Genomic DNA, 70,796 nt, shown 5'->3' on the forward strand with positions numbered 1-70,796 from the left:
TGACCCACGTGGCAGGAGGCTTAAAGCTTTCTTAGTTCTCTCATTAGCATTATCATAAGCAAGCATATCAAGAAACTTTGCTTTCATATCCTCATTCAGATCAGGATTAATCATGAGAGCGGCATGCAGTCTGTCTATAAATTTTGGATAAGATTCTATAGGTCCCTGTTCTATCCCCGTAAATGCTGGTGCTATTTTGTCATGATGGAGGGCAAAAATCGTTTTCAGAGCTAGTTCCTGCATTAATCGTAACACCTTGGGTTGGAATCCCACTTGCCACTAAGGGTTAGCGAAGGGGCGGGCACCTGTAAAGCATTTGGGCATTCACTCCAAACAGCGGATCCCCCTGCTGACGTGGCGTGGCCGCAGCAGCATGACTCGCTGCCTGCCAGCGTTGAAAAAACTGTATCTGCTGAGAAGCCGTTAACAAAGCTTGTGCAACCATACGCACATCATATGGAGTTAATAAATTTGCTGTGAAAATATGCTGAATTATTGAGTTAGTATATGGAGATTTAAACCCATATTGTGTTACTGCTAATTCCGCTTCTTTGATTACTTTCCAGTCTAAAGGTTCCCACTCGTTACCCTGTGGTGTTACTATCACAGCAAATGCCATCGGCCCAAATTGCCCCTCTATAATTGCATCCCAAATGACTCCCCACCATCGACGTGTTGGATTACAATTACCCCCCATGCCTCCCATTGGAACCAGCGGTGGTAACGGTCCCGCTGCTAATGTCTCCCCAGAGCCACTCTCCCCTCCTCCACCCTGTGAAAAAGGATTAATAGAGAAGGGAGATAGTGGCAGTGCTATAGGAGCAGGCTGTGCCAATTCTAGCATCCATGTCTCAAGTTGCTCCAATTTTTTCATGAGATCTTGCAGCTGTACATTCTCCAAACCACAGTGACGTTCTGCAGATGCCGATTGGGGTGATGGAGGCGTGGACAGAGGCAGAGGTGGATAGAAGCTGTCCTCTGTCGAGACGTTATGCGTGCGTTCCGGGTATTTCTCTCTCCAACATGGACGGGGAGATTCAAGCGGTGGCAGATTCATTTCCTTTGGCTCTTGGCGCTTTAGCCGCACTGCTGCTACACACCATGCATCCCTGTCCTTTCTTTTGGCTTTTGGGAACGAGGCTCCCGAGAATGTCATAGCAGTAGCAGAGTCTTTTGCTCTAGCGCCTTCAACTTCTGCCGACAGGGCAGCAAAAGCAGAAGTGGTAGTTTGTCATTCTGCTTTCATCTCTTTCAGAGTTGCAGGAGCGGGCTGGAAACTAGGACCATGCGTGGCAATCAGTTAGCTGAGGGGAATGTGCTCGAGCTTGTCTAGACAACAATTAACATGATGAGGCATGTTTACAGAGCACAGGGGAGCGGGAGACGGATGGCGCCAAGGATGGCGCCAAGGAAAGGTAACACCTTGCGGTTAATTGCTGGTAGTTAACCACCAATCAGGGATTGCCTAGTATGCAAGGCTTAGCTTCAAGAACCAATTAGTTTAAAACGCGCAGCTTCTGAAAGTGTATAAAAACGCGTGCTTCTGTACAATAAATTGACATTTGCTTGCATCAGGCTGCGTCCCGTCTCTTCATTCGCCGCAAATTGGTGACCCCGACGTGATGCGTTTAAGGATCTAACGTGAAGGGCTCTCGAATCGCCTATCTGAGCGACATGCAGTGAATCCCACAGAACTTGGAACGATCTGCTGAAAGGAAGCAGGAGCCGGCCAGAAATCCCTCCGGAGTTGAGAGGTGAGCTGTGGGAAATCCGTAACGGGGAATCAGGTTTCGTCCCCAGAGGAGACGTATACGGACTCATAAAGGGTCTTCTAGTCAGATCCGGGAGTCCGCGCCTCAGTCTCCTCAAATGGTGACCCCTATGGTGGTGTCCCGAAGCCTTGGAACAATAAGGACGGAAGAAAGCCAGCTCGTGGAAGAGGGCTGCATTCCGGAGGAGACGGCTTGGCTGAACGATCGTCTTACTGTCTGGACCAGGCGGACAACCTAAACCCCGAGGATAACACCTGTATTCATCGAGACAGGTGAGCAGCCAAGAAACTTTAGAGACTTGGAAAGAATGAAAGTGTGTACAGACAGCAGCCAATTGTATGATGCTGCCGTGGAGGGGAGCTCCGTGTCGGGAATGCATTTAACATCTTGGTGGCAAATCCTGACTACTCTTTGCCAAGGGTGGACTAATTCTACTAGCGGTGCTAAACCAGAGGAAGCTGTAAATTCCACCGACAGCGCGGCTCTTCTCAAGACACCGTCAGCGATGGTGATTCTGTCCACACCTCCTCTGCCCCCAAAGCTTCTGTCACTGACTGCAGCGACCCTCACAACACAGGACCAAGCACGGGAACAGGACAACTCGGACAATGATTTTATTGACACTGATAAACCTTTTGATCCAGGTCCTATAGATCTGGAAAAGGAGCTAGAACTTTCCCCCATCCCCTTGTCTCTCCCGATGCATTGATTGTATTTTGGGGGAGGGTGAAAGGGGGTCTGAGGGATTGGTGGCAGGAATGCAAGTGGGAAACACTTAAGTGATGGGTTTTGGGAGTCGCTAGGGCATGTTCAGTATTTTGTCAGACAAATCAACCTGCAGAGTGGCAGCCTGTGCAAGACGAGGCTGTTAAAGGGTTAAGCAAAGCAGTGGGGGAAGGGAGGATTCATAATACATTTGCTATGTCCCTTCTTGAAGTGATGGCAGAGCCTTATACACTCACACTGCATGATTGGAAGTTACTGCTTTGTATGGTACTAACTGATACAGTATATGATGTGGTTATCTGATTTTTGTGAGCTGTGTGTAGTGGCCTTGACTGAAAACCTTAATCGGGCAATTGCTGTTAACTATGAGCAGTTGGCTGGAGCAATTAACTGTGCCGATTCTGTGACCCAGGCAAGGTATGCCAGGGACAACTGTTTGCAAATGAAGGAATGGCTATTAAGGCAGTCAGGGTGCGGGAGTCTTGCCACAGTCTTGCAGGGTCCTAGAGAGTCACTAACTTTAATACTAACTTGATTGATTGGCTTCAGAATATTTTGCAGCAAGTCGAACATCAGGAAGCTCAAGGGTTGCTTTTAAAACAACTAGCTGTGATAATGTCAATGAAAACTGTAAACGGGCAACTTTCACAATCGCAACCCCAACATGTGTCAAATGATTGTAACGCAGAACTCACAGCAGACCGTAATTCTCAGGCTGAGTTCTGGAATGCAGCATAACACATTTTTGCTTCTCTAATCTCTTCTGTAATAGTAGTACACGCTTTTAACTTGCTTAGTAAATTAGGCTGCTAGCTTGCTAATCAAAGTAATACCACAAATACTATTTTTTTCCTGGCTTATTAACAGATGTTGATTCTGTCCATCATATGTTGCTACAGAACCGAGTTGCTATTGATTTTTATTATTAGCACAGGGACACAAGTGTGAAGACTTTGGTAGGTTGTGTTACGTGAATCTGAGTGACCACTGTGAATTAATTTACAAAAGTATACAAAACTTAAAAGCCTTAAAACAAAGATCTGCAACAGAGCCAGGGGCGGGATGCCATTGGTCTCTTCTCACGGCTGGGAAACTTTGGGCCATGACTCAAAAGTATTACAGGATTTATTATAAATATCTTTAACCACCTTATTGATGTTTGCCTTATGTCTCCCATACCTTTTTTTCCTGTATTCAGTGTTTAGTTGATTGTAACATAAATCAGGTCATGGTCACCCAGCTACACACAACCTTTGCCTTGTCGCAATTAACAAGCAAAAAAGAGGAGGATAGAGAATGTCTGAAGAGAGATGTAGGAGAGGAAGCTGGAGAATATTTGACCTAACAAGAGATGAGAGAACAGCTGGGTATTGTGAAGGAGACTAGGAAAGATAAACATGGTTATCTAGTGTTTAATAGGTGTCTGCACGCTTGTAGTGACATATAGCTATGTAACTGCATGAATGATTTCTGCCCTGAGCCTGGTGGCGCATACAGCTGCGGTTTGTGTCCGGGCTCAGATGTAAATAGGGGCTTCTCTGTTATGGTAAAAGTGTTTCTCTTTGCATAAAAAAGAGAGGGAATGAGGGGAATGACCCCAGAGGTATGTTCAGAGAAGGCATGGGATGTTTCAAACTTTTTGACTGAACCAGTTCTTGTTTGGTGTGCCCTTCCACCTATGTATAATGTTAATCCAAAAGAAGCTGATATTGTTTACACTTTGTCGATAATTGTCTTTCTGTAGATGCTAATGTAGTAGGAGGCTATGATGGGAACGTGTGGCAGCGGTTCTTCTCTTATCCAGAGTAACAGCAGGGAAAGCATTAAAGAGTTAAATCACCTTGTTTGGTAGGCAGTTCAGAATGTGAGTCAAAATTGCCACTGCTTTTTGGTGTTGGTTCAAGGACACGGCTGTGAGGATTTTGATGGTATGTGCTGCGTGCATTTTAGGCGCCCCATTGCAGCAACATGTTAACAAAATCTGAGAAAATGTCAGCCTTTTTGGCATCCATTCACTCAGTTGGCAGTATTGTTTGTTTGCTATTGCCTTGGTTGCTGTCATGTTTGCAAGGGCCCTGCAGAACATGGCAAACCTGGTACTAGCTGTTCAAAAGCAAAAAGGGGAAATTGTAAAACTGTACGGAACAAAGACAGTGGGTTATTTTGACATTGATAATGTGTCTTAGTTGGTTTTTTATTTGTTCTATTACTTGTGCCTTGTTTTTGCTCGGTTTCAGGGGTTCTTTTGTGCAACAGGAAGGGGGAGATGCAGGAGCGGGCTGGAAACTAGGACCACGCGTGGCAATCAGTTAGCTGAGGGGAATGTGCTCGAGCTTGTCTAGACAACAATTAACATGATAAGGCATGTTTACAGAGCACAGGGGAGCGGGAGACGGATGGCGCCAAGGATGGCGCCAAGGAAAGGTAACACCTTGCGGTTAATTGCTGGTAGTTAACCACCAATCAGGGATTGCCTAGTATGCAAGGCTTAGCTTCAAGAACCAATTAGTTTAAAACGCGCAGCTTCTGAAAGTGTATAAAAACGCGTGCTTCTGTACAATAAATTGACATTTGCTTGCATCAAGCTGCGTCCCGTCTCTTCATTCGCCGCACAGAGTCTGGGATCAGCCTCCACACTGTGGAGAGCTTCCCCCTGCCTTTAGAGCCTGAGCTAATGTCCTCCCACAGTGCTGCGCCAACCTTTTCCTAAGTGTCTAGTTCAAAGCCTGCACTCACGGATCGGATTCATCCACGCTGCCGAGCCCACGACAGCAACCTCTTCAGGCTTCCCTCATCACAAGATAACCCTCTCTGAGAGAGGATATGTTGGAGGAGCTTCACCACTGCTGCTTCCTCTTTGCTCAGTGTGGGCCCCATCTCCTCCCCGACCGCTCACCTGGTCGGGGCAAGATTCCAACGGCTGTGCGCACGCATCTTCCCATGCAATGGGGCAGCACCTGCTACGGCCAGCTTCTTCTGCCCCCTCAAAGCCACCTCTGTGCTCCAGCAAGCATGGACAAGAGGGTCCCTGTTCGGGCGCCACTTGTTGACGCAGTAGGCTCAGGCACAACTTATACGACCAATGTGATCAAGTTAGTGCCACGTTATTAATAGACTCACACCAATTTATACTCTACAGCTAAAAATGCACACACTACGCACGCTTTGTTATGTAAAAGGTGATCGGTTAAAACTACTCGTTCACACGCTCCCACCTCCCAAGTTGTTGGTCCCAGGGCGGTGCCAACACGCTGCTCCCTCCCTTGTGCAGGCATCCTGTTTTTATCATCTTTCTGTCCAGCTCCCTTATCTCTCTGCGAATACACAGTTTCTTTGTCTCCCTTGGCCTTGCACATGTCCTTCACAACACCTGCAGCTTGTTAGAGCTGCGGCCTGTTATTACAACCAAGTTATTCGGTCTGGGTTGCTCATAATATGCCCGTTTTCTTCCAGCCACTCCGCATTTTGGGTCTGACTCGACTTGCGTCGCCACAATTGGTTACCTCAACGTGCTGATGTGACCCCAATAAGGGGTATCATAAGGAGACCGTGAGACTGTGACCAGCGGGTTGCTGGGGAGATGGAGCCTGGTGAAGTGGAATAGCGCAACGGGACGGCTGCAGGGTCCTGGGAGACCCTGACACCAGAAAGGTGAGCCACCAGGGACATCACGGGGACAAATTTAAGGAAGATACCATGGTGCTGTCAGTGTGGAAGTTAAATGTTACAGAAGCATGGAACTACTTTAGATGGGCTGTGGTTAAGATGTATGTTATTGTGAGCCAAGAGACAAGGAGTAGAAGCATCCGCCATGACTGCTTTTAGTGTGTCGACCTGGGAGAATTTAGGATCGACACTGTTAGAAGCTGTGGCGAAAGGGGACAAAGAGGTGTCGGGGCTATGACTACATGGGCACTGCTTAGTGATGCTGGGGGGGGGGGGCTTGAAAAGTCAGCAAGACGTCAGTGGGGGTGTATCAGCCAGACCTCCCCTGGATCACCCTTCAGTCAACAGACAAGAGGGTGAGGTCGTGGGGGAGGGGTGAATCCAGGCCCCTTACCAGTCACCACTCCTCAATGTCCCAAAGCCCCCAGATCTGCCCAACAGTGTCGACCTATGTTCAGTAGTGATTCCGAGGATGAGGACGGCAAGCAGAAACCTCGGCGGACTGATCCCTGCCCCCCTGAGTCCCACCGACATTTATGGCAGCCCACACTCCCTCCTCCCACAGCCTCTTCTCCCCTCCCGCCTGCCCCCTCTGCTCCTCCCCTGCCTACGCAGGGTGGAAATGCCAAAAATTGGGAATCATGTCCAGCTACGACAAGGTTATCAGTCAGAGGCAGTGATGAATGTGGTGGTGGTAGAAATCCAGTATCCAGTGTAATGGTAATGCCACGCGGCCCTCGGCAATTTTGGCAGGCTGTAAAAGATGGGTTACAGAAAGAGGGAAACTGGAATTTAGTAGGACATACAGGTAGACCGCTCCTTGATGCTACTACTCCTTCCACTGTTGCACTGCATGCATGTCCTGTTATAACAGGAGACGTGGCTGCTGGTAATCCCAAGGTTCATACAGCACCTGCTTGGAAAATAGTGCAGGACTTGCAAAAACCTGTTTCTCAGTACAGGGTGAATTCGCCGGTTACAAAGCAATCGTTACATTTGCTTACCATGGACACTTGGACTCCTTTCGATATTTCTCAGATGGCGCAGATCATTTTCCAACCTGTGCCACTAGCGGTCTTCCACGGCACATGGCGGGCAGCGGTGGAACAGCAAGGGCTGCAGAATATGAACCTTCCACAGGATGATCCCCGGGTTGGTAATGGGCCTGACGTGTTGATGGGTACTGGGCAGTATGCCAGCCCTCAACATCAGGCTCAGTGGTCCACCCTAGTGTTAGATCAAGTCCAAAATAACCAAGTCCATGTTAGTGTTTTTGATGCAGACTGTACAGGTCAAATATGTGCCTGAGTTTCTGCAACTGTGCCTCCTGGGAACATTCCAAAAAATACACGCCTTGCTCAGCTTGTGCCTTTTGAGAGTTTTGTTCCCCAAACAGAGCCTAGACAGCAGGGTGATGAAGGATTCACCTCCCCTGGAATACCTCAAGTGTCTTGGACACAAGAACCATCTCCACAAGGACCCAACATGACCTGCACTCTGGCGTTGTCGGGAGGCACTCCTGCACAAGTGAAGTTGAGCGGTCTTCTGGATACCCGAGCAGACGTAACTGTCAGATCAAGCAAGGACTGGCCACCTCATTGGCCTTTGGTAAATAACGCAGCGGGAGATGTAGGTCGGGGGGGCGTGACTACAAGCTACTTGCCTGTAAAACCTATACAGATCAAAACACAAGAAGGACAGACTGCCTCCGTCCGGCCATACGTTACCACCACAGCACTCACTCTGTGGGGCCGAGATTGTCTAGGACAGTGGGGAGTTTGGATCACTACGGGTTTTTAACTGGGGCCACTGTACTGCAGGCAGTGAAACAGCCTCCCCTTGGTCTACTTGGCTGACCGACAGACCAGTATGGGTAGGTCAGTGGCCCCTGCCCCAGGAAAAGCTGTGTGCCCGGCATGAGTTACTTAAGGAAAAATTAAACACGGGCCACACTGAAGAGTCACATAGCCTGTGGAACACCCCTGTACTTGTGATGAAAATGATTTCAGGTAAATGGCGATTGCTGCTTGACCTGCGTAAAGTCAATGCAGTGATGGCCCCTGTGGGGGCCTTGCAGCCGGGATTGCCGTCTGCCACCGTGATACCAATGGAGTGGGACATTGTAGTTATTGATCTGAAAGACTGGGTTTTTTACCATTCCTTTAGATCCAGAAGACAAAGCCAAGTTTGCCTTTACAGTAGCAACTAGAAATAACTCTGAGCCCACAAAAAGCTACCACTGGGCCGTGCTGCCTCAAGGCACGAGAAACTCACCAAGCATTTGTCAGTGGTTTGTAGCCCAAGCCCTGAGCTCAGTGACAGACAAATACCAAGATGTTTACGGTTATCATGGCATGGATGACATTTTGCTAGCAGCACCATCAAAAGAGCTGCTGGAGACAGCTGAGAAGGATGCCAGGCACAGTTTAGCAGAGTTTGGGTTGATTGTAGCTCCTGAAAAAGTTCAGAGACAAGAGCCCTGGAAGTATCTGCGCATGAATGTGCTGAAGAGAACCATGTCTCCACAAGCTATCAAACTGAAACTGGACGTAAAGACCTTGAATGATGTCCAAAAGCTTTCAGGAATGCTGAATTGGCTACAGCCTTATTTAGGCCTTAGTAATGAACAAATGCCACCTCTGTTGGAACTTTGAAAAGGAGACACAGATCTTTTAGCCCCAAGGCCTTTAACGCCTGCAGCCTTGGCACTTGTGAAAGAAGTCAAACAGCTGATCTCTGCACGATGTGTTGCATATAGATCGCACGCTTCCTTTAAGTGCTTTTCTTTTAAAGGACCAATCTTCTCCTTATGCTATGTTGGCCCAGTGGAACCAGGCTTGGGAAGATCCACTGCATGCACTTGAATGGTTGGTTTTGCCTTTGCAAGTATAAGCAAAATAAAAGGGTTTTTTCTCAGTGCCCATGCCTGCAGGTTGGGCTCTCCTCCCAAAGCGAAGCTCAGGAACAAGCTGCAGGAATTCTTCCCTGAATAACATCTGTGAGCTTGGGTTCCCCATGGCTCAGGGGAGGAGGGCATGGGGCAACGCGTTAGGGCATGGGCCTGTGTTGAGCCTTGGCGTGTGGGGGCCCAGTGCCCATGGGAATGGTGGGTGACCAAGAGGGATGTGCCTGGGACCATCTCCCTGGGCTTTCAGGCACCGCTGCCCTGCACAGCAGCACCGCCTGCTCAGGGCCATGCCTGAGACCACATCCCTGGGCAAGAGCAGGTGTCTCTGTGGATGCCCCAGCTGGGGCAGGCTGCTGTGTCCCTGGTGCAGCAGGAGGTGCCTGGGGAGCCCCCAGGCCAGCAGCCTGGTGCTGGGGACAGGGACTGGCCCCGAGGGGCTGCCAGGAGTGGGCAAGCAGGGTCCCTGTGAGAGAGGAGCAGCAGACAGAGGGAGGCAAAGGCCTCTGTGTCCTCATGCCATGGCTGGTGCCAGCCCTGGGGCTGACTGGCAGGAGGAGACCCCTCTCTGCCCACCAGCATCTCCTGTGCCCTTGTGATGGTCTATGGCCATGGGGTGAGTGCCCAGAGCTCTGCAGCCCCCTTTGGGTGGGCACTTGCATGGGGCCAGCCCCGCGTGGGCTGCTGTGTCTGCCTGGGCTGGGGAGAGGGCAGGGGAGGTGGGCAGAGCTGGGGGGGGGGCTGGGCTGGGAAGGGCCAGGGAGAGGGAAACACCAGTGAGAGCTCAGCTGTGTGGGTGTGCAGGGTGGGGGCACACAGCAGGGTGGTCCTGGTGCAGACCCAGGGGTCATGGTGAAGCAAGCAAGGCACCAAAGGAGCGGGACTGAGGGGCCAGATCTGTGCCGTGTTCCCTGCACACCCTCAGAAAGCTTCAGAAGGGAAATTTTCCCCACAAATTCCCAAACACTGCTCATTTCCAAGCATGGTCATATACCCCAGCCCTCATTAGGGACCACTGCTGCATGGCCACCTCTGTCCTCCTCCGTTGCCCAGTGATACCCAACTCCATCACCATTTCTAAATATAAAGGGAGCCACTTTCCTACTGACACTTGTTACACACAAGTCCCATAGCTCTTGCCACAGTTGGTCTCTCAGTGAAGGCCATAGTCAGACACCTCCAACAAGATCATGTTCTCATGACATGGTGTTCTAACAAATATTGATTGAGATCCCACCAGCTGGCCTGGGTCCAGCGCTCCAGTCTTTCACTCAGAACCATTTCTCAAATAATACTCTTGCTCTCTCAGCCTCCCTTTGCCCATAATGTGTTCCAGGTCCTAACCATCCTTCTGGCCTCTGCAGGACTTGCTGTGATGTGTCAGGGTCTTTCATCTGCTGGGAGCCCCATTGTGGGCTCAGCAGTCCTGATGTGGTCCTGTGGTGGGTTAACCTTGACCAATGGTGAGACAAACATTCAGCTGCTCATTCGCTGCACTGACTCAACAGGACAAAGGAAGAAAATAAACCAGCAATGCTCATGGGTCAAGATAAAGACAAAGAAATCTCTTAATGATTCTTTTCATGTCCAGAGATGTGTTGCCTTGGCAAAGATTAATTTATTGCCAATTAAAAAAATGTTTGGATTGTGAGATACTACGGCAGGAGAAACAATGGGTGAGATAGTCTGGTTTATTCTGGGGGAATCAGTCTCCTTGGTGTTCACAGGACAGGTAAGCAAGGATGCCAAGAGTGCAGGGGCTTGTGGGCAAGTTCCTCAGACCAAACAGGTTGCCCACTCTGATGCTCACCTGGACCTGGGTCTCCACAAAGAGGACAAGATGCTCAGGGATGTGAATAGCAGTGCCAGTCTTGATTGTAGTGATTATGAAATTGTGGTGTCCTTGATGCCCAGGTAAGTGGGGAAGGAGAGCAGCAGAGCACAGCCCTGGGAGATGAGGGTAGTAAAACCTGGCCTGCTGAGGGCACTGGCAGGTGGGATCCCATGGGGGCAGGGCCCTGAGAGCATCCCTAGGCCTTCCTGGCCCTGACCAGTCTCACCTGGGGCCTCCACCCAAAGCTTTGTCCATGGCTTCGGGGGGCCATTGAAGCCAGGCAAGAGATTCAGCCCCAGCATGATCTATGCCGTAGGTGTGCAGGTCACCTTAGAGAGGCGTGTGGGTCTCCTTAGGGTCACAACAACAGGCACAGCTTTGCCTGCCCATGGACCTTGTTGGTTCGGAATGTCAGCATCACTTCCCAGCATATTCTGAATGGGGTTTGCCAAAGATATGAAACCGTGGCCCTCCAAGTCCTGGGGACTTTCTGTTGCCTCCCTTCCTTCCTCAACTCCCTCCGAATTATACACATCTTCCTTGCTGTCAAGGCTTGTCTCTGGCCAAAAGCCCAGCAGCCACCCAGCCGCTCCCTCCCCCCTTCCCTCCACAGTCAGGGCCCAAAAATGAACACAGTCACGGACAGGGGGTCTAACGAGGGATGAGCGTGGGGACACAATCACTTCCCGCACTCCCTTGGCAAGGCACCTCTTCGTACGCTCCAGGGCACGGCTGGCTGCCTCTGCTACCAGGTCACGGGCTGGGATTGTGTTTTGCCTTCTGTCCCCCAGCACCACCAGGGCCTTTTCTGCACAGACACTGCCCAGCCAGGCAGGTCCCAGGCCCTGCAGCTGCAGGGTGTTAGTCCATGCGAGGGAGGTGCAGGCTCTGCCCTTGGTCCGTCCTGCATCTGTGCAGCTCCTGCCAGGGCGGCCACCCCACCTGCCAGGGTTCCCCTCCATGGCATCCCTAGGGCACAGGGATGCTCCTCTCAGTTTGGTGCCACCGACAGACACTGTGAGAGTTGCCTCCACTGGGTCATGTGTACAGCTCTTAAACTGTAAGCAGGAGAGTCCCCTGTGCTGCCCACACTGCCCCAGTATGTCCCAGTGGCCTCCAGGTGGGGTGTGAGCCCTTCCCCACTGCTCTCTCAGCCTGACCATCCAGCTGGTGTTTTACTCATCTCTTTCTGTTCGCACCCAGAGTGGCATGGCCTCACTCGGGCAGAACAACACTGAGGGAGACCATGGCCAGAGTTTTGTAAAGCTGAGGGAAATGACATCCACTGTGGAGCTCCTCACGCACAACTGCAGGCTGTCAGGTTGGCGAGGTAGATGGCAAATCTCATAAGCAGTCATAAGCCATCACAGTGAGAAGAAAATACTCTGCTGAAATGAAAAAGAGAATCAGTAAGTGCTGGGCAGCAAATCCTCAGTAAGAGATGGCTCTGGTCGTACAGGAAACTGAGCGTGGCTTTGGGGAGAATGGTGGGGATGGAGCCCAGGTCGAGGAGGGAGAGGTTATGAGGATGAAGCACATGGGGGTGTGGAGGAGGTGATCGCACAGTACAGTGGTGATGATGAGGCTGTTGGCCATGAGGGCAGCCAGGGAGATGCCCAGGAGAGCCAGAAGTGCAAGACCTGCAGCTGCTGCGTGTCTGCCAGTGCCAGGAGGAGGAACTGGGTTAAGGGGTAGCCACCTGGCATCTGGTGCCTCCTGGCACAGAGATTGTCTGAGAGGGAAAAGAGTTAGGCAAGACTTTGCTGAGCAAAACCTAACATATTTCTCAGAGGAACCCCAAGGAAAAGGCCTCTCTGCTTTCCCGAAGACCTTTAGTAGATCTCTCATGAGTTGGTTTTTGCTGAGGGTGCTCCAGGGAGTAGGAGACTCTGCTGTGGGCTCTGCAGGAGTCAGTCCTTCCCTACAGCAGTAGCGAAATAGGAACGTGGCGTGATCTAGGATTAAATACACTCAGGGCATCAAAGGGCTTCACAGCATTGCCACCCCGTATTCACCCAACTATGGAGCGGAGTTGAGGGGATTTTTCTCTGTGTATTTTGTTCCGGTTGCCCCACCACAGCTGAGGAGTGGTTTTGGCACTGCCATTCCTGCTGCACTCCAGGTGCCATCAGGTGGGCCCTGAGAGGCAAAGAGACAGTCCCTTTGTGCGGACTGAGGACAGCCAGTCTGTCCACCCGCCCTGGTTTCAGCTGCCCTGTGCTGGCAGCTCCTTGACCTGCAGGACTGTCACCCCCAGTGCTTCCCAGAGAAGGAACTGGACGCTGCTGAGAGCAGAGGCAGCCAGTTTCCAAGTACCGATCTGCAAACTCCTCATGCTGCCTCATCATACCTGAGAAGGATCTCCGCTCTGCCCCTGCAGCCAGGGACACAGAGGGCACATTGCAGCTGCCTGTGCACAGCTACCCAGCAGCATTCCTGGGGTGTCTTCTCCATGGGGCTCCCTGATCACACAGCGATGCCACCGGAGAGTTGTGCCCTTCTGGAGCGCAGCCTGCAGCCACCCAGCTCCTGAAGGTGGGCTGTCCTGAAGTGAGAGGTGTCTCTTTTGGACTTCTGGGAGCTTAGGTATCAGGAGGCGATTGGGAGACCTTACTGCCATAGGCTAACCTGTATGGCAAGAGCCCTCAGGCTGGTCGCTCAAGTGCTTCTGAATCCCACGCCGCATCCAAGTTGAGTGATAAGAGCACGAGGAGCAGAGACAGAAGGGGGGAAGATGGACAAACGCTGCAGCGCTGCTACCAGTGGTGGCAGGATGGGGCAGCTGGGAGGGTATTTGATGATTTCTCCCCTTCTGGGGTGAGGCCACGGAGAAGGCGACCGAGCCCATGGCTCTAAGTGCAGAGGCTATGCTGATGGTAAAGAAGAGCAGGGGCTTTCTCCAGGGAAGGTGCCTGCCCTGCAGGGGATGGCAGGGAGATGCCTGAATCCCCCCTCCCACAGTGTTTCTGGGAGCAGCTCCCTCTTGCTGCCTGCCCACGTCTCTGCTGCCTGGAGCTGTCCCTGCCAGGAGCTGCTTCTCTGGCCCCATGCCTCCGAGCTACTCAGGGCTCACATAGCCATCCCACCCGCTCTGTGCTCAGCTCTGCCCTTCTGCACCCTCCTGGCAGCACGGTACTGCCCAGGGCCATCCTGGTGTGTGCAGGGCCAAAGGAGCAGCTCAGAAAAGTGCTAACGAGAGCTGGGTTCTCAGTGCCTGCTCCAAACCAGCAACATGAATTCTAGTCTCCCACCACCCACTCGGCCCAGCCGGCCTTGGGCACCCCTTGTTCCACACACAGCAACTTCACACCCCTGCAGCTGTGCCTGGGAGCAGAGAGCCGCCATGCCTTCTCCCCTGATGGTGTGGCAAGGAAGCCCTCCTCTGGAGCATCTCCTTCTCCTCTGCATTACAGAAACTCTGAGAGTCTTCCTGACAGATCCCGTCAACGGTCAGATGTACCCGATTGAAGAGGTCCATCCAGGAATTGCAGAGGATGTGGAAGGAGGGCCATGGATCCTGCAAAGGGTATAGGGATGCTGCCCAGTTACGTAGGGATGTGTCAGGAGGGACAAAGTGTGGCTGGATCTGAACACGGCACGGGACTCAAAGAAGAAGGAGAAGAAGGACTGGTCTAGGCATGTCACTTAGAGAATGAAGGACAAATTAAATGTGCACCCCCAACAAACACAGCTGGCAAACCAGTAACAACAGACATGGGGAACCTGAACATGAGTAAGTCCGTGGGACCTGACTAGATGAATGCCTGAGCCCTGAGGGAGCTGGCTGATGGAGTCGCCAAGCCACCCTCCATGCTATTTGAAATGTCAAGTCACTCAGGTGAAGTTCTTGGTGACTGGAAAAAGAGAGACATTGCACGCATCCTTCAAAAGGGTAGAAAGAGGAACCCTGGGAACTGGCCACCTGTCAGCATCAGCTCCGTGCCTGGGAAGATCATGGAAAAGATCCTCCTAGAAGCTGTGCTAAGGCCGACGGTGAGCAGGGAGGTGATTCAGCACAGCCAGCATGGCTTCAACAAGGGCAAGTCTTGCCTGAGCAACCTAGTTGTCGTCCATGACCTTCTCTGACACAAGGATTGGGTTTACAGGCTTGTAGTTCTCCAGGTCCTCCTTCCTGCCCATCTTGCAGGTGGGCACCACTTTGACTAACCCCCAGTCTTCTGGGGCCTCCCCAGTTAGCCAGCACCGTTGATTATCATCCCTGTGCTGAGGCAGTTGAGGAACAGACCAATGATTTTCACAGTGTTCCTGGATCACAGGTACCATTGCCAAGGACACATTCCAAAGCACTTTGTCCTTCCTAGACATGAGGTTCAGTTGCACCAAAGGTCCTCTGGGGCTTTGGGGAGAGTGGTGGAGATGGAACACGGGTCGAGGAGGGAGAGGTTGAGGAGGAAGAAATACATGGGGGTGTTGAGGTGATGACGGCAGTGATGACGAGGCCGTTGGTTATGAGGGCAGCCAGGTCGGTGCTGTCGTGGTTTAACCCTGGCCGGCAACCAAGCACCACGCAGCCACTTGCTCACCCCTCCCTCACCCAGAGGGATCGGGATGAAAATCGGGAAGGAATGTAAAACGCAAGGATTGAGATAAGAACAACTTAATAGGTAAAGCAAAAAGCCGCGGGCACAAGCAAACAAAGCAAGGAATTCATTCCCCACTTCCCATGGGCAGGCAGGTGTTCGGCCATCCCCAGGGCAGCAGGGCTCCGTCACGTGCCATGGTTACTCGGGAAGACAAACGCCATAATGCCAGATGTTCCCAACTTCCTTCTCTTCCCCCAGTTTATATACTCAGCATGACGTCATATGGTATGGAATACCTCTTTGGCTACCCTGGGTCACCTGTCCTGGCTGTGTCCCCTCCCAATATCCCGTGCCCCTCCAGCCCTCTCGCTGGCAGTGCCCAAGGAACCAAAAAGTCCTTGACTTAGTATAAACATCGCCCAGCAACAACTAAAAACATGAGTGTGCTCTCAGCATTGTTCTCACATCATAGCCCAAACAGATCATATACTGAAGAAGAAAATTAACTCTATCCCAGTTGAAACCAGGACAGGTGCTCAGGAAGAGCCAGAAGTGCAAGAGCTGCAGCTCCCATGGGTCTCCATATGCCAGGAGGAGGAACTGGGCGATGAAGGTGCCACTGGGCATTTGCTGCCTCTGGGAATGGGGACCTATCCAATAGGGAAAAGACTGTGACAAGTTAGGGGAGATTTCTCTGAACAAACCCTAAAGCTTTCCTCATCAAAACCGCACTGAAAAGGCCTTTCTGATTTTTGGAAGACCTTTGGATGTCGCTCTCATGAGCTGTGGTTGGTCTGGCTGAGGGTGTTCCAAGGAGCAAGGGACTATGCTGTGGGCTCTGGAGGTGTCTGTCCTGCCTTATGGCATTAGGGAAAGAGGAACTTGGGGTGATCAAAGATTAAACGTTCTCATGGCATCAAAGGGCTTTCCAGCATTGTCACTCCCAGTTCACCCCACTACAGAGTGGAGTTGAGGGGACTTTTTTCTGTGTCTGCTGTTTCAATTGCCTCTGGGAAAATTACTCATTACTTTGGAATTAGGGAAAACTGGGACCCAACAGAAGCCTAGCAGTATAGAAAGATTTCTAGGCTAAAATAACTGCATCGCTTTTAGGATGGTTGGCATGGACAGAATCTACTCTACCACAGCTCCCTAAGCAACACACCCTGCCGTCTCAGCACCTGCTGATGGGAGTAATGGAGGGTGGAGCAAGTGGAGACCCCACCGCCAAGCTCTGCTGTGCTCCCTGCAGGAAGGGAAACTTGATGGTACCACACAGCTGATGTCACATAAGAAGCTACGAGAGGCTGTCCACTGCTGAGCCAACCATTGAGGCGATAGGACTTTCCTCAGATGAAATAATCTCCTTGTAATACCAATGCCCACCTCCATGCCAAAGTTACCCACCTCCAAGGTCCTACTACAGCTCCCTGGGCACAGGATACCAAACAGTAACAACAATATGAATGACTGGAGTCACTCAAGCTCCACCAAAATGTCAATACAATGAACTGGGCCAGGACTGAAATAAGTCCGGGGGTGGCGGGTGTTCTAAACTCCTCAATTACCACAGTGATTCAGTGGTTCACTATCTGATAAACACCTCTGTGAACAAAGTGAGGTCAAGTGAGGACCCCCTCTCTGCGAATGAAGGGACTTCTGACCAAGGGAGTCACCTTGGGAAGGATGAGTGACATAGAACAAGGGGTGGAAAGAACACCATTGCCAAAGGAAGGAGCATTCAAGCAAGGAAGTTCTGGCCACAGCCGAAGACAAGCTGGTAAGGTCTTTCAACCCTCATACATATAAAAAAAACCAAAACCAAAACCAAAAAAACCTAAAAACACAAACCAAAAAAACCCCAGTCAATAGTAAAACAAAGGTAACGGTGGTAGTGACCGATTGCAACCTCCATGTCAAACAGCCCTCAAACGCGGGCAAAACCCCGCTTGGGGAGCATGTGCAGTCAGTGAAAGCCTTCAGTGGTGCTGCTTGAGGGTGAGCACTAACATACATGACAAGTGAGAAACTTGTAACCTATCCCATGTAGGGAAATGAATAAGCAACGTGCTATGAAGTGTCAAAGTGGACAATGAGGGGATAAGTGAGTGGAGACTCCATGGGAACTTCTGGGATCGGTGGATGGGCTGAACCTGTCGTTCCCCCTAGGGACGCCTATAGGGTAAGAACTTTATGCTAGCACTACCTCACAGTAGCTGTTGCTCAGTGTGTTGCTTTAAGCGTGTTTTGCAGTCAGCCTACCATTACTGGCATTCCTTGAACCTTACTCTGTCACAAACTTGCTTAATAAAAATCTTCAGCTGAAGTTCATTTTCTATAAGTCTCTGGAGATGTGAGTAGGTGTTTAAGGGCTCTTACTCAATGATGCTGTCAGCGGGGTTCCTGGATAGGTTGGTAGAGTCACCCTCGGATACAGTGGGCTGTCAAAGCGCAGGTCGTGGGCAGCCTGGTCAGACACAAGGGTCTCATCTGTCTTCGGAAACTGCCCGGCTCATTAAAAACCAAGAGTCTGAGGAAACCCCTTGTCGTAACGTGAAAGCACTGCTGCACATCTGGGCTGAAGCCCCCCAGCTGTGGCACCAGCCCAGCTCTGCCTGGCCATAAGGCAACCTGGTACCAAGTGTCCCCGAGCCCGGGGGTGCAAAGGCTTTGCTTCAGAGCAGAGACATGGCCTGGGCAAGGGAGAGCTGAGTCTTGAGCCCTCGGACTGTGCAATGAAGTGCTGAAATGGGCTCTGCAGGGCTTACTGAAGCACTGAAGACATCCTCCCTGCCCTGCCTGTAGAACCACCAGACACACACATGCACACACACTCTTTTAGGAGTACTTGGATCCTTTGCTGCAGGGGGTCTAACGAGGGATGAGCGTGGGGACACAATCACTTCCCTCACTCTCTTGGCAAGGCACCTCTTCATACGCTCCAGGGCACTGCTGGCTGCCTCTGCTACCAGGTCACGGGCTGGGATTGTGTTTTGCCTTCTGTCCCCCAGCACCACCAGGGCCTTTTCTGCACAGACACTGCCCAGCCAGGCAGGTCCCAGGCCCTGCAGCTGCAGGGTGTTAGTCCATGCGAGGGAGGTGCAGGCTCTGCCCTTGGTCCGTCCTGCATCTGTGCAGCTCCTGCCAGGGCGGCCACCCCACCTGCCAGGGTTCCCCTCCATGGCATCCCTAGGGCACAGGGATGCTCCTCTCAGTTTGGTGCCACCGACAGCCACTGTGAGAGTTGCCTCCACTGGGTCATGTGTACAGCTCTTAAACTGTAAGCAGGAGAGTCCCCTGTGCTGCCCACACTGCCCCAGTATGTCCCAGTGGCCTCCAGGTGGGGTGTGAGCCCTTCCCCACTGCTCTCTCAGCCTGACCATCCAGCTGGTGTTTTACTCATCTCTTTCTGTTCGCACCCAGAGTGTCATGGCCTCACTCGGGCAGAACACTGAGGGAGACCATGACAACAGTTTTGCTGAAGCTGAGGGAAATGACATCCACTGTGGAGCTCCTCACGCACAACTGCAGGCTGTCAGGTTGGCGAGGCAGGAGTTACCCTTGGAAAATCCACCTGGACAGTTACCCGCTCAGGTGCCAGAAATGTCACCCAAGGCGACTCTAACTGGTGGCACACCCCTCACCATGGGGGTTTGAGCAGCCTGTGGTTCCCCGAGCTGCACTTATGGACTCCTTCCAAGACAGATGCAACACTTACTTGTCCTTTCTCACAAGTGATCTCTGCCAATTCAAGGAGCTTTCAAAAGCGATACCTCAAGGAAATATTGATTTTATACCAGAACTTCACCATTATTATTAGTTATACTACGCCCTTATTTTCTCTCATCTTTAACATATTTGCACCTGAGCAGGAGACAGTGACGGCTTCTGGAGTCATCTTTTCAGCAGACTGTCTCAGCAAAGGCTCTTTCAGTTATTCACCTGTTTTCTCCTCCCTTTACTCTTTGGTCTTTTCGGTACCTCTCACCTGTGCTGCTGTTTTTACTTCAGGAAGGAAAAGCTTGCATGTCTTCCTGCAGCCGAACTGTCTCCTTACCCAACTCTCCCCTTGTGTTTAGATCTATATTTCCGTATCTAGCACCTAAAAGATTTCTCATGAGAGTGTCCCTTGCGGAAAGGCACCTCATCAGAGACAGCTTGGACTCGGCATATGCTTGTGGAGGGTGTTGGCTTATTTATGCCACTTGATCATTCTTCACATTGCTTGCAGATTTGAATAATTCTTCTGTACCGGTGTGCAGCCAGTCCTCTAAGGCAAATTGGTGGGGATGGTGCAGAGGAGCTGCAGCACCCACCTGCAGAATTGAGGGGAGAAGTCTGACGTAAGGAGAAGGGATGTGAGTCCCAGGGGACAATGAGAAAAAGGGTGGTCTTGGGGACAGTCAGAGCAAGGTTGTCCATCCGGTGTTAGACCTCAAGGGACTGCATTTCCTACCAGTCCAGAACTGCTGAGGAGATACTCTGCACCATTATCACTTGGAGAATGCTGCTAGAACCTCCCCTCTAGCCTAAAAAGTAGCAAAATATAACCTATGAAATAAATAAAGGAATTATCATCTGGTGCGCTTCAAAGTCTTCCCTTTTAACTACACCATGAAAAAGCTCATTTTAGCTACACAGGTCTTCAACATCTGAAGGAAATTATAAAACTGTAAATAACTTCTTTAAGGCACTTGGGGCTCCTTCCATGAACCTGAGCTACTGAGAGAAGACTGAACCAACCACTCAAGGAATGCAAGTCAGAAGAAACACTCAAAATGCCATGAAGCATGAATGGGTCCCGCTGAGGGCCATTGCTGACAAAGCGTCCCCATGGACTCGTTAGAGTAGCTAATTAGAAGCCAGAACTGCAGGTAGCCAAAGGTACTGTGTCGGTGGCTGCAATGCTGCAAAACACATTTAGATTTTTTTATGAAGCAGAAAGACCAAGCCCTGACCCCCAGGCTCTTGGAGGGCAGAACATAAGAGCCTCCAAATCAAGTTTCCTGTCACAGCCCTTGATGACATGGGCAACTGCCATTGCCAGGGGGACAGAGGCCTCAGCCCCCTGTGGGGCCATTCAGCCTTGCTGCAGCCCTGGGCCATCTCCACTGCAAGTTGCCCTACACTGTCCATGTGGCACCTCTTTCCACTCTGGGGGTTGGACTCTTCCTTGCTTTCCCACCCAGCCCTCACACCCGCATTTCTCTGCCTTTTCTGAAGTTTCTCCCCTCATCCCTGCTTGTTCCTTGAGACTTAAAGCCATGGGACAAGCCAGGCTGCCTCTGGGTGAACTCTGGCATCAGAGGGCAAACCTCAGAGAATACCTCAGTTGTTGTGTATAATTAGGTCAAAGTGGGAGAATTTCTAGAGATATAAAAGAAATTTGGAAGCATCCTAATATTTGTCATGAGTCCCAGGAAGTTCACACCTTCTATGAAATTGAAGAGATTTGGAATATGCTGACGTCCTGGTTTCCTGATTTACAGCTATGGGTTAAGAAGTTCATCTCCAGATGCCCTTCTCCTCTTCCTCTGTGATCACTCCAATCCATTCTACCTATGTAGCTTCTGCTTTAAGGTTCAGAGTGGAAAAATTGGACTGTCTTTCAGTAGTGTCTCTAATATTCCCTATGGGCAACTCTTCAGTAGTGGCAATAGACCTCATGGGGATTTGCCAAGTGAAGGACAGCAATGGCACAGCAACTTCCAGCTTCCCCATGGGGCTGCAAGGAGGCAACAATGCCCCCGTGCCGTGAGGACATCATGTCTTGTCATGACCCTCAGAGGCAGAGACAGCTGCCACAGCCAAGGGGACACAGACCTGGGTTCTACTGGTGCCTTCCAGCCTTGACAGCACCCTTTGCCCTCTCCACCACAGGCTGTCCTACATGGTTGGAGCCCTGCCCCTGTTTCCCTGCAGGCTGTAGGCACCATCTCGCTGCCCTGCCTTGCTCTCACCCCAACATTGCCATACCTTCGCTGAGGTACCTCCACTCTCACCGGCTGTTCCTTGAAACACAAACCATGGGCTGATCCAGGCTCCCTCTGGCTGAGCTCTGGCACCGCAGCAGGACCCTTGCAGTGACAGTTCTTCCTCCCGATAGCCACTCTCCATTTGCAACGTTACACTTTGTGAAATCTTTTCCCCTCTCCTCTTTCTTCCCACTACCCAGAAAGGCTTTACCACCTCAGGAACTGCCTTCCAAGCAGGGAACATAACTCAATAGCTATTTTTGGTGGTCTTTCCCCTCAAAAAAGTGAAGTCACCTCCACATGGTCTTCTAAACCACATGGCTGCTGCTGGCCTTTCAGCTTCTCCCAGAGACGTGACCAAGGCACATGCCTGCTGCTGTCCTCTCATGTCCACAGGCAAAATGGACATGACAGCCTGTACCCCAGCCCTTCTCCTGGATGGGGCCTATGGGGTCCCTTGGCAGAGGGACTGTCCCAGCCACGTTCCTGATGCTGGCCTGTCACCTCCAGAGACAGAACTGACCTCACAGGCCCCTTCACAGCCAGGCATGTCCTCCTGCATGAGGAGTTCCTGAGAATCAGCTGTCCTCCTCATAACACACCCCTCTGTCACCCTCATTCTAACCCATGACCTGGCCACAGAAAAGCAGCCTTGTTTCTTTCAGATTTTTCAAATGCATTTCCCACAAGCCATTTGAGTGGAGAAATATTCTTCACATGAACTTCTGTAGTTGAGTTGACATTCTTTATATATGCTCTTATAGCTCTATGGCTTTTTTTTTCCAGGGTAGACTGACCTCTGGATATCATTGTATCCAGCCCTCCAACTGAAGCAGGGTGACCTAGACCAGCTTGCTCAGCAACGTGTCTATGTAGGCCTGCAATAAATCACGGAAGCATAGGAACAGAATCATTGAGGTTGGAAAAGACCTTAAAGACCATCAAATTCAACCATTACCTCAGGACAGCCAATTCCATCACTAAATCACGTCCCGAAGCACTGTGTCTGTGTATTTCTGAAACACCTCCAGGGCTGGTGATTCCACCAGCTCCCTGGGCAGCCTGTTCCAATGCCTGACCATCCTTGCAGTGAGGATGTTTTTCCTCATATGCAATCTAAACCTCTCCTGGTATAACTAGAGGCTATTTCCTCTTGTTCTGTCACTTGTTATGTGGCAGAAGAGACCTACCCCCACTCATCTACAACCTCCTTTAGGTAACTCTAGAGAGCAGTAAGATCTCTCCTGAGTCTCCTCTTCTCCAGAGTAAAACCACTTTTCAAAAGAAAACTGTCTTTTCAGACACTCATCAACAGACCAGGGCTCCAAACCCTTCACCAGCTTTGTTGCCCTTCTTGGACATGATCCTCAGTGTTTCTCTTGCAGTGAGGGGCCCAAAATGGAAACACAGTGTTCAAGGTGTGGCTTCAGCAGTGCCGAGTACAGGGGGTCCATCACTGCCCTGGTCCTGCTGGCCACACTGTTTCTGATAGCAGACACGATGATATGGGGCTTCTTGGCCACCCGGGCACACTGCTGGCTCATGCTCAACCATCTGTCAACCCGCACCCTCAGGGTACTTCCCCACCAGGCTGCCTTCCAGCCACTCTGGCCCAAGCCTGTAGCGTTGTGGGGGGCTGTTGTGACCCACGTACAGAACTGGCACTTCTCCTGGTTGAACTTCATACAACTGGACTCATCCAAATGATCCAACCCGTGCAGATCCCTCTGCAGAGGTTTACTGCCCTCATGGAGATCAGCACTGCCACCCAATTTGGTGTTGTATGCAAACTCACTGAGGGTGCACTCAAGCCAGATCATTAATAAAGTTCTGAAGCAGGACTGGCCCCAACACTGAGCCCTGGGGAACACCACTCCTTATGGGCCGTCGTCACCCGAATTCACTCCATTTACTCCCCCTCTTGGGGCTTGGCTGTCCAGCCAGCTCGAACCCAGCGTGGAGAACACCCACCGAAGCCATGAGCAGCCAGTTTCTCCAGGAGAATGCAGTGGGAGATGGAGCCAAAAGGCTTTCCTAAGGTCCAGGTAGACAGCATCCACAGCCTTTCCCTCATCCACTAGGCAGGTCACCTTGTCCCAGCAGGAGATCAGATTCCTCACAAAGGACCTGCCTTTCATACATCCATACTGGCTGGTCCTGACCTCCTGGTTTTCCTGCACCTCCTGTGTGGTGGCGCTCAGGATGATCAGCTCCACAGCCTTCCCTGGCACTAAGATCAGGTTGACAGGCCTGTAGTTATCCCGATCCTCCCTCCTGCCCTTCTTGTAGGTGGGCAGCACGTGACTAACATTCAGCCTTCTTGGGCCTCCCCAGTTAGCCAGCACTGTTGAAAGTCACCCCTGTGGTGAGGCAATAGAGAAACAGACCAATGATTTTCAAAGTGTCCCTGCATCACGGGATGTCCATGGTCAAGGACACAATCAAAAGCACCTTGTCCTTTCTGGGTATAAGGTTCACCGGAACCACATGTCCACTGGGGCTACAGAGGCATCACTGGCAGCAATGCCTTCTCCTGCAGCACTGCACAGTCCAGCCCTGCATGTCTCTGGTCCCAAGGACAGCATGGATTGCTCTCCTTAGGGACATCTCATTTCACCTTCACAGTGACCTCTGCCCACCACCCCAGAATGCTCTGCAGCAAAATATTTTGCTTGCGTGTGACCTTGGACACTTGGTACCCATTATTATTTTTGTAGTTACATGTCTGAGCTTGGCCCTGGTGACACAGGTGTGCTTCAGGGTAACTGCTCTGAAATAACCTAAATCAGGGAGAGGAAAGGGAAAAGTCTTATTTAAGCAGCGTGAGGAAGCCTTAGGATCAATAACCTCACATCATATTGGGGAATTTAGAGATCCTGTGGGTTTACATGGCAAGGGTTTGGGAGTGGTTTGGAGGTGTTTGTAGGCTGGCAAAGGTAAGAAGAGATCCAGAGCTGACTCCATGGCCATAACAGCCACTTTCATTTGACTCCAAAATGGACCAGCCCCTGCCCAAACCTGAGCCAATAAGCAATTCTAGTGGCACCTCTGTGATACCCTATGGCAGAAAGGACAAAACAGAAAGGGAGAGGAGTGAGAATGATGTGAGAGAACAACCCTACAGACATCGAGGTGAGTGAAGAAGGAGGGGAGCAGCGAGACAGAGGCTTGGTGGGATCCTGCAAGCCCGTGGTCAAGTAACCGCCCGCTGACAGCCACAGGGCAGCACAGTGACAATGCACGTTTAGGTGTCTGCAGGTTCTTTGCATCAGCGTTCTAGCACAGCTGCCAGATGGGCCAACAGCTGTGATGCTCCCCTGGATCTGAAACCCTGCATCATTTGTGTCCACCTTGGTACTAGGAGCAAGCAATGGTGGAGTCTCATCTCCCAGGGGAGTGAGGCAGGAGAGCAGCAGAGTGCAGGCCCCAGGTCACACACTGGCAGGCTGTGGCCTGTGCAGAAGGAGGGAACGCTCCTTCGGGTGCCCTGGAATTGCCTCACCGGTCTAAACCGCGTGGTGGATGCCTGGGCTGTTGGAGGCTGCTGTCCTTGCCGAGCAGCTGTGCTGAGCTCTGCCACCTGCCTTGGCACTTGGTTCCCTCAGGGTCACAGCTCTGTCTGCAACAGGACGGGCTGCAGCTGCCTCTGCGTGGGCCCCTGGCTGAGGGCCCTGCTGCACATCTGGGCTGAAGCCCCCCAGCTGTGGCACCAGCCCAGCTCTGCCTGGCCATGAGGCAACCTGGTACCAAGTGTCCCCGAGCCCGGGGGTGCAAAGGCTTTGCTTCAGAGCAGAGACATGGCCTGGGCAAGGGAGAGCTGAGTCTTGAGCCCTCGGACTGTGCAATGAAGTGCTGAAATGGGCTCTGCAGGGCTTACTGAAGCACTGAAGACATCCTCCCTGCCCTGCCTGTAGAACCACCAGACACACACATGCACACACACTCTTTTAGGAGTACTTGGATCCTTTGCTGCAGTCTTCCTGGTGTCCTCTCTAGTAATGCGTTAACAAAAGTTGATACTCCTGCACAAAACTTTTTCTAGTAAGAGAATTGCCACTGCTGGAAATAAGTGTGTCCCCCCAGGAGAGGCAAGGCCCATGAGGGATTGCCTCATCCTGCTGCCCAGCAGGTTCCCCTGCAGCCCCAGGGACAGCTGGAGGGAGCCCAGAGGGGCAGAGGAGGGAGGCAGGGAGAGCTCAAAAGCAGCCCTTGGTGGGGGGCTGCTGAGAGCTCCCTGCTGGAGAAATCTGCAGAGCCCTGGAGCCGGTAAGTGTGTGGCTGCAGGGCACTGCCTCTGCAGTTCCTAGCCGGGTCTGCAGCAGCTGGGGCCCCCCCAGCCTGTGGGACCGTGTGGGAGCCTTGTGCTGTGGAGGAGGCCAGTGTGCTGCAGAGCAGGGCTTCCCTGCTGCAGCGTGGGAGGGCCAGGGCATGTGGGCTGCCTTGTGCCAGGGCCGGCTGCAGGGCTGTGAAGGTGGCTGTGCAGGCAGGGGTGCCCAGGGCTGTCCTTGCCAGCAGGGTCCCTGCAGCCCAGGGGGCTGTGTGCTGGGGCAGGGGCTCTGCCGCCTGCCAGGGGCAGCTCTCAGCCTGCCGGGGGGCTCCCGTGCGGCTGCAGGGAGAATCTGTAGGTGGAAGGAGCAAACCCTGTCAGGGCAATGTTCTCGTGCTGTTGCGTGGGTGCTGCACTGGTCAGGGCTGCTCGCAGCTTCTGCTCATGCCCACCTCATTTCCAAGGCGACTTCTCATGAGCACATTCACGGCAGGGGTTTTCTGCTGGAGTCTCTTCTTGCCTGAATCTCTGCTTCCATTTTTATCTTGCTCATCTTGGTAGGAATGGAATCTGAACTGTGTAGGTCAGAGCAGGGGCAGAGACTCTCAGAGCATCACAGTGATGTTTATGAGGAAGGTCAGCAAGTGCCTTCCCTCTGCAGCAGCATCCAGATCAAAGCAGCATCAGCTCTCCTTTTCCCTCAGGCTCTGGGGGAGCTGTTCTTTCAGGCCTGCAGGCAGAGAGCGGCTGCAGGGCAGAGCTGGGCACACAGGGGCTGAGCTGGGCTCTGTGAGCGCTGGCAGGGAAGAGCCGTGGGGCCAGAGAAAGAGCTGCTGGCAGGGACAGCTGCAGGCGTTGAGCGTGGCTGTCCTGCATTGCTCTGGTCTGGGAGGTGCTGTGCAGGGCTTGAGAAGGGAAAGGCATTCCAGTGTGCCCATCTGTCTCTCTCCTGGCTTTGCTCAGATGATTTTGGGATAACTGACCGGCTCGGTTGGAATGGGAGTTTCAGCTGCAGGCTCAGGCACAGACCCTGTGGGTCCTCCTGTGCCGATGTGAGCACAGCAAGGAGGTGTCCCATGTTTCCTCTAATCTGTGAAGCTGTGGGCAATGCAGTGTGTGATGCTGGGGAAGGAGCTGGCTCTCCTTTAACAATCACCGTAATCAGGACCCTTGGTCACCTGCTTGGGGTGTCCACCCAAGCTGCACGCTGCTTCCAGGGCACACTGCGACCATGGGTGTCCCTGGCTAGAAAGGGGGATGCTGAGACTTCGAGAAAGGGCGAGCCACTCTGTGCTCTGTAGTGGATCCCTCTGCTCTTCAGCAGTGTCTGCTTGCTTTTTAGGGTAACAAAGTGTCCTGGTTGTGGCTGGGATAGAGTTAATTTTCATCTAAGTGGGAAGGACTTTTGAGAACAATTCTGAAAATGCACTGATATTTTTGGTTGTTTATAGGTGATGCAACATGTTCATGCTCAGTATATAAACTTGGTGGGGGTTGCTGGGGTCTGCCAGTCGATGCTGGGGACTGGCTGGGCATCAGTCAGTGGGTGATGAGCAGCTGTATTGTGTATCACTGTCTTCCCTGCTTCCTTTCTTCCTTTCTTCCTTTCTTCATTTCTTTCCATCTTTCTCTCTTTGCTTCTTTCCTTCCTCCTTGTTTCTTTCCTTCTTTGTTTCTTTCTTCCATTCTTCCCTCCTTCCCTCCTTCCTTCCTTCCCTCCTTCCCTCCTTCCCTCCTTCCCTCCTTCCTTCCTTCCTTCCTTCCCTCCTTCCTTCCTTCCCTCCTTCCTTTCCTTCCTTTCCTTCCTTTCCTTCCTTTCCTTCCTTTCTTGTTGGATTTTATTACCCCCGACTACCTCCCTCTCATTATAACTGTCATTCTCATTATTGTTATTGTAATTTCATTTTTATTCTACTGCATTTATGATTTTTTTCTCGCCTCAAACTTCAAGATTTACATTCCTTTCTGATTCCTCTCCTCATACCTATGGGTGAGGGGGGAGTAAGTGAGCATCCCTGCGGTACATAATTTCCAGCCAGGGTTAAACCAGGACACATGTCAGTGTAATTGGACTCTATCACAGAAAGCTGCAAGTGCAGGGCAGCTGAGAAGGAGCTGGAGGGACTCACCAGATTCCCTGCCTCTGCCCTCAGGCACAGACAGTGCCCTTGCCTCTCAGCACTCACTCTGCTCTCCCTGAGCACAGCACAAAGCCCTCCTGACCTGACTCTGGCCATGGCCGTTGTTCAGCACGGGCAGAGCCGATGCTGACAGGCCCTTCTGCGCTGGGAGCAGTTTGGGCTGAGCCAGTGCAAGGCCAGGACTGGCCCCTGCCCCCACGGTTCCCATGAAGCCCCTGCTGCAGAGCAGGGCTCACTGCTGGGCAGCCAGCGGGCACAGCCCCTGCTCCTCACAGCACACTCGGCCAGCACTCAGCACAGCTCCAGCCACGGCTCGGAAGGGAGCTCTCCTAGGAGCGGCAGAGGGGGGGACATGGGGCAGCGGGGGCGCATCTAGGAGAAACGGCTTTCACTTGGCTCAAAGAAGTCTCTCCTAAATTGTCCCTGCCTTTTGTCCTTCAACAGGTCCCTGTGTTCAGAAACAGAAGATGTCTAACAGCAGCTCCATCACCCAGTTCCTCCTCCTGGCATTGGCAGACACGCGGGAGCTGCAGCTCTTGCACTTCTGGCTCTTCCTGGGCATCTACCTGGCTGCCGTCCTGGGCAACGGACTCATCATCACCACCGTAGTGTGTGACAAACATCTCCACACCCCCATGTACTTCTTCCTCCTCAACCTGTCCCTTCTTGACCTGGGCTCCATTTCTACCATTGTCCCCAAAGCCATGGCCAATTCCCTGTGGGAAACCAGGGCCATCTCCTATGCAGGATGTGCTGCCCAAGCTTTTCTCTTTTTATTTTTCATTTCAACTGAGTATTTTCTCCTCACCGTCATGGCCTATGACCGCTACGTGGCCATCTGCCAGCCCCTGCACTACGGGACCCTGCTGGGCAGCAGAGCTTGTGTCCACATGGCAGCTGTTGTCTGGGGTAGTGATGTTCTCTATGCTGCGCTGCACACGGCCAATACTTTTTCACTGCCACTCTGCCACGGCAATGCCCTGGGACAGTTCTTCTGTGAAATCCCACAGATCCTCAAGCTCTCCTGCTCACACACCTACCTCAGGGAAGGGGGGCTTATTGTGGTTAGTGCCTTCATAGCATTTGTTTGTTTTGTTTCCATCATGCTGTCCTACGTTCAGATCTTCAGGGCTGTGCTAAGGATCCCCTCTGAGCAGGGACGGCACAAAGCCTTTTCCACGTGCCTCCCTCACCTGGCCGTGGTCTCCCTCTTTCTCAGCACTGGCACATTTGCCTACCTGAAACCCCCCTCCGTCTCCTCCAAATCTCTGGACTTGGCGGTCTCAGTCCTGTACTCGTTGGTGCCTCCAGCAGTGAACCCCCTCATCTACAGCATGAGGAACCAGGAGCTGAAGGACGCACTGAAGAAGCTGATGCAGTCAGGTGTCTCTCAGCGGCAATGAACTGACTGTGGCTCTTTACAAGGTATTTTCAAGTCACGTATAGAACATCATGTGTGTTTAACATTCCATCTATGACAATCATGGTTTTACTTCAATGTATTTCCTCACTCCACTTCCCCAAAAGCACGAACCCAGCCTCCCTGACCCAGAGGCCTTTGTACATGCGCCAGGGAGGATGGTACATATATACTCCTGTGTCACATCTCAGTAATAAAAGGGTGGGTTTTTTCAATGCCTATATCTGGAGGTTGGTCTCTTCTTCCAAAGCTGAGCTCAGGAACAGGCTGCAGGAATTGCCCCCAGAAGACCATGCTGCTGGGCTTGGGTTCCCCATGGCTCAGGGGAGGAGGGCATGGGGCAAGGCGTTAGGGCATGGGCCTGTGTTGAGCCTTGGCGTGTGGGGGCCCAGTGCCCATGGGAATGGTGGGTGACCAAGAGGGATGTGCCTGGGACCATCTCCCTGGGCTTTCAGGCACCGCTGCCCTGCACAGCAGCACCGCCTGCTCAGGGCCATGCCTGAGACCACATCCCTGGGCAAGAGCAGGTGTCTCTGTGGATGCCCCAGCTGGGGCAGGCTGCTGTGTCCCTGGTGCAGCAGGAGGTGCCTGGGGAGCCCCCAGGCCAGCAGCCTGGTGCTGGGGACAGGGACTGGCGCCGAGGGGCTGCCAGGAGTGGGCAAGCAGGGTCCCTGTGAGAGAGGAGCAGCAGACAGAGGGAGGCAATGGCCTCTGTGTCCTCATGCCATGGCTGGTGCCAGCCCTGGGGCTGACTGGCAGGAGGAGACCCCTCTCTGCCCACCAGCATCTCCTGTGCCCTTGTGATGGTCTATGGCCATGGGGTGAGTGCCCAGAGCTCTGCAGCCCCCTTTGGGTGGGCAATTGCATGGGGCCAGCCCCGCGTGGGCTGCTGTGTCTGCCTGGGCTGGGGAGAGGGCAGGGGAGGTGGGCAGAGCTGGGGGGGGGCTGGGCTGGGAAGGGCCAGGGAGAGGGAAACACCAGTGAGAGCTCAGCTGTGTGGGTGTGCAGGGTGGGGGCACACAGCAGGGTGTCCTGGTGCAGACCCAGGGGTCATGGTGAAGCAAGCAAGGCACCAAAGGAGCGGGACTGAGGGGCCAGATCTGTGCCGTGTTCCCTGCACACCCTCAGAAAGCTGCAGAAGGGAAATTTTCCCCACAAATTCCCAAACACTGCTCATTTCCAAGCCTGGTCATATACCCCAGCCCTCATTAGGGACCACTGCTGCATGGTCACCTCTGTCCTCCTCCGTTGCCCAGTGATACCCAACTCCATCACCATTTCTAAATATAAAGGGAGCCACTTTCCTACTGACACTTGTTACACACAAGTCCCATAGCTCTTGCCACAGTTGGTCTCTCAGTGAAGGCCATAGTCAGACACCTCCAACAAGATCATGTTCTCATGGCATGGTGTTCTAACAAATATTGATTGAGATCCCACCAGCTGGCCTGGGTCCAGCGCTCCAGTCTTTCACTCAGAACCATTTCTCAAATAATACTCTTGCTCTCTCAGCCTCTCTTTGTCCATAATGTGTTCCATGTCCCAACCATCCTTCTGGCCTCTGTAGGACTTGCTGTGATGTGTCAGGGTCTTTCATCTGCTGGGAGCCCCATTGTGGGCTCAGCAGTCCTGATGTGGTCCTGTGGTGGGTTAACCTGAGCCAGTGGTGAGACAAACATCACTTGTTGTCAGCTGCACTGACTCAACAGGACAAAGGGAGAAGTTAAACCAGCAATGCTCATGGGTCAAGATAAAGACAAAGAGATCTCTTAATGATTCTTTTCATGGCCAAAGAAGTGTCGTCTTTTCCACATGCCACACAAAGATGTGTGGCAAAGATTAATTTATTGCCAATTACAAAAGTGTTTGGATTGTTAAATACTATGCAGGAGAAACAATGGCAGAGAAAACCTGGCTTTTCTGGGGGAATCAGTGTCCTTGGTGTCCACTGGATATGTAAGCAAGGATGCCAGAAGTCCAGGGGCTTGTGGGCAAGTTCCCCAGACTAAACAGTTTGCCCACTCTGATGTTCACCTGCACCTGGAGTCCCTAAAGAGGACAAGCTGCTCAGGGATGTGAAGAGCAGTGCCAGTCTTGGTTGTAGTGACTATGAAATTGTGGAGTCTCTGATGCCCAGGTAAGTGGGGAAGGAGAGCAGCAGAGCAAAGCCCTGAGGCAGAAGGGAAGGAGAACCTGGCCTGCTGAGGGCACTGGCAGGTGGGATCCCATGGGGGCAGGGCCCTGAGAGCATCCCTAGGCCTTCCTGGCCCTGACCAGCCTCACCTGGGGCCTCCACCCAAAGCTTTGTCCATGGCTCCAGGAGCCCATTGAAGCCAGGCAAGAGAGTCAGCCCCAGCATGATCCATGCCGTAGGTGTGCGGGTCACCTTAGAGAGGCGTGTGGGTCTCCTTAGGGTCACAACAACAGGCACAGCTTTGCCTGCCCATGGACCTTGTTGGTTCGGAATGTCAGCATCACTTCCCAGCATATTCTGAATGGGGTTTGCCAAAGATATGAAACCGTGGCCCTCCAAGTCCTGGGGACTTTCTGTTGCCTCCCTTCCTTCCTCAACTCCCTCCGAATTATACACATCTTCCTTGCTGTCAAGGCTTGTCTCTGGCCAAAAGCCCAGCAGCCACCCAGCCGCTCCCTCCCCCCTTCCCTCCCCAGTCAAGGCCAAAATATTAACACAGCGGTCTACATGTGGTGTTATGAGTGATGATAACGTGGAAAAAATAATTTCCCTCACTGCCTTGTCAAGGCACCTCTTCATACGCTCCAGGGCACGGCTGGCTGCCTCTGCTACCAGGTCACGGGCTGGGATTGTGTTTTGCCTTCTGTCCCCCAGCACCACCAGGGCCTTTTCTGCACAGACACTGCCCAGCCAGGCAGGTCCCAGGCCCTGCAGCTGCAGGGTGTTAGTCCATGCGAGGGAGGTGCAGGCTCTGCCCTTGGTCCGTCCTGCATCTGTGCAGCTCCTGCCAGGGCGGCCACCCCACCTGCCAGGGTTCCCCTCCATGGCATCCCTAGGGCACAGGGATGCTCCTCTCAGTTTGGTGCCACCGACAGACACTGTGAGAGTTGCCTCCACTGGGTCATGTGTACAGCTCTTAAACTGTAAGCAGGAGAGTCCCCTGTGCTGCCCACACTGCCCCAGTATGTCCCAGTGGCCTCCAGGTGGGGTGTGAGCCCTTCCCCACTGCTCTCTCAGCCTGACCATCCAGCTGGTGTTTTACTCATCTCTTTCTGTTCGCACCCAGAGTGGCATGGCCTCACTCGGGCAGAACACTGAGGGAGACCATGACAACAGTTTTGCTGAAGCTGAGGGAAATGACATCCACTGTGGAGCTCCTCACGCACAACTGCAGGCTGTCAGGTTGGCGAGGCAGGAGTTACCCTTGGGAAATCCACCTGGACAGTTACCCGCTCAGGTGCCAGAAATGTCACCCAAGGCGACTCTAACTGGTGGCACACCCCTCACCATGGGGGTTTGAGCAGCCTGTGGTTCCCCGAGCTGCACTTATGGACTCCTTCCAAGACAGATGCAACACTTACTTGTCCTTTCTCACAAGTGATCTCTGCCAATTCAAGGAGCTTTCAAAAGCGATACCTCAAGGAAATATTGATTTTATACCAGAACTTCACCATTATTATTAGTTATACTACGCCCTTATTTTCTCTCATCTTTAACATATTTGCACCTGAGCAGGAGACAGTGACGGCTTCTGAAGTCATCTTTTCAGCAGACTGTCTCAGCAAAGGCTCTTTCAGTTATTCACCTGTTTTCTCCTCCCTTTACTCTTTGGTCTTTTCGGTACCTCTCACCTGTGCTGCTGTTTTTACTTCAGGAAGGAAAAGCTTGCATGTCTTCCTGCAGCCGAACTGTCTCCTTACCCAACTCTCCCCTTGTGTTTAGATCTATATTTCTATATCTAGCACCTAAAAGATTTCTCATGAGAGTGTCCCTTGCGGAAAGGCACCTCATCAGAGACAGCTTGGACTCGGCATATGCTTGTGGAGGGTGTTGGCTTATTTATGCCACTTGATCATTCTTCACAGTGCTTGCAGATTTGAATAATTCTGTACCGGTGTGCAGCCAGTCCTCTAAGGCAAATTGGTGGGGATGGTGCAGAGGAGCTGCAGCACCCACCTGCAGAATTGAGGGGAGAAGTCTGACGTAAGGAGAAGGGATGTGAGTCCCAGGGGACAATGAGAAAAAGGGTGGTCTTGGGGACAGTCAGAGCAAGGTTGTCCATCCGGTGTCAGACCTCAAGGGACTGCGTTTCCTACCAGTCCAGATATCCTGAGGAGATCCTCTGCATCATTATCACTTGGAGATTGCTGCTAGAACCTCCTCTCTAACCTAAAAAGTAGCAAAATATAACCTATGAAATAAAAAATACTTATTTTGAAGTGCACTTTGAAATCCTCTCTCTTACCTACGTGAATGGAACAGATTCAATTAGCTGCACAGGTCTTCAAGACTTGAAGGAAATGAGAAAAGCAAATACCTCATTAGGGCCTTGGGGGCTCCTGCCATGAACCTGAGCTACTGAGAGCAGACTGAACCAACCACTCAAGGAATGTAAGTCAGAAGCAGCACTGAAAATACCTTCAACATTGATGGGTCCCGCTGAGGGCCATTGCTGACAAAGCGTCCCCATGGACTCGTTAGAGTAGCTAATTAGAGGCCAGAACTGCAGGTAGGCAAAGGTACTGTGTCGGTGGCTGTAATGCTGCAAAACACATTTGGATTTTTTTATGAAGCAGAAAGACCCAGCCCTGACCCCCAGGCTCTTGGAGGGCAGAACATAAGAGCCTCCAAATCGAGTTCTATGTCACAGGCCTTGGTGGGAGAGGCAGCTGCCATTGCCAGGGGGACAGAGGCCTCAGCCCCCTGTGGGGCCATTCAGCCTTGCTGCAGCCCTGGGCCATCTCCACTGCAAGTTGCCCTACACTGTCCATGTGGCACCTCTTTCCACTCTGGGGGTTGGACTCTTCCTTGCTTTCCCACCCAGCCCTCACACCCGCATTTCTCTGCCTTTTCTGAAGTTTCTCCCCTCATCCCTGCTTCTTCCTTGAGACTTAAAGCCATGGGACAAGCCAGGCTGCCTCTGGGTGAACTCTGGCATCAGAGGGCAACCCTCCGAGGGACATTTCTTTTTCCTCACATCCAATCTTACCCTTCCAAGCAGCACTTTGCGGAGGTTTTCTCTTCCTGTCGCTATCAGGAATCACTCCCTTATCTCTGACACCCCCCTTCAAGCAGGTGCATGCTGTTACTGTGGTGCCCTGAGGCTCCACTTTGCCAGTATCAAGAAGCCCAGGACCTTCAGTCTCTCTCCACAGGCACCAAACTCAATCCAGGCAGGTATCCTCCACAGCCTCTCCACTTTTCCCCCCATTCCTCCAGAATGAGAAACCTCAAAGCCCAGGCACAGATAACGTGGATGTGGCCACAACAGTGCTGTGTCAAGGGGGATGATGCTGAGTCAAGGGGGATGATGAATCCCTTGTCTGGGTGGCCACCTATGGTGAAAAGCTCCAAAGAATCACCAAAGGAGGACAGTCAATGGCCAGGGAGGAAAGGGAAAGGAGAGGTGAGCTGCTTGCATGGGAGGATACAGGGGTGGTCAAGGAGAAGCAATTGTGCGTGGGAAAGGAGGGAAAAGTTGGGAAAGGGTGAAGAATAGGAATCCATAGGAACCAGCCAAGCAGCCCTGCATCTGAGCAGCAAAGCTTGGAGTGGGAAAAGAACATCGCAGGTCATCTGACCAACTTTCTGATTGGCTTCAACAGCCGCTGGAAACCTGAGTGATTTCCCTGCCATCATGAAGGCAAGATCCATGGTGGATGGAGATCCAGAGTCATTCATGCTGGAAGGGACCTCCGGAGGTGTCCAGGCCTACATGCTGCTCAGAGAACGATCAGTTACGGGGTTGAAGCAAGTAGCTCAGGCTTTCCTTCAAGTGGGGCTTGAAAAGCTCCAAGGATGGACATGGCACAAGCTCTGTGGGACATCTGCTCCACTGCTTGACTGTTCTTCATGGGGAAGGACATTGTCTTCCCTTGCTTCAGCTGATGCCCATTGGCCCCCACACTCCCATCATGCACAACAGGCAAGAACCTGGCTGCCTTTTCTTGCTGATATGGCCCAAGAAGATCTGGGAAGGCTGCTATTAGGTGTCCCCAAAGCCTCCTCTTCTCCTGGCTTTGCACCTTTCAAATAAGGCCCATGGCATCCTGGGCTGCATTAGGAAGAGCACTGCCCAAGGGTTGGTGGAGGTGATCTTTCCTCTCTACTCAGCCCTGCTACAGTTTGTCTTGTTGACTTGCTCTTGAATTCTACTTTACCAGTGTCACCCATACTTGACAGAAAGGTGCTGTCCACATTTTTCACCATTCCTGCCTTGTCTTTTGTTCAAAACAAGTCCAGCAAAGCATTTGTGCCATGTTGGTCAGGGATCATTGCTGCGATGGAGAGACGGGACGCAGGGTGATACAAGCAAATGCCAATTTATTGTACAGAAGCACGAGTTTATATACACTTTCAGAAGCTGCGCGTTTTAAAAAGATTGGTTCTTGAAGCTGCACGTTTTAAACAGTTGGTTCCTGAAGCTGCGCGTTTTAAACAGATTGGTTCCTGAAGCTAAGCCTTGCATACTAGGCAATCCCCGACTGGTGGTTAACTACCAGCAATTAACAGCAAGGTGTTACCCTTCCTTCACGGCATCCTCCCCCACTCCCCTGTGCTCTCTCAGCATGGCTCATCATGTTAGTTTTTGTGTCTATTCACACTCCTTGTCTTCCCAGGGTTAGTGACCTACAAGCTCGAGCACATTCCCTTCAGCTAACTGATTGCCACGCATGGTCCTGATTTCCAGCCCGCTCCTGCAGATCATCTTCCAGTTTCCCTTCAACCAAGGCCTTCTAGTAAAGTTCCCTTTCTCTAGCGGTCTAAAGGAGATTTCGTTCTCCTTCTAACCTTCATCAGGAGGTTGAGAGAATCTGAGCAGAAGCCCTTTGCACATGGAGGAGTTAGTGATGAGTGTCACAGGAAACCTGAGCAGGCCTGTGCTGTGCTCCATGTACCTCTTGGCCTTCAGGCTGAGCTGTGCTGAGTGTGTCCCTGGGTTGCAGAACAAGCCATATTGGAAGAAGAAATCTGCAGGAAGCTGCTGGTGAATGGCCAACCGCACGCCCTTACCTTTGTCTGAGGCTGCAGTTACCAACTCCCAAGTGAACATCTCCTCTTAGAACACGAGAAGTGATGACTAGAATGGGTTTCCCTGGCAGAAAACACTTCAAGAGCTGACAGGAGCAGTGTGGGATAAGCCTTCTGCAGGCAGGATCTGCACCACTTGCTGCACCACTCTCCCAACGCTGGAAACTCCGTGTTCCCGGCCTCGGAAGGGACGGCATACAGCTGACACGATTGTCTCTGTGTGTAGAGAGTTGGCTCTAGCCAAGGCCAATTGAAATGACACTTTGTCTCAGAGTCCAAGTGCCTTTCTTACTGCAGCCATAACCAGCTGGGCTGCTGATGGCCAATCCCCCAAGGAAACTGGAGACTCCAGGGACCTCAAACTCGCCTTCATGGCCACGTGCCTCCTATGAGCTTCTCAGATGTAATGGGTGTCATAATGATAGCCCAGATCATCAGCCTGCTTGTGGCCTCGGTTACTCCTTGGTCAGCGGTTCCTGAATTGGAGAAGGCAGTGATAAAGAGATGCACAGCAATGGAAGAGATGGCCAAGGACCCTGCAGGTGCCATGAAGGCTTTGCAGGAAGAAGTGTGAGAAATAGCCCCTAGAGCTGTGCAAAATGGAATGGCGTTAGATATGAAGGTGGTGTCTGAAGGCACAGTCTGTGCTGTTCTTAATACCAGTTGTTGCATATACGTAGATCAAAGTGGGAGAAATTCTACAGATATATGTGTAAAAAAAATTTGGACACATCCTATTATTTGTCGTGAGTTCCAGAAAGTTTGCACCTTCTATGAAATTGAAGACATTTGGAATAGCCTGACGTCCTGGTTTCCTGATTTACAGCTATGGATTAAGAAGTTCATCTCCAGATACCTTTCTCCTCTTTCTCTTTGATCGCTCCAATCCATTTTACCTATGTAGCTTGTGCTTTAAGGTTCAGAGAGGAAAATTTGGACTGTCTTTCAGTAGTGTCTCTAATATTCCCTATGGGCAACTCTTCAGTAGTGGCAATAGACCTCATGGGGATTTGCTTGAACTAACAATTATACAGCTGAGAAATGTATTTTTTATTTATTAATTTCTATCCCACTCCCCCCCACACACACACATGATAATTAATCCCTCTTTTATTCCTGCTTACACCCTGTTCTCTAAGAAAAGCAGGCAATAATTACTGCCAAGAATTTGCTATATTCAGCTGCAGAGTTGGTTGAAGATCTGATGTAAAGTGATGTAAGTCTCATGGGGCTGAAGACAAAAATATTGAGGCTGGAGAGCTGGGGAGCAAGGCTGTCCACGCAGTGATTAGCTCCAGGGACTGCCTTTCCTACTTGTCCGCACCTCCTCAGGAGACACTGTGCATCAATAGTAATTGGAAAAGCCTTCTATCCTTTCCCCAAAGTGCTCATTACCTGCCTTTCTCTTTCACTGTACAGCTGAAACTTATCTCATTAAGTGTAGGAGCCAAACTTGAAGACCAGATGTCCCTGATGGAGGAGACAGGGCTCGTCAGGGCGTTCTCCTTCGTCATGAGCCCAGGGTGTCTGTGGTGCTCTGGACTTCAGGTGTTCAGAGGAGCCTGAAGAAACCTCTCAAGATCACCAAGTCCGGAGCAAAGCCCACAGTCCCTGGAAGCGTTAATGGGCCCCACTGAGGGCCATGGCTGAGAAAGCCGCCCCATGGCCTTGTTAGAGCCCGTCCTTGGGGGCTGTGAGTGCAGGAAGGCAAAGGCGCTGTGCAGGCAGCTCTGCTGCTGAGCAAAGCCTTGGCTTGCTTGATGAAGCAGAAAGGCCAAGCCGTGACCTGCAGCCTGTGGGGAGGTTGGTGCTGTCCCTCACAGAGGGCTCAGGGCTCTTCCTGGGGACCATGGAAGGTGGGCATCCAATGCCCAGTGAAGGACAGCAATGGCACAGCGACTTCCAGCTTCCCCATGGGGCTGCAAGGAGGCAACGATGCCCCCGTGCCGTGAGGACATCATGTCTTGACATGACCCTCAGAGGCAGAGACAGCTGCCACAGCCAAGGGGACACAGACCTGGGTTCTACTGGTGCCTTCCAGCCTTGACAGCACCCTTTGCCCTCTCCACCACAGGCTGTCCTACATGGTTGGAGCCCTGCCCCTGTTGCCCTGCAGGCTGTAGGCACCATCTCGCTGCCCTGCCTTGCTCTCACCCCAACATCGCCATACCTTCGCTGAGGTACCTCCACTCTCACCGGCTGTTCCTTGAAACACAAACCATGGGCTGATCCAGGCTCCCTCTGGCTGAGCTCTGGCACCGCAGCAGGACCCTTGCAGTGACAGTTCTTCCTCCCGATAGCCACTCTCCATTTGCAACATTACACTTTGTGAAATCTTTTCCCCTCTCCTCTTTCTTCCCACTACCCAGAAAGGCTTTACCACCTCAGGAACTGCCTTCCAAGCAGGGAACATAACTCAATAGCTATTTTTGGTGGTCTTTCCCCTCAAAAAAGTGAAGTCACCTCCACATGGTCTTCTAAACCACATGGCTGCTGCTGGCCTTTCAGCTTCTCCCAGAGACGTGACCAAGCCACATGCCTGCTGCTGTCCTCTCATGTCCACAGGCAAAATGGACATGACAGCCTGTACCCCAGCCCTTCTCCTGGATGGGGCCTATGGGGTCCCTTGGCAGAGGGACTGTCCCAGCCACGTTCCTGATGCTGGCCTCTCACCTCCAGAGACAGAACTGACCTCACAGGCCCCTTCACAGCCAGGCATGTCCTCCTGCATGAGGAGTTCCTGAGAATCAGCTGTCCTCCTCATAACACACCCCTCTGTCACCCTCATTCTAACCCATGACCTGGCCACAGAAAAGCAGCCTTGTTTCTTTCAGATTTTTCAAATGCATTTCCCACAAGCCATTTGAGTGGAGAAACATTCTTCACATGAACTTCCGTAGTTGTGTTGACATACACATGATATATGATCTTTCATATATATGGCTTTTTTTTCCAGGTTGGACTGACCGCTGGAGATCATCGAATCCAGCCCTCCAACTGAGGCAGGGTCAGCTAGAGCAACTTGCTCAGTAACTGGTCTAGGTAGGCTTGCAATATCATAGAAGCATAGGAACAGAGAATCATTTAGGTTGAAAAAGACCTTAATGATAATCAAATCCAACCGTTACCACAGGACGGCCAATCCCATCACTAAATCATGTCCCGAAGCACTGCATCTATGTACTTTTGAAACACCTCCAGGGCTGGTGATTCCCCCAGCTCCCTGGACAGCCTGTTCCAATGCCTGACCATCCTTGCAGTGAGGATGTTTTTCCTCATATGCAATCTAAACCTCTCCTGGTATAACTAGAGGCTATTTCCTCTTGTTCTGTCACTTGTTATGTGGCAGAAGAGACCTACCCCCACTCATCTACAACCTCCTTTAGGTAACTCTAGAGAGCAGTAAGATCTCTCCTGAGTCTCCTCTTCTCCAGAGTAAAACCACTTTTCAAAAGAAAACTGTCTTTTCAGACACTCATCAACAGACCAGGGCTCCAAACCCTTCACCACCTTTGTTGCCCTTCTTGGACATGATCCTCAGTGTTTCTCTTGCAGTGAGGGGCCCAAAATGGAAACACAGTGTTCAAGGTGTGGCTTCAGCAGTGCCGAGTACAGGGGGTCCATCACTGCCCTAGTCCTGCTGGCCACACTGTTTCTGATAGCAGACACGATGATATGGGCCTTCTTGGCCACCCGGGCACACTGCTGGCTCATGCTCAACCATCTGTCAACCTGCACCCTCAGGGTACTTCCCCACCAGGCTGCCTTCCAGCCACTCTGGCCCAAGCCTGTAGCATTGTGGGGGGCTGTTGTGACCCACGTACAGAACTGGCACTTCTCCTGGTTGAACTTCATACAACTGGACTCATCCAAATGATCCAACCCGTGCAGATCCCTCTGCAGAGCCTTCATGCCCTCAAGGACATCAGCACTGCTACCCCACTTGATGTTGTACACAAACTCACTGAGGGTGCACTCAATCCAGATCACTGATGAAGATCTGAAACAGGACTGGCCCCAACACTGAGCCCTGGGGAACACCACTCCTTATGGGCCGTCGTCACCTGAATTCACTCCATTTACTCCCCCTCTTGGGGCTTGGCTGTCCAGCCAGCTCGAACCCAGCGTGGAGAACACCCACCGAAGCCATGAGCAGCCAGTTTCTCCAGGAGAATGCAGTGGGAGATGGAGCCAAAAGGCTTTCCTAAGGTCCAGTTAGACAGCATCCACAGCCTTTCCCTCATCCACTAGGCAGGTCATCTTGTCCCAGCAGGAGATCAGATTCCTCACAAAGGACCTGCCTTTCATACATCCATACTGGCTGGTCCTGACCTCCTGGTTTTCCTGCACCTCCTGTGTGGTGGCGCTCAGGATGATCAGCTCCACAGCCTTCCCTGGCACTAAGATCAGGTTGACAGGCTTGTAGTTATCCCGATCCTCCCTCCTGCCCTTCTTGTAGGTGGGCAGCACGTGACTAACATTCAGCCTTGTTGGGCCTCCCCAGTTAGCCAGCACTGTTGAAAGTCACCCCTGTGGTGAGGCAATAGAGAAACAGACCAATGATTTTCAAAGTGTCCCTGCATCACGGGATGTCCATGGTCAAGGACACAATCAAAAGCACCTTGTCCTTTCTGGGTATAAGGTTCACCGGAACCACATGTCCACTGGGGCTACAGAGGTATCACTGGCAGCAATGCCTTCTCCTGCAGCACTGCACAGTCCAGCCCTGCATGTCTCTGGTCCCAAGGACAGCATGGATTGCTCTCCTTAGGGACATCTCATTTCACCTTCACAGTGACCTCTGCCCACCACCCCAGAATGCTCTGCAGCAAAATATTTTGCTTGCGTGTGACCTTGGACACTTGGTACCCATTATTATTTTTGTAGTTACATGTCTGAGCTTGGCCCTGGTGACACAGGTGTGCTTCAGGGTAACTGCTCTGAAATAACCTAAATCAGGGAGAGGAAAGGGAAAAGTCTTATTTAAGCAGCGTGAGGAAGCCTTAGGATCAATAACCTCACATCATATTGGGGAATTTAGAGATCCTGTGGGTTTACATGGCAAGGGTTTGGGAGTGGTTTGGAGGTGTTTGTAGGCTGGCAAAGGTAAGAAGAGATCCAGAGCTGACTCCATGGCCATAACAGCCACTTTCATTTGACTCCAAAATGGACCAGCCCCTGCCCAAACCTGAGCCAATAAGCAATTCTAGTGGCACCTCTGTGATACCCTATGGCAGAAAGGACAAAGCAGAAAGGGAGAGGAGTGAGAATGATGTGAGAGAACAACCCTACAGACATCGAGGTGAGTGAAGAAGGAGGGGAGCAGCGAGACAGAGGCTTGGTGGGATCCTGCAAGCCAGTGGTCAAGTAACCGCCCGCTGACAGCCACAGGGCAGCACAGTGACAATGCTCCTTTAGGTGTCTGCAGGTTCTTTGCATCAGCGTTCTAGCACAGCTGCCAGATGGGCCAGCAGCTGCGATGCTCCCCTGGATCTGAAACCCTGCATCATTCGTGTCCACCTTGGTACTAGGAGCAAAGCAATGGTGGAGTCTCATCTCCCAGGGGAGTGAGGCAGGAGAGCAGCAGAGTGCAGGCCCCAGGTCATACACTGGCAGGCTGTGGCCTGTGCAGAAGGAGGGAACGCTCCTTCGGGTGCCCTGGAATTGCCTCACCGGTCTAAACCGCGTGGTGGATGCCTGGGCTGTTGGAGGCTGCTGTCCTTGCCGAGCAGCTGTGCTGAGCTCTGCCACCTGCCTTGGCACTTGGTTCCCTCAGGGTCACAGCTCTGTCTGCAACAGGACGGGCTGCAGCTGCCTCTGCGTGGGCCCCTGGCTGAGGGCCCTGCTGCACATCTGGGCTGAAGCCCCCCAGCTGTGGCACCAGCCCAGCTCTGCCTGGCCATAAGGCAACCTGGTACCAAGTGTCCCCGAGCCCGGGGGTGCAAAGGCTTTGCTTCAGAGCAGAGACATGGCCTGGGCAAGGGAGAGCTGAGTCTTGAGCCCTCGGACTGTGCAATGAAGTGCTGAAATGGGCTCTGCAGGGCTTACTGAAGCACTGAAGACATCCTCCCTGCCCTGCCTGCAGAACCACCAGACACACACATGCACACACACTCTTTTAGGAGTACTTGGGTCCTTTGCTGCAGTCTTCCTGGTGTCCTCTCTAGTAATGCATTAACAAAAGTTGATACTCCTGCACAAAACTTTTTCTAGTAAGAGAATTGCCACTGCTGGAAATAAGTGTGTCCCCCCAGGTGAGGCAAGGCCCATGAGGGATTGCCTCATCCTGCTGCCCAGCAGGTTCCCCTGCAGCCCCAGGGACAGCTGGAGGGAGCCCAGAGGGGCAGAGGAGGGAGGCAGGGAGAGCTCAAAAGCAGCCCTTGGTGGGGGGCTGCTGAGAGCTCCCTGCTGGAGAAATCTGCAGAGCCCTGGAGCCGGTAAGTGTGTGGCTGCAGGGCAATGCCTCTGCAGTTCCCAGCCGGGTCTGCAGCAGCTGGGGCCCCCCCAGCCTGTGGGACCGTGTGGGAGCCTTGTGCTGTGGAGGAGGCCAGTGTGCTGCAGAGCAGGGCTTCCCTGCTGCAGCGTGGGAGGGCCAGGGCATGTGGGCTGCCTTGTGCCAGGGCCGGCTGCAGGGCTGTGAAGGTGGCTGTGCAGGCAGGGGTGCCCAGGGCTGTCCTTGCCAGCAGGGTCCCTGCAGCCCAGGGGGCTGTGTGCTGGGGCAGGGGCTCTGCCGCCTGCCAGGGGCAGCTCTCAGCCTGCCGGGGGGCTCCCGTGCGGCTGCGGGGAGAGTGTGTGGGTGCAAGGAGCGAACCCTGTCAGGGCAATGTTCTCGTGCTGTTGCGTGGGTGCTGCATTGGTCAGGGCTGCTCGCAGCTTCTGCTCATGCCCACCTCATTTCCAAGGCGACTTCTCATGAGCACATTCACGGCAGGGGTTTTCTGCTGGAGTCTCTTCTTGCCTGAATCTCTGCTTCCATTTTTATCTTGCTCATCTTGGTAGGAATGGAATCTGAACTGTGTAGGTCAGAGCAGGGGCAGAGACTCTCAGAGCATCACAGTGATGTTTATGAGGAAGGTCAGCAAGTGCCTTCCCTCTGCAGCAGCATCCAGATCAAAGCAGCATCAGCTCTCCTTTTCCCTCAGGCTCTGGGGGAGCTGTTCTTTCAGGCCTGCAGGCAGAGAGCGGCTGCAGGGCAGAGCTGGGCACACAGGGGCTGAGCTGGGCTCTGTGAGCGCTGGCAGGGAAGAGCCGTGGGGCCAGAGAAAGAGCTGCTGGCAGGGACAGCTGCAGGCGTTGAGCGTGGCTGTCCTGCATTGCTCTGGTCTGGGAGGTGCTGTGCAGGGCTTGAGAAGGGAAAGGCATTCCAGTGTGCCCATCTGTCTCTCTCCTGGCTTTGCTCAGATGATTTTGGGATAACTGACCGGCTCGGTTGGAATGGGAGTTTCAGCTGCAGGCTCAGGCACAGACCCTGTGAGTCCTCCTGTGCCGATGTGAGCACAGCAAGGAGGTGTCCCAGGTTTCCTCTAATCTGTGAAGCTGTGGGCAATGCAGTGTGTGATGCTGGGGAAGGAGCTGGCTCTCCTTTAACAATTACCATAATCAGGACCCTCGGTCACCTGCTTGGGGTGTCCACCCAAGCTGCACGCTGCTTCCAGGGCACACTGTGACCATGGGTGTCCCTGGCTAGAAAGGGGGGTGCTGAGACTTTGAGAAAGGGCGAGCCATTCTGTGCTCTGTAGTGGATCCCTCTGCTCTTCAGCAGTGTCTGCTTGCTTTTTAGGGTAACAAAGTGTCCTGGTTGTGGCTGGGATAGAGTTAATTTTCATCTAAGTGGGAAGGACTTTTGAGAACAATTTTGAAAATGCACTGATATTTTTGGTTGTTTATAGGTGATGCAACATGTTCATGCTCAGTATATAAACTTGGTGGGGGTTGCTGGGGTCTGCCAGTCGATGCTGGGGACTGGCTGGGCATCAGACAGTGGGTGATGAGCAGCTGTATTGTGTATCACTGTCTTCCCTGCTTCCTTTCTTCCTTTCTTCCTTTCTTTCTTTCTTCATTTCTTTCTCTCTTTCTCTCTTTGCTTCTTTCCTTCCTCCTTGTTTCTTTCCTTCTTTGTTTCTTTCTTCCATTCTTCCCTCCTTCCTTCCTTCCCTCCTTCCTTCCTTCCCTCCTTCCTTCCTTTCTTCCTTCCTTCCTTCCTTCCTTCCTTCCTTCCTTCCTTCCTTCTTTCTTTCTTGGATTTTATTACCCCCGACTACCTCCCTCTCATTATAACTGTCATTCTCATTATTGTTATTGTAATTTCATTTTTATTCTACTGCATTTATGATTTTTTTCTCGTCTCAAACTTCAAGATTTACATTCCTTTCTCATTCCTCTCCTCATACCTATGGGTGAGGGGGGAGTAAGTGAGCATCCCTGCGGTACATAATTTCCAGCCAGGGTTAAACCAGGACACGTCAGTGTAATTGGACTCTATCACAGAAAGCTGCAAGTGCGGGGCAGCTGAGAAGGAGCTGGAGGGACTCACCAGAGTCCCTGCCTCTGCCCTCAGGCACAGACAGTGCCCTTGCCTCTCAGCACTCACTCTGCTCTCCCTGAGCACAGCACAAAGCCCTCCTGACCTGACTCTGGCCATGGCCGTTGCTCAGCACGGGCAGAGCCGATGCTGACAGGCCCTTCTGCGCTGGGAGCAGTTTGGGCTGAGCCAGTGCAAGGCCAGGACTGGCCCCTGCCCCCACGGTTCCCATGAAGCCCCTGCTGCAGAGCAGGGCTCACTGCTGGGCAGCCAGCGGGCACAGCCCCTGCTCCTCACAGCACACTCGGCCAGCACTCAGCACAGCTCCAGCCACGGCTCGGAAGGGAGCTCTCCTAGGAACGGCAGAGGGGGGGACATGGGGCAGCGGGGGCGCATCTAGGAGAAACGGCTTTCACTTGGCTCAAAGAAGTCTCTCCTAAATTGTCCCTGCCTTTTGTCCTTCAACAGGTCCCTGTGTTCAGAAACAGAAGATGTCTAACAGCAGCTCCATCACCCAGTTCCTCCTCCTGGCATTGGCAGACACGCGGGAGCTGCAGCTCTTGCACTTCTGGCTCTTCCTGGGCATCTACCTGGCTGCCGTCCTGGGCAACGGACTCATCATCACCACCGTAGTGTGTGACAAACATCTCCACACCCCCATGTACTTCTTCCTCCTCAACCTGTCCCTTCTTGACCTGGGCTCCATTTCTACCATTGTCCCCAAAGCCATGGCCAATTCCCTGTGGGAAACCAGGGCCATCTCCTATGCAGGATGTGCTGCCCAAGCTTTTCTCTTTTTATTTTTCATTTCAACTGAGTATTTTCTCCTCACTGTCATGGCCTATGACCGCTACGTGGCCATCTGCCAGCCCCTGCACTACGGGACCGTGCTGGGCAGCAGAGCTTGTGTCCACATGGCAGCTGTTGTCTGGGGTAGTGATGTTCTCTATGCTGCGCTGCACACGGCCAATACTTTTTCACTGCCACTCTGCCAGGGCAATGCCCTGGGACAGGTCTTCTGTGAAATCCCACAGATCCTCAAGCTCTCCTGCTCACACACCTACCTCAGGGAAGTGGGGCTTATTGTGGTTAGTGCCTTCATAGCATTTGGCTGTTTTGTTTCCATCATGCTGTCCTACGTTCAGATCTTCAGGGCTGTGCTGAGGATCTCCTCTGAGCAGGGACGGCACAAAGCCTTTTCCACGTGCCTCCCTCACCTGGCCGTGGTCTCCCTCTTTCTCAGCACTGGCATGTTTGCCTACCTGAAACCCCCCTCCATCTCCTCCAAATCTCTGGACTTGGCGGTCTCAGTCCTGTACTCGTTGGTGCCTCCAGCACTGAACCCCCTCATCTACAGCATGAGGAACCAGGAGCTGAAGGACGCACTGAAGAAGCTGATGCAGTCAGGTGTCTCTCAGCGGCAATGAACTGACTGTGGCTCTTTACAAGGTATTTTCAAGTCACGTATAGGACATCATGTGTGTTTAACATTCCATCTATGACAATCATGGTTTTACTTCAATGTATTTCCTCACTCCACTTCCCCAAAAGCACGAACCCAGCCTCCCTGACCCAGAGGCCTTTGTACATGCGCCAGGGAGGATGGTACATATATACTCCTGTGTCACATCTCAGTAATAAAAGGGTGGGTTTTTTCAATGCCTATATCTGGAGGTTGGTCTCTTCTTCCAAAGCTGAGCTCAGGAACAGGCTGCAGGAATTGCCCCCAGAAGACCATGCTGCTGGGCTTGGGTTCCCCATGGCTCAGGGGAGGAGGGCATGGGGCAACGCGTTAGGGCATGGGCCTGTGTTGAGCCTTGGCGTGTGGGGGCCCAGTGCCCATGGGAATGGTGGGTGACCAAGAGGGATGTGCCTGGGACCATCTCCCTGGGCTTTCAGGCACCGCTGCCCTGCACAGCAGCACCGCCTGCTCAGGGCCATGCCTGAGACCACATCCCTGGGCAAGAGCAGGTGTCTCTGTGGATGCCCCAGCTGGGGCAGGCTGCTGTGTCCCTGGTGCAGCAGGAGGTGCCTGGGGAGCCCCCAGGCCAGCAGCCTGGTGCTGGGGACAGGGACTGGCCCCGAGGGGCTGCCAGGAGTGGGCAAGCAGGGTCCCTGTGAGAGAGGAGCAGCAGACAGAGGGAGGCAATGGCCTCTGTGTCCTCATGCCATGGCTGGTGCCAGCCCTGGGGCTGACTGGCAGGAGGAGACCCCTCTCTGCCCACCAGCATCTCCTGTGCCCTTGTGATGGTCTATGGCCATGGGGTGAGTGCCCAGAGCTCTGCAGCCCCCTTTGGGTGGGCAATTGCATGGGGCCAGCCCCGCGTGGGCTGCTGTGTTTGCCTGGGCTGGGGAGAGGGCAGGGGAGGTGGGCAGAGCTGGGGGGGGGGGGCTGGGCTGGGAAGGGCCAGGGAGAGGGAAACACCAGTGAGAGCTCAGCTGTGTGGGTGTGCAGGGTGGGGGCACACAGCAGGGTGGTCCTGGTGCAGATCTGGGGGTCAATGACAAAGGAAGCAAGGCACCAGGAGAGCGAGACTGAGGTTCCTGCTCTGTGCCATGTTCTTTGGAAACTAAGGAAGCTGCCCCAGGGCAATTTTCCCCCAAGAAGTCCCAAACACTTCTCATTTCCATGTCTGGTTATAGAACTCAGCCTCTATGAGGGTCGTTTGCTGCATGGTCACCTCTGTCCTCCTCTGTGCTTCAGTGATACCCAACTTCATCACCATTTCTAAATATAAAGGGAGCCACTTTCCTACTGACACTTGTTACACACAAGTCCCATAGCTCTTACCACAGTTGGTCTCTCAGTGAAGGCCATTGTCAGACACCTCCAACAAGATCATGTTCTCATGGCATGGTGTTCTAACAAATATTGATTGAGATCCCACCAGCTGGCCTGGGTCCAGCGCTCCAGTCTTTCTCTCAGAACCATTTCTCAAATAATACTCTTGCTCTCTCAGCCTCCCTTTGCCCATAATATGCTCCAGGTCCTAACCATCCTTCTGGCCTCTGCAGGACTTGCTGTGATGTGTCAGGGTCTCGCTTGTGCTGGGGAGCCCCATTGTGGGCTCAGCAGTCCTGATGTGGTCCTGTGGTGGGTTAACCTTGACCAATGGTGAGACAAACATTCAGCTGCTCATTCGCTGCACTGACTCAACAGGACAAAGGAAGAAAATAAACCAGCAATGCTCATGGGTCAAGATAAAGACAAAGAAATCTCTTAATGATTCTTTTCATGTCCAGAGATGTGTTGCCTTGGCAAAGATTAATTTATTGCCAATTAAAAAAATGTTTGGATTGTGAGATACTATGGCAGGAGAAACAATGGGTGAGATAGTCTGGTTTATTCTGGGGGAATCAGTCTCCTTGGTGTTCACAGGACAGGTAAGCACGGATGCCAAGAGTGCAGGGGCTTGTGGGCAAGTTCCTCAGACCAAACAGGTTGCCCACTCTGATGCTCACCTGCACCTGGGACTCCCCAAAGACAACAATCTGCTCAGGGATGTGAATAGCAGTGCCAGTCTTGATTGTAGTGACTATGAAATTGTGGTGTCCTTGATGCCCAGGTAAGTGGGGAAGGAGAGCAGCAGAGCACAGCCCTGGGAGATGAGGGTAGTAAAACCTGGCCTGCTGAGGGCACTGGCAGGTGGGATCCCATGGGGGCAGGGCCCTGAGAGCATCCCTAGGCCTTCCTGGCCCTGACCAGCCTCACCTGGGGCCTCCACCCAAAGCTTTGTCCATGGCTTCGGGGGGCCATTGAAGCCAGGCAAGAGATTCAGCCCCAGCATGATCTATGCCGTAGGTGTGCGGGTCACCTTAGAGAGGCGTGTGGGTCTCCTTAGGGTCACAACAACAGGCACAGCTTTGCCTGCCCATGGACCTTGTTGGTTCGGAATGTCAGCATCACTTCCCAGCATATTCTGAATGGGGTTTGCCAAAGATATGAAACCGTGGCCCTCCAAGTCCTGGGGACTTTCTGTTGCCTCCCTTCCTTCCTCAACTCCCTCCGAATTATACACATCTTCCTTGCAGTCAAGGCTTGTCTCTGGCCAAAAGCCCAGCAGCCACCCAGCCGCTCCCTCCCCCCTTCCCTCCACAGTCAGGGCCCAAAAATGAACACAGTCACGGACAGGGGGTCTAACGAGGGATGAGCGTGGGGACACAATCACTTCCCTCACTCTCTTGGCAAGGCACCTCTTCGTACGCTCCAGGGCCCTGCTGGCTGCCTCTGCTACCAGGTCACGGGCTGGGATTGTGTTTTGCCTTCTGTCCCCCAGCACCACCAGGGCCTTTTCTGCACAGACACTGCCCAGCCAGGCAGGTCCCAGGCCCTGCAGCTGCAGGGTGTTAGTCCATGCGAGGGAGGTGCAGGCTCTGCCCTTGGTCCGTCCTGCATCTGTGCAGCTCCTGCCAGGGCGGCCACCCCACCTGCCAGGGTTCCCCTCCACGGCATCCCTAGGGCACAGGGATGCTCCTCTCAGTTTGGTGCCACCGACAGACACTGTGAGAGTTGCCTCCACTGGGTCATGTGTACAGCTCTTAAACTGTAAGCAGGAGAGTCCCCTGTGCTGCCCACACTGCCCCAGTATGTCCCAGTGGCCTCCAGGTGGGGTGTGAGCCCTTCCCCACTGCTCTCTCAGCCTGACCATCCAGCTGGTGTTTTACTCATCTCTTTCTGTTCGCACCCAGAGTGTCATGGCCTCACTTGGGTAGAACAACGCTTAGGGAGACCATGGCCAGAGTTTTGTAAAGCTGAGGGAAATGACATCCACTGTGGAGCTCCTCACGCACAACTGCAGGCTGTCAGGTTGGCGAGGTAGATGGCAAATCTCATAAGCAGTCATAAGCCATCACAGTGAGAAGAAAATACTCTGCTGAAATGAAAAAGAGAATCAGTAAGTGCTGGGCAGCAAATCCTCAGTAAGAGATGGCTCTGGTCGTACAGGAAACTGAGCGTGGCTTTGGGGAGAATGGTGGGGATGGAGCCCAGGTCGAGGAGGGAGAGGTTATGAGGATGAAGCACATGGGGGTGCGGAGGAGGTGATCGCACAGTACAGTGGTGATGATGAGGCTGTTGGCCATGAGGGCAGCCAGGGAGATGCCCAGGAGAGCCAGAAGTGCAAGAGCTGCAGCTCCCGCGTGTCTGCCAATGCCAGGAGGAGGAACTGGGTTAAGGGGTAGCCACTTGGCATCTGGTGCCTCCTGGCACAGAGATTGTCTGAGAGGGAAAAGAGTTAGGCAAGACTTTGCTGAGCAAAACCTAACATATTTCTCAGAGGAACCCCAATGAAAAGGCCTCTCTGCTTTCCCGAAGACCTTTAGTAGATCTCTCATGAGTTGGTTTTTGCTGAGGGTGCTCCAGGGAGTAGGAGACTCTGCTGTGGGCTCTGCAGGAGTCAGTCCTTCCCTACAGCAGTAGCGAAATAGGAACGTGGCGTGATCTAGGATTAAATACACTCAGGGCATCAAAGGGCTTCACAGCATTGCCACCCCGTGTTCACCCAACTATGGAGCGGAGTTGAGGGGATTTTTCTCTGTGTATTTTGTTCCGGTTGCCCCACCACAGCTGAGGAGTGGTTTTGGCACTGCCATTCCTGCTGCACTGCAGGTGCCATCAGGTGGGCCCTGAGAGGCAAAGAGACAGTCCCTTTGTGCGGACTGAGGACAGCCAGTCTGTCCACCCGCCCTGGTTTCAGCTGCCCTGTGCTGGCAGCTCCTTGACCTGCAGGACTGTCACCCCCAGTGCTTCCCAGAGAAGGAACTGGACGCTGCTGAGAGCAGAGGCAGCCAGTTTCCAAGTACCGATCTGCAAACTCCTCATGCTGCCTCATCATACCTGAGAAGGATCTCCGCTCTGCCCCTGCAGCCAGGGACACAGAGGGCACATTGCAGCTGCCTGTGCACAGCTACCCAGCAGCATTCCTGGGGTGTCTTCTCCATGGGGCTCCCTGATCACACAGCGATGCCACCGGAGAGTTGTGCCCTTCTGGAGCGCAGCCTGCAGCCACCCAGCTCCTGAAGGTGGGCTGTCCTGAAGTGAGAGGTGTCTCTTTTGGACTTCTGGGAGCTTAGGTATCAGGAGGCGATTGGGAGACCTTACTGCCATAGGCTAACCTGTATGGCAAGACCCCTCAGGCTGGTCTCTCAAAGGACAAAGCAGAAAGGGAGAGGAGTGAGAATGATGTGAGAGAACAGCCCTACAGACATCGAGGTGAGTGAAGAAGGAGGGGAGCAGCGAGACAGAGGCTTGGTGGGATCCTGCAAGCCAGTGGTCAAGTAACCGCCCGCTGACAGCCACAGGGCAGCACAGTGACAATGCACGTTTAGGTGTCTGCAGGTTCTTTGCATCAGCGTTCTAGCACAGCTGCCAGATGGGCCAGCAGCTGTGATGCTCCCCTGGATCTGAAACCCTGCATCATTCGTGTCCACCTTGGTACTAGGAGCAAAGAAATGGTGGAGTCTCATCTCCCAGGGGAGTGAGGCAGGAGAGCAGCAGAGTGCAGGCCCCAGGTCATACACTGGCAGGCTGTGGCCTGTGCAGAAGGAGGGAACGCTCCTTCGGGTGCCCTGGAATTGCCTCACCGGTCTAAACCGCGTGGTGGATGCCTGGGCTGTTGGAGGCTGCTGTCCTTGCCGAGCAGCTGTGCTGAGCTCTGCCACCTGCCTTGGCACTTGGTTCCCTCAGGGTCACAGCTCTGTCTGCAACAGGACGGGCTGCAGCTGCCTCTGCGTGGGCCCCTGGCTGAGGGCCCTGCTGCACATCTGGGCTGAAGCCCCCCAGCTGTGGCACCAGCCCAGCTCTGCCTGGCCATGAGGCAACCTGGAACCAAGTGTCCCCGAGCCCGGGGGTGCAAAGGCTTTGCTTCAGAGCAGAGACATGGCCTGGGCAAGGGAGAGCTGAGTCTTGAGCCCTCGGACTGTGCAATGAAGTGCTGAAATGGGCTCTGCAGGGCTTACTGAAGCACTGAAGACATCCTCCCTGCCCTGCCTGCAGAACCACCAGACACACACATGCACACACGCTCTTTTAGGAGTACTTGGATCCTTTGCTGCAGTCTTCCTGGTGTCCTCTCTAGTAATGCGTTAACAAAAGTTGATACTCCTGCACAAAACTTTTTCTAGTAAGAGAATTGCCACGGCTGGAAATAAGTGTGTCCCCCCAGGTGAGGCAAGGCCCATGAGGGATTGCCTCATCCTGCTGCCCAGCAGGTTCCCCTGCAGCCCCAGGGACAGCTGGAGGGAGCCCAGAGGGGCAGGGGAGGGAGGCAGGGAGAGCTCAAAAGCAGCCCTTGGTGGGAGGCTGCTGAGAGCTCCCTGCTGGAGAAATCTGCAGAGCCCTGGAGCCGGTAAGTGTGTGGCTGCAGGGCAATGCCTCTGCAGTTCCTAGCCGGGTCTGCAGCAGCTGGGCCCCCCCCAGCCTGTGGGACCGTGTGGGAGCCTTGTGCTGTGGAGGAGGCCAGTGTGCTGCAGAGCAGGGCTTCCCTGCTGCAGCGTGGGAGGGCCAGGGCATGTGGGCTGCCTTGTGCCAGGGCCGGCTGCAGGGCTGTGAAGGTGGCTGTGCAGGCAGGGGTGCCCAGGGCTGTCCTTGCCAGCAGGGTCCCTGCAGCCCAGGGGGCTGTGTGCTGGGGCAGGGGCTCTGCCGCCTGCCAGGGGCAGCTCTCAGCCTGCCGGGGGGCTCCCGTGCAGCTCTGGGGGCGTATGGACTGAGCCCTGATAGGGAAGGATCTCTCTGCTGTTGAGAGTGTGCCGCAAGGGTGAGCGCTGCTTACAAGTATAGGTTACCCTCAGAATATGTCTGGATGAGTCTTTTCGTATCGAAGGTCAGCGCAGGGATTGCTATGATAAATCCAGGGCTCTCCTCAATCTGTGTTTTCAGTTTTCTGTTGTTGGGGGCAGGAGAGGGAAGGCGGAAATGTTAATGGAGAGCTCGAGTTTGAAGATGTCCCTGAGACTGCCAGCTGTAACTCTGATGATGAGGAGGTCTGCCAGGAGCCTCCTGAAGTGCCCTCAGCCACTCCTCCGCCTATGAACAGCAGCAGCAGCACCTTTGCTGGAGCCATCAGGGTCGTTCTGAGCTGCCCTTTTCCCCCCGCGGGCAGGACCCTGTGCCCAGCCAGTGCCCTTCAGAGAGGCACGTTTGTGGGGGGCCAGTGCACAGAGGCAGAGATGTGGTCTGTGAGCACTGACAGGGAAAGACCTGGCACAGGGAGATACCTCCCACAAGGAAAGTCTCCTGACATCCAGGATATTGCAAGGACTGATAGGAAACTTCAGACAGAATTGTTGTTGAAGGGAGAATCAGAAAGCTCTCTCTGACCATGTGCAGTGCAGACCCCTTTCTCTGAGGCATCCCCCTGGCCTGCTCTCCCCCCAGCAAAGCCTCTGCCCTCAGGGCTGGGGGTCCCGAGGCGTGAGCCACCCCCTCTGCAGCCAGAGCTCCAGCAGAGCCGCGGTGCAGCTCTGCAGCCACGTGCCCCGGTCGCTCTGCAGAGCACAGGGGCTGAGAGCAGCTGCCCGGCAGTGTTGGTGTGTGGGAGGTGGCGAGCAGAGCTGGGCAAGGGCAACGCTGCCCTCAGTGCCTGGCTCGCTCGCCCTGGACACTCTTACCTAGACCATCAGTGCAATTTTACTTCTTTCTCTGCCGTTTTGGGTTAGTTTTATTCTCTAGCTCTTGCTGTCAGGCTCTCTGGGGATGGGTGTTTCAGCTGCAGAGTCACACTCTGACCTTGTGGGTCCTCTCCTGCAGGTGTGACCATGGGAACAAGTGTCCCAGCTTTCCTCTCACCCGTGGGGCTGTGGGCAATGCCCTATGTGGGGCTGGGCAATGGGCTGGTTCTCCCTGAACCTGATGCTCTTGTTAGGGCACTTGGCTACCTCCTTGAAGTTCCCTTCCAAGCAGTGCGTTGCCCTCCAGAATGGAAACCTGTCCCCTCGCACCCATTAGCGATCTGAAAGCCCCACGTAGATGCGTAGAGTTTCTGTGATGGAGAAAACACTGCTGGGGTGGGTGAAATGAGCTGTGTATCCTTTGCTGTGGGTGGGATGCTGAGTTCTGATGAAAGTCTACAACCTTTACTGGTCTGTGGTGGGTCAGACCGTTCTCAGCAGTGCCTTGTGGTATTTCAGGGTAACATGGGAGTGTGGCCACCATTCATCTCAGGAAGGTGCAAGCCCACAGAAACTGGGAACCAGAAGGACAGACCACCTCCCCTCACTGGGCACTCACCCACAGGCAATCCTCTTGCCTCACAGACCTCACTCTGTTCCACCGGAGGGCAGCAAAAATGCTCTGCTTTTCTGACATCTGAAAATACTCAACAAGAGAGATGGGGGGGAGCTGTGAAAAAAACTAAAGCTCTCTTACAATGCCTTCACCCTTCCCGTTCCTTAGCACTGGCGCTGCAGACGCTGACCAGCCCTTCTGCCTTGGCACTGGTTTCAGAGGACAAAGTTAAACACCAGGACTGGTCCCTGCCCCCACCCACTGCTGCAGAGTGGGGCTGGCTGGTCAAGAGCCCGTGGGCAGATGCCCTGCTCTTCATCACCCACACGGCCAGCACCAAGCAGGGCTGCAGCCACACAGCTGCAGGAAGGTCTCCGAGAAAAGAGAGGGATGTCTGTGTGTGACGGGGGGATGGTCTGTGGGAAATGGCTTTGATTTTGCTTGCAGAAGTCTCCCCTAAATTATCGCTGTCTTTTTCTCCTGTGACAGGACCATATGCCCGGAGGCAGCAGATGTCCAACAGCAGCTCCATCACCCAGTTCCTCCTCCTGGCATTGGCAGACACGCGGGAGCTGCAGCTCTTGCACTTCTGGCTCTCCCTGGGCATCTACCTGGCCTCCCTCATGGCCAACGGACTCATCATCACTGCTGTAGTATGTGACCACCACCTGCACACCCCCATGTACTTCTTCCTCCTCAACCTCTCCCTCCTCGACCTGGGCTCCATCTCCACCACTCTCCCCAAAGCCATGGCCAACTCCCTCTGGGACACCAGGGACATCTCCTACTCAGGATGTGCTGCACAGCTCTTCCTGATTGTCTTTTTCCTTTCAGCAGAGTGTTCTCTCCTCACCGTCATGGCCTATGACCGCTCCGTGGCCATCTGCCAGCCCCTGCACTACGGGACCCTGCTGGGCAGCAGAGCTTGTGTCCACATGGCAGCAGCTGCCTGGGCCAGTGGGTTTCTCAACTCCCTCCTACAGACAGCAAATACTTTTTCACTGCCACTCTGCCAAGGCAATGCCCTGGGACAGTTCTTCTGTGAAATCCCACAGATCCTCAAGCTCTCCTGCTCACACACCTACCTCAGGGAAGTGGGGCTTATTGTGTCTAGTGTCTTAGTAGTGTTTGGGTGTTTCATTTTCATTATTCTGTCTTACATGCAGATCTTCAGGGCTGTGCTGAGGATCCCCTCTGAGCAGGGGCGGCACAAAGCCTTTTCCACGTGCCTCCCTCACCTGGCCGTGGTCTCCCTCTTTCTCAGCACTGCCATGTTTGCCCACCTGAAGCCCCCCTCCATCTCCTCCCCATCCCTGGACCTGGTGGTGTCAGTTCTGTACTCAGTGGTGCCTCCAGCACTGAACCCCCTCATCTACAGCATGAGGAACCAGGAGCTGAAGGGTGCAATGTGCAAACTGATAACTGGATGTTCTGAAGGAATAAAATTATGAATAGCATTTATAATGTAGTTCATCACAGACCCTGACTGTCTTCTGAATTTTTTGTAGTTACTTGTGGTATTTCTGTTCTGATAAAGTTGTCATCCCCATTCTAATTCCTTCTGTGATTTTCTTTTCTGAAGGTGCCCTGCTCTCTCTTCATCTAACAAAGCCAAAGGGCCATTAGGCAACTTTATTTTTGCTGGGATTCTTCCTTCCAAGGCCTTTCTGGAGCTGCAGGGACTGTTCCTGTGTCCACAGACGGAGGGGAAAAGGTTCCTGGCATGGCAGCAGTACCAGGGAACACCAGCCCTTGGCTCTCCAGTGCTGTCCTCCTTCCACTTCCACACTCTCCTTCTGACCCCATGCCTTGGTGTAAGGCCTGAGTGCTCTGGCAGCTTGGTCACCGCCGTGCTGCGTGGCAGTCCTGTGAGCGCAGGCAGGGGCAGGCAACGGGCACTCTGTGACGGTGCTGGCCTCCATAATATGTTCTGGACTTGTGGAGACCACCTGAATGCAGCACTGCAACGTGCTTCCTTGAACCGAGGTCCCCGTGCCCGTTGCTCATGACGAGGGCCATCTCCGCGAGGTGCCGAGCAGGGCGCGACACCCCCGGGCTGAGGTGCTGCCAGCCTCTGGCAGGGGCAGCAGGAGGCCAGGCAGTCACTGTGCCTGCTGCAGTGCTCTGCCTCCGCACGTGCCAGGGACGGGCTCGTGCCTCTGAGCACCCCTGTGCGCGTGAGGCTGGGGTTCAACCACGCCAGCAGTGCATGAGGCCAGCTGAGGTGGGGACACCTCCCAGGGCACAGCCGTTCCTGTGTGTGACTGCAGGAACAAAGGCCACTGTCCCAGGGAGATTCATCTCACCCGCCTTGGGCAGGCTCATTGCAAGTGCCTCGGTCTGATCACGGCACCCTTTCTGGATGGTGCCCTCAAATGTGTCCGAGCAATCAGGGAGGTTCTGGGGTCCTGGGAAACGGCAGACATCCAGCCTTTGTTCAGGAAAAGCAAGAAGGACAACTGGGAGAAATACAGGCTGGTCATCCTCACCTTAGTGTCTGGGGAAATGACGGTGGAAATACTCCTGCAGCCATTTCCAGGTAACTGTGGGACATCAAAGGGGTTGCTGCACCCATACGTATTGAGGCAAGAAGGGGATGGTTTGTACCTGGACCTTTGCAAGGGTTTTGACTTTTTCTCCTGCACTTTCTGTATAGGCAGATGGGTGACTTCTGGAGTGAAGAAATGGAGGATACTGTGGGGGGAAGTTGGCTGGGGGCTTGTGGCTATCTCTCGAGCTAGCTCAACAGCGTCAGGGAGCGAAACCCGACCTTGGGAGAGAGACACAGTTATGCCTGTTGGAAGGAAGCCATGGGAGCAAGAGGAGAACCTTGAAGATAGGGAGTGGTCTGCAGAGCTTGTGGCCTTGTAGATAAAGGGAGTTGCTGAGCTGCTGTGTCTGTAATAAAAAAAGAGCCCAGAGTGGAAAATTGCTGAGCAAAATTAAAGGCTGACACGTCCACCCCCTGCAAAGGTATAAAAGGCTTGCTTGATTATTGATTAATAAAGTGTCTTCGAGGTGTCTTTGAGTGTCTTCGTGCCTTCGATCCTCTTCCAGAGTCGGTGCATCATACGCCACAGGGGCTCAAGACCAAATGTCACCAGTGGTCAAGTCCTCCTGGTGGCCACTGACTAGTGGCATCTTCCAGTGCAAGCAGTTGGGCCAACTGTGTTGAATGTCTTTATTGTCTCCCAGTACAAGCTGACAAAGTGGCTTTCCACACCCTTCTGTGGATGATGCCAAAGTGGGCAGAGCCCTTGAGAGATGCCAACCAGTTCACCCTGCCTTGAGCAGGACAGCTGGACAAGGGCATTTACAGGGGCCTCTCCCAACCTGAGATATTCTAGGACTCATTGACTCACTTCCCTGGAGAGCTCAGCTGGGATGGGATAGCAGGGGGAAGAAGGGAAAACAGAGGCGCAGAAGCAGAGACGATACATGGTCCAGTAGAAACAAAGCAGTTCCCCTGAGGACTGTTCTTCCACCCAAATGGTAGGTAGGAAATCCATGAGATAAATTGGCTGAGAGAAGCTTCCCTTCATCTGCTGGGTGCTGGGCCACGGGGAGGGTGACGGCTGAGGACGGTATCTCGTGGTCAGTTGTGTCTCAGGGACTCACATTCCAGCAGGAAGCCAATGGCTGTGACGGGGGCAGTGAGGCCAGTTCTGCCTGCGGAGGGGACAGGCCACCAGCAGCAATGTGCCTGGGAAAGGGGCGGTGAGGTCGCCTCTGCCTGACACAGCGCGTAGGGCAGCCCCTGACTCATGGCTGGGACACGTGCTGTTAAGCTCCATCTGCCCGTGTCTCGGGCAGGCCAGCAGAACCAAGGGGCTTCTTTCTTGCTTGTCACGTCGCTGCTGCCTGAGAACATGACTGCACCGCAGCAGGCACACGGCTTGCTCGTGTCTATGCGAGAAGCTGAAAGGCTCGCAGCCTTGGAAGAGCGCGGTGAGGCCGTGGCATGGTCAGGGGAAAGGCCACAAGGAGGGGGACGGGTCGGGATGCCCGCCTGAAGGGTGGTTTCCCAGGTGGTGGAGCTTTCCTTGGAGGTAGGGAAGAGCAGGAGGGAGAAGCACTGCCACCCAGTGCAGCTGGGAAAGTGGAGACTGGAGGTCAGGAGGAGGAAATGTCACTCAGGGGCTTGTGCCGTGGTGGGAGACGTCGCCCAGAAGGAGTGTGAGATCAGTCCATGTCTGTGTGTTTGCAGGCACAGCGTGTGAGGGTGGGCAGACATGAGTGCATGTGCGGCAAGGGCAGGGTGAGAGCACGGTGGGGAAGCCAGATGGGTGCCTGCGGCCTGCCGGGGAAAAGCAGCAGCCGTGGGACAGCGTAGGACAACGTGAGATGGAAGGCAAAGGGCACGGGCAAGGCTGGAAGTCACCAAGAGAACCCAAGGGCTGTCCCCTTGCGTACGGCCATTGTCTCGGCCACCAAGGCCTATGAGAAGACGAGTTGTCCTCTGGCCCTGGGGCCTCATGGCCTCCTTGTGACCACTTGCACTGAATTCTTCTCCCTTGAGTGATACTGCCCTGTGAAAGTTCCCAGCATTGGCCACAGCCTGCCAGTCTGAGGCCTGGCACCTGCACTCTGCTGCTCTCCTGCCTCACCGCCCCTGGGAGATGAGATTCCATAATTCCTTTGCTGCTGGAGCCAAGGTGGACAGGGGTGACACAGGGTTTCAGATCCAGCTGACCATCACAGCTGTTGGCTCATCTGGCAGCGGTGCTAAAACGCTGATGTAAAGAACCTGCATTCACCTAAAGGAACATTGTCACTGTGCTGTCCTGGAAATTTCGGGGTCGGTGGGTTGATCATTGGCCTCCATGAGCCCACCAAGCCTCTCCCTCATGGCCCACCCTCCTTCTTCACTCACTTGGTGTTTGTAGGGCTGTTTCCGTGCCCTGTTTCTCACTTTTTCTCTCCTACAAATGCTGCACACTGTGTTATGTCCTTTCTTCCATTGGTTTTTCACAGAGGTGCCGCTAGAATTGCTTATGAGCTCAGGGAGGTAGCAGGTCCATTTCAGAGCCAGCTGAATGTGGCTTTCTTGGCCATGGGGCCAACTCTTGACCTCTTCTCACCTTTGTCAGCCCTACAAACCCCATGACCACTCCCAAACCCTTGCCATGTAAACCCACAGGGTTATAAAAGTCCCCAGTAAGATGTGAGGTCATTGATCCTAAGGCTTCCTCACGCTGGTTAAGTAAGAGTTTGGCCCCTTGCTCTCCCTGATTTAGGTTCTTTATGGCAGAGAAGAGACGCATTGGACCTCAGCCGTGGCACCACGGCCAAGATCAAACATGTAACAAAAACAGCGGGTACCAAGTACCCAAAGCCCAATGCCTGCTAAATTTTGCTGCAGAGCATACTGGGGTGGTTGGCAGGTGGCACTGTTAACGGTGAAATGAAATGTCCCTAAGGAGAGAAAACCCAGCTCTCCTCAAGACCAGAGGGACAAAGGGCTGGACTGTGCAGTGGTGGCAGGAGAGGACATGTCTGTCTGTGTTGCCTCTGCAGCCCCAGAGGACCTGTGGTGCAGGTGAACCTCATGTCCAGGGAGGACAAAGTGCTTTGGAAAGTGTCCTTGGCTATGGACATCTCGTGATCCAGGAACACTGTGAAAATCGTTGGTCTGTTTCTCTAATGCATCACCCCGGGGTGAATGTCAGAAGTCCTGGCTAAGTAGGGAGTCACCAGAAGCCTGGGGGTTAGTCAAAGTGGTGCCCACCTACAAGAAGCGTAGAAAAGAGGATACTTCCTAGGACTGTCAACCTGATCTTAGTGCCAGGGAAGGTTGTGGAGCTGATCCTCCTGAGCAACATACAACAGCAAACACAGGACAACCAGGAGGTCAAGACCACCCAGCATGGGTTTGTGAAAGGCAGGTCCTACTTGATGAATCTGATCTCCTTCTGGGACAAGGTGACCTGCCACACCTTGAACACTGTGTTTCTGTTTTGGACCCCTCACTTCAAGAGAAATGTTGAGGTGCTGGAGCATGTCCAGAGAAGGGCAACAAGGCTGGTGAAGGGTCTGGAGCCCCAGTCTGTTGTAGAGCAGCAGAGGGGACTTGGCTTGTTCAGTCTGGAGAGGAGGAGGCTCAGGGGGGACCTTACTGCTCTCTAGAAGTACCTGAAAGGAGGTTGTAGATGGGTGGGGGTAGGTCTCTTCTCCTAAATAACAAGTCACAGGACAAGAGGCAACAGCCTCAAGTTAGACCAGGAGAGGTTCAGATTGGATATGAGGAAAAACATCTTCACTGCAAGGGTGGTCAAGCATTGGAACAGGCTGCCCAGGGAGCTGGGGGAATCACCCACTACCTCTGAAGGCTGAAGGTGAAGAAGGAGGACAGCGCTCTTGCTTCAGTTCATTGCTTCCTGTGCTCCTGCCTTGTACCACAGTGAGTACTTGGAAACCTTGCCATAGGCAACGCAAGGCTCTTACATCCTCCCACAAAAGCCCTCCATCCTCCAGGGTGGACCAGCCCAGCTCCCTCAGCCTGATCTACCAGGGCCCGTGCTCCAGCCTTGACCTTCTCTGTGATTCTTTACTGAAATGGCTCCAGCGTGCCAGTGTCTCTCTGCTATTGCGGAGCACCAGTGCTAGACAAGTACTCTAGATGTGGTGAAACAAGTGGGAAGCAGAGGGGGGGAATGACTTGCCGTGGCTGTGCTCCTGGTCATACAGCCCAGGAGGCTGTTGGTCACCTTTCCTGGTGGCTCCTAGTTTGCCTAATGCAAACCAAGGGCCCAGCCAGGCAGTCCCTGCCCTGAGTCATCGCAGGGCCTCGGTCCACTTTAGGGGCAGGACTTTCAATTTGTCCTTCTTGGGTATCACGAGATTCACGGGTGCTTCCAGTCAAGAGGAAGTTCCTCCAGTCTCTAGGACCTTCCAGTGGGGATGGAGAATGGCCTCACTGGGACATCGGCCTGTTCACACAGCTCCCTGGGATGCCGCCCCTCCACCTCCCTGGAGTGGGAAGCATTGAATTTGGTCAAATGACTCCTGACACGATCCCCATCCACACTTGGCTGGTTCCCTCCAGAGTCCTGCCTTCAGGCACAAAGCTTTGGGACACGATGCTGGGGAAGACTAAGGCAAAGAGGACCTGGAGGATGTTCAGATTTATCTAGACCTGCTCTTACTAAGCTCAGCAGTGGCCACACAGGGGCGTAGTTTATTTCTTAAACTGTTCTGCAAGTAGTGACAGATCCTCTTGATGCCCTTGAACATCTTGCAAGACCCCATACGAAGCAGGCTTTGGCTTCCCTGAAGACATCCCTATTTCTAAATTCCTTTTTGAGCCCTTGCATCCACCTCCAGGATGCTTCCTTTTCTCTCTGGAGATTCTTGAGGAATTCCTTCTTTAGCCAAGGATCTCTCTTGGCATGTCTGCTTGATTTCCTGCTCCTCGGTATGGACAGTTCTGCTTGGAAAATGCTTTCCTGAATGACCAGCCATACACAGCTCTGCTGTCCTTGAGTGCTGCTGCCCATGGGACTACCGCTACAAGTCCCCTGAAGAGGCTAAAGTCTTCTCCCCCTATTTCATGAGCACTACAGCCAGGGCTGACACTGGTTTTCACATCCCTCAGCAGCACTGCCTGTTTGGCAAGGACCAGATTCAGGTGAGCGTCACCTTTGTTGGCCTGACACCTGTGCAAAGAATTTGTCTCAAGAGACCCCCGACACCAGCTGGACAGGGTGTATCCTGCTGTGCTCCCCTTCCAGAAAGCGTCAGGGTCATGAAGTCCCCAATAAGAGCTGGGATCACGGACCTGCAGACTTCCTTGGCTTGCTTAGATAAGCCTTTCTCCACTGCCGTACCCTGAGTGCGGGTGCTGTGTCTCCCACCAGGATGGCACACTAACCGGCCTCTCGCTGACACTCTCCTGCAAGGGCTCACCCAACCTGCTGCACACCCCGTAGAGGAGATCCGCACGTGCAACAAGTGCCTGCACACGGAGGGCATCCCCTCCTCAGCTTCCTGGCCTGTCCCTCGTGAAAAGCCCACACCTTCCCCTGCCGCACCACTGTGGCCTGTCCCACCACCCGTCATGATTTATTTCATCAATATCATGATTTACTCCATCAATATCCAGCACGATGACAGCATGTGGAAGTCCAGCTCCTCCTGCCTGAGCCCCAGTCCCAAGCCATCGGTGTGCTTTTGGGCTGCAGCACCTCAGCCGTAGCGCTGGGGCCAAGCTCAGGCTTCTCTCGGGCAAAGCTGGTACCAAGCGCCCCCGAGCCAGCGTGTGCCCGTGCTGTGCTGGAGACCAGAGACCCGCTGGAGTGGGTGGCGGTGGCAATCTAAGCACGCCAGCAGAGGAAGCCCTGCCCTCTGCAAGGCCAGAAAAGCAGTGCTGGGCTCTGCAGCCCTGGCAGAAGAAGGCTTGGCTAGCTGCAGTGCTGCTGAGGCCCCTGAAGGCCTGTGGGGGAGGGGAGGCTGACCTCCAGGAGGACATGGTGCTGCTGAAAATGTGCTTCAGTTTGCATATGCTGTGATCCAGGAACACTGTGAGAACCATGCACTGGTTCTTTGATGGTATCTTCACGGGGCTGAGCAAAGGATTGCTGGAATAAGTACCAGGGGAGTGTGGGAGTAGCCAGGTGATTGGAACCCCCACTGTGATGGGCTTCCTGTTCATGGACCAGCTGGATGAACTTGGGTCAGACCGTGACGCACTGCAGGGCTGGCATTCAGTTGCTGGTTGACAGAAACCAAATCTACCTGAGGTGCCACCTGGGCTTCCTCAAAGGAACCATATTCCTGACAATAAAGATTGGGATGCCCACGTTTTTATGTTGCAGAAGGAAGCCGAGCTACAGCAGATACCAGAAGCAGTTACAAATGCTGCAATACCTCTTGTATGGGCTTCAGGAACACCAGGGCAACCCCAAGCAGGGGAACCAGTAATCATCCAGCGGAAGCCAAATGGCAGACCAGCAAGTCAAAAGCTGTACCCAGTTAAACTACAAGTCAGGAAAGGGTTGGAGTCCTTAACTGAACAGATCACAGATTTTGGGTTACTAAGAGAATGCCAATCAGAACATAACACTCCAGTATTACCTGTCAGGAAGCCAAATTCAGAAGAATATAAACTGGTGCAAGATTCGCGAGCTATAAATGCAACTGTGCAAGATGTCCATGAGGCAGTAGCACACCCGTATGCCCTCCTGACCACCCTGAAGGAGAATGAGGAATGGTTTACTGTATGAGATGTGAAGATGCGTTCTTCTGCCTTGTGCTGGCTGCTGCCAGTCACCAATCGGTTGGTTTCAAATGGGAAAGCCCTGAAACTGGTCGAGAAACCCAGCTGTGCAGGGCTGTATGACTGCAAGGAGTTAAAAATAGCCCTACAGTCTTTGGAAATCAATTAGCCAGGGAGTTGGAAAGCTGGCAAAAGAGGTAGGAAAATGTCGCCTTGCTGCAATAGGTAGGTGACGTACTGCTAGCAACCAGTAGTAAAGAAGATTCTATAACAAGGACCTGCTAAACTTTGCGGGCTAGCAGGGTACAAAGTGCCCTGGGAAAAGGCAGAGACCACCCCAGAAGAAGCAACCAGTTGGGGATTTACAATTTGCCTGGGCCAGCAGAGTCTTGGAGCTGGAGGAAAAGGGATATTTGTCAAATCCCAGAACCCAAATGAAAACAAGAGCTCAGAGCATCCCTGGGAATGGCCGGGTGGTGTCACTTACGGATAATGAATTTGGGACTTATTGCCAAGCTTATTGCCAAACTGGTGAATAACTGAAAGAGCCTTTGCTGAGACAGTCTGCTGAAAAGATGACTTCAGAAGTCGTCACTGTCTCCTGCTCAGGTGCAAATATGTTAAAGATGAGAGAAAATAAGGGCGTAGTATAACTAATAATAATGGTGGAGTTCTGGTATAAAATCAATATTTCCTTGAGGTATCGCTTTTGAAAGCTCCTTGAATTGGCAGAGATCACTTGTGAGAAAGGACAAGTAAGTGTTGCATCTGTCTTGGAAGGAGTCCATAAGTGCAGCTCGGGGAACCACAGGCTGCTCAAACCCCCATGGTGAGGGGTGTGCCACCAGTTAGAGTCGCCTTGGGTGACATTTCTGGCACCTGAGCGGGTAACTGTCCAGGTGGATTTTCCAAGGGTAACTCCTGCCTCACCAACCTGACAGCCTGCAGTTGTGCGTGAGGAGCTCCACAGTGGATGTCATTTCCCTCAGCTTCAGCAAAACTGTTGTCATGGTCTCCCTCAGTGTTGTTCTGCCCGAGTGAGGCCATGACACTCTGGGTGCGAACAGAAAGAGATGAGTAAAACACCAGCTGGATGGTCAGGCTGAGAGAGCAGTGGGGAAGGGCTCACACCCCACCTGGAGGCCACTGGGACATACTGGGGCAGTGTGGGCAGCACAGGGTTTCTCCTGTGCCCTGTACAGCAACTGCCACAACGTCTGTTGATGGCACTACATTTTCAGGACCACCCCTGTGCCCTAGGGATGCTGTGGAGGGGAACCCTGGCAGGTGGGGTGGCCGCCCTGTCAGGAGCTGCACAGATGCAGGACGGACCAAGGGCAGAGCCTGCACCTCCCTCGCATGGACTAACACCCTGCAGCTGCAGGGCCTGGGACCTGCCTGGCTGGGCAGTGTCTGTGCAGAAAAGGCCCTGGTGGTGCTGGGGGACAGAAGGCAAAACACAATCCCAGCCCGTGACCTGGTAGCAGAGGCAGCCAGCCGTGCCCTGGAGCGTACGAAGAGGTGCCTTGCCAAGAGAGTGAGGGAAGTGATCGTGTTCCCATGCTCATCACTCATAACACCACATGTAGACTGCTGTGTTAATTTTTGGATCTTGACTGGGGAGGGAAGGAGAGAAGAAGTTTCTTAATGGCTCGAGACAGAACCCATTACAGCAAGGAAGATGTGTATGACTGGGAGTGAGTTCAGTGAAAAGTCACTGAGAGGCTCAGGGGGCAGAGACCACCCCAGAAGACGCAACCAATTGGGGATTTACAATTTGCCTGGGCCAGCAGAGTCTTGGAGCTGGAGGAAAAGGGACATTTGTCAAATCCCAGAACCCAAATGAAAACAAGAGCTCAGAGCATCCCTGGGAATGGCCGGGTGGTGTCACTTAGGGATAATGAATTTGGGACTCATTGCCAAACTTCTAAATGAAGGTGTCGGAGGAAAGGGAAACCTCCTCGTCTGGACTCAGGAGTGCAGAGATGCATTTACGGAATGGAAACGGACTGGAATGAGTGCTCCAGCTCAAGGCCTCCCAAATCTAGAAAACCCATTGGAACTCTTTGTGCATGAAAGGTGACACGTTGCCTTAGGAGTGTTGGCCCAGAGACTGGAACCATGGAGCAGAGCCGTGGGGAGCTTTTCCAAACAGCTGGACAGTGTCAGTAAAGGACGGCCAACCTGTCCGCGCACGGTGGCAGCTACAGTATTACCGATGCAAGAGGCCCAGGAACTGACACCTGGGCAAAAATGACATGATCTCGGTGGAAAAGAAGAAGTAACTCATGATTGTTTAAAGACAATGGCAGAGGTATATTCTAGCCGAGTGGAATTAAAGGGCACGCCAACAGAAAATGGAGACTGGGACTTATTTGTAGGTGGTAGTAGTTTTGTGCGAAATGGGACCCAAAGAGCAGGACATGTGGTGGTAACTATCAGAGAGAGAAGAGAAGCCAAAGCCCTCTCATCTGACACGTGGGCCCAAGAGGCAGAACTCACAGCCTCACTAAGGGCACTGGGATTATTATCAACAGACAAGGCTTTTTTAATGCATGGACATATTTGAAATTTGCCTTTGGAACAGACCATGCCGATGGGGCTGTTGGAAAGAAAGAAAGAAAGAGGACTCTGAACCTCTCAAGGATCCCCAGTCAAATTATGAGGCAAAGACCCCACAATCATTTCAGGTGACCAGCTGACCCAGGGTGCTGGCAATTATGCATTGTAAAGTGCAGCACCTTGGAGATAGCTCGGTGCATCTAGGACAGCAAGTGGCAGATCAAGAAAGGAAAGAAGCAGCTGAAAGTCAAATATTGCTAGTCCTGCCAGAGAAACGGCAGAAATTAGGACCTAAGAGCCCACAGGATCCACCAGAAAACAATTAATTGGCTAATATACTGAAGCAACCGCAAATCATGGATGGCGGGTGACTCCTTCGCATCAACTAACATTTACAGAGGAAATTATGTGTGAATTGGTTAAAAGGAAGCACCAAGAAACTCCCTGGGGAATTGAGAAGATGGTAGTTGTTGACGCAGTAGGCTCAGGCACAACTTATATGACCAATGTGATCAAGTTAGTGCCACTTTATTAATAGACTCACACCAATTTATACTCTACAGCTAAAAATGCACACACTACGCACGCTTTGTTATGTAAAAGGTGATCGGTTAAAACTACTCGTTCACACGCTCCCACCTCCCAAGTTGTTGGTCCCAGGGCGGTGCCAACACGCTGCTCCCCCCTTGTGCAGGCATCCTGTTTTTATCATCTTTCTGTCCAACTCTCTTACCTCTCTGTGTATACACAGTTTCTTTGTCTCCCTTGGCCTTGCACATGTCCTTCACAACACCTGCAGCTTGTTAGAGCTGCGGCCTGTTATTACAACCAAGTTATTCGGTCTGGGTTGCTCATAATATGCCCGTTTTCTTCCAGCCACTCCAGAAATCCCCCTTTTTGTTTTTGAGCAATCCAGACCCCATTCTGGACATCTGTTTAATTAACCCATTCATTATGCGTTGCAAACATTGAAACAAACAAGGAAGTAGCAATATCAAAATCAAGAACACTATTACCACTACCAATGCTCCTTTAACTACAATCTGCAACCATCCCCTTAGCCCGAGGCTATTGAGCCGGTCAGAAAAAGGATCATGTCCTTCAGTAACATGCTTCATGTTCTCGTGCAGTGTTGCTAATTGCTGAGTTACGCTTTTTGAGTGATCAGACAAATTGGAACAACACATCCCTTTCAAAATCTTCACAACCATGTCCTTGTGCTAACAATAAAAAATCTATGGCAGCTCGATTCTTCAAAGTAGTATGTCTAACACCCTCTACATCAGTAAGTAGCTCACTTACCATTCATGAAGTCAAATTAAATTGTTTCTGACCCCAGCATGCTAATCTACGTATATTTTTTGCATTCATGGCTGCCATTCCTCCTGGAAGAAAAATAGATGTGGCTATAGCAGTGCTACTGATGGCAGCTGTACATTGTCGTTACATGTATCATCAAAAGTTCAAATAGGTCTCCCATGATCCCTACTGACATTTAATAAATCTTTCACGTGAGGAGCAAACAACGTTAACCGTCCAAGGTAACAAGGCACACCAACAGGTCGCATGGGAATACGGGGCCATGCTCTGTCTCCCCAAACCAGAAACACTCCTGGAGGAAGTTTAAAACCCCCTGTGGTGCTTACATGTAACCTTCCGGCTCTCAAGTCACTCCAAAGGGAATGCCCTGTGACATTTAGATAACGTACATACCGGCCCTGCTCCCCTTGCCTTGTAAACCAACTATGCCGCGGTTTATCAAACCAGATCACTCCTGTACCATTCACTGGTTGGAGCTGCGGTGACATGCTTTTACAACCTGGCATTGCGGTTGCAGTAACATTATCATATTGGACAGGCACAATGCTAGCCAGTAAGTCTAACTCCTGTAAAGGTAACTGATGTAATTGATTTAAATTTTCAATGACCGCTTTCTGCCAAGCTGCGCCACGCATAGAGGGCCAAACATATCTGCTGTTCGGGCTTAAACAAGAACCGCTTTCTCTGTTAGCCAGGTTTACGCTCCGTGGATTCCAATACCCATCAAAGTCGGTTTCATTCTCCTGCAAAGGAATACCAATCACACAGGTTCAAAAAGGGTTATCTGCTTGTTGCAAGCTCAGACAAAAATCTGTTACCCCAGCTGAATTTGCCCATGTTAGCCAAATATTCGTTCTGGGTAAAACGTCAAAAATCCCCTCACTACCTGGTGGAAAACAAATCAACATAGCTGTGCTCTACGTCTGAGGTGTTGCCATCATTTTACCTCCTTTTCCCAGCTGCTCCAATGCACCTGCAAGCTTCGAGGAACGTTTATTCTAATTCTACAAATCCTGTCAACTATCTTATTATTCTGATTAAGACACTGCAAAGCTAAGCGTCTTAAAAGCCGGAAACTAATTTCTGCTAAAAACCCTTCACCCAAGGTCCTTAATGTAGCTTAAAACCTCAAGAAAACTACTGTTATTCTCAAAGTATTCACGCTTGTCTTTCCATATTAACAGCACATTACCAATATGCTAACACACCTAGAAAGTCAGACAACTCGCTCCCTTCAGAACAAAACACAACCCGATCATTACATGAGTGACATTTAAACACACTACCTCAATCACATGCACGTGCGACTCTCCAAGTCTTCTTGTCACACCACGTGCAATGTATGAAAACCCAAGGCTGACAGTTCAGACCACGCTCTCTACAAGCTGTGTCGTTTTTCTTGACCTGTTCTGAGCTGGGCAGCTGCGTTCACATGGGGTCAAGACCAAGTTCAGTCGATGCTGGTGTCGTTGAAGTGCCTTAGGACATAAGGCTACCATTGATATTGACCCATGCCCTGTCAAACATAAGAAATCAAACCTGATCCTCTACTTCAGCCGGATCCTCTACTTCAGCCGGATCCTGTACTTCTTTATTCTTAAGATCTCCTTGCCAGGGCCTCACCCAGCGACTCGGAATCCATCTAACACCGGTATCTGTAAAAACGCAAGCATTTCCTTGCCCCGTCATTTTTAGTTCCGCAGGTCCTTTCCATTCTCCTGTAGCGACATCTCGGTATTGACCAAAAACACTATTTCCACACTGGTTTACCCCAGATCTCAAACACAAACTATGCATTATTACTGGCGGTTCATTTCTGTCACCTGTAAACCATAAATAGTTCAATACGTATATCGCTTTTACAAGATGCTCTGCCGGACCCAGTACCTCTCCCCTTTTTGTTTTTGCAAAAGCGCTTTCAGTGTTTGATGTACTCATTCCACAATGGCCTGTCCCGTGGGAAAGTGTGGTATGCCTGCGATATGACATATACCCCAAAGCTGGCAAAAAAGAGTAAAGTTCCAAGAAGTGTAGGCCGGGCCATTATCAGGTTTGATTTGTGCAGGCACTCCAAGTGCCATAATGGCAGCATGCACATGTTTAATTACATGCCGTGCTGTTTCACCAGCTTGCGCCGTTGCTCAGAGCGCTAGGGAAAAGGTATCAATTGAAACATGCCCATATTTAAGCCTGCCAAACTCTGGGATACGAGTTACATCCATCTGCCAAAATTGTAGGGGTCGGAGTCCCCGAGGGTTCACCCCCAAACCAAGGCCAGCTCCTGCCTTCTGACAATCAGGACAGGACTGTACAATTTCCCTAGCATCAGCCACAGGAATGTGAAATTGCCTGGCCAACACTTTTGCTGACTGGTGAAAAAACTCATGTGATAACCTAGCTTGTTCAAAGGTTTTAACAACAGGACCTGTCCAGGCTGCAGCGACAAGCTGCTCAGCCCGAGCGTTACCTAACGCGAGACCTCCGTATTTCTGATGACTGCAAATATGCACAATAAAATATTCATCCCGATGCTGGTTCAAAAGCGTTAACAATTGTAACAACAGAGTAAACAATACAGGATTTCACACAGGTTTCACCATACTATGTTCCAAACGCTGTACCGTGCCCACAACATATAATGAGTCGGATACTACATTAACGGGTTCTCGAAACCAGTGCTGAAATGCCCAAGTAACAGCTCGGAGTTCTAAAGTCTGTAAAGAGTCTCCGGTCACCCCAGGGAGCAGTTTATGTTCCCAGGTTTCTCCTACTTTCCAGGTGACTGCAGCTTTCTGAGATTTTCACCCAGCATCAGTAAAAACAGTTATCCCTTTTAAAGGAACCTCCGATCGCAAAGGCAAATGTTCAATGCGCTGATGAGATCACAACGGCAAAAGTTTGTCCGAAGGGTAAGTGTTAGTGAGAGTTCCCAAAAAATCAGCAGCTGCTATTTGAAATTCTGTTGAAGCAGACAACGGCCAGTCCAAATAAAGTTGAGACACAGGTACATATGTAATAGTCGGCTCGAGGCCTGAGATATCTGCAATTCGCTGCCTCCCTTTGATAATAAGCTGTGAAAACAATTCAGGGTGTGTAACCACTGTCTTCCTGGGCTGGAAAGGGAGAAAAACCCATTTCAAAATTCGTAAATGCAGTTTCCCTTCTCCCAGCTGGATAATAATAATCCCTAATGGGTGTTCTCGCTCACCTCCTGAGTTAACTATCATCAACGAAAGAGCTTGGTTGTCTGGTCGACTGTGAGCATAAGTTGTTACCATCTTATTAGTGATCACCTGCAACGCCTGTTGCTGATCCTCATTCAATTGGCGGCGCTCCTGAGCCTGTGCAGATGTTCCCAGGAGCGGCATCAATGGTTTCAGATCATCGTTCGTAATTCCGCAGATATTACGAACCCACTGGATATCTCCCATTCATTTTTGCACATCAGACAATGTTTCTATTGCTGTGTCAATTTTCCCTT

The 70,796-nt window shown here is 52.6% G+C and overlaps 1 protein-coding gene across 1 annotated transcript; it reads left to right on the top strand.

The window, feature by feature from the left end:
- The first annotated feature begins 28,297 nt into the window (after positions 1-28,297).
- On the top strand, positions 28,298-55,670 carry LOC130143411 (uncharacterized). The gene is made up of 4 exons (XM_056326094.1): positions 28,298-29,205; positions 29,277-29,329; positions 45,465-45,910; positions 55,155-55,670. The coding sequence occupies exons 1-4, from the start codon at positions 28,298-28,300 to the stop codon at positions 55,668-55,670; spliced, it is 1,923 nt and encodes a 640-aa protein (XP_056182069.1).
- Positions 55,671-70,796: the final 15,126 nt, after the last annotated feature.

The sequence above is a fragment of the Falco biarmicus genome, unplaced genomic scaffold (genome assembly GCF_023638135.1).
Source record: "Falco biarmicus isolate bFalBia1 unplaced genomic scaffold, bFalBia1.pri scaffold_27, whole genome shotgun sequence".
In the NCBI taxonomy this organism is placed as follows: Eukaryota; Metazoa; Chordata; class Aves; order Falconiformes; family Falconidae; genus Falco; species Falco biarmicus.

Coding starts and splice junctions, on each gene's coding strand:
- LOC130143411 (XM_056326094.1), top strand. CDS start 28,298: ATGTCTAACAGCAGCTCCATCACCCAGTTCCTCCTCCTGGCATTGGCA. Junction 29,206..29,276: donor GACGCACTGAAGAAGCTGAT/GCAGTCAGGTGT, acceptor AGTCACGTATAG/AACATCATGTGTGTTTAACA. Junction 29,330..45,464: donor AATCATGGTTTTACTTCAAT/GTATTTCCTCAC, acceptor GTCCTTCAACAG/GTCCCTGTGTTCAGAAACAG.